Below are 71,026 nucleotides of genomic sequence, written 5' to 3'. Positions count from 1 at the left end.
GATCCAAAGGCGTTCCCAGCCAGCCCAGAGATGTAATCCCTCCAGCGTGTCCTGGGTCTTTCCTGGGGTCTCCTCCCGCAGGGATGTGCTATGCTCCCAAAAGCCTTGTATCTGTTTCAATGTAGCCCAGCAACAATTCCAAAAAGTTGGATACATTGATATATTTATATAGCCTATTTGAGTTGGCAAACAACCATGCTTGTATAAAGACCACTTTAAAAAGAGAGGACAGAATGGACGCACGTGGGTCATTTGGATTTCGTTCTTACTGGTCTGCCTATGTGCATGGCATGAGCATTACCACCACTAGAACCATTTGCCTTACTTTGATTACAATGGAGGCTCAGTTCATGTCTAACAATAGCATCATAATTTCTCAGTTGCTCAAAATACAAGACCAATTCAGAAAATACTTGTTCTACTTGTAAACACATGCTTCTTTGCATACGTTGCATTTAACCCCTTATGTCCACAATCAATTCAAGATTGTGCATTCTGTTTGTTGCAGGAGAAAGGCCTTAAAAGTATAAAAGTGTTAATTTCATAGGAGACTTGCCTCCTTGAAGAGCCGTTTAAAAAGTTCAAGTAACTTTTCTTTTTTAAAGATATTTAAATATTAGACACTTTAAGTGCTCTTTCCTTAACTTTCTTAACTAAGTCAAGAATCTTTCCTTAACGTCCTATAAGCCAACTAACAACTAGCTGGACACCATCATGTCTCTTAACTTATCAGATGGAGGAATAATGTCATTTTTAGTTGGACTAATCTTTAAATTTCTCTCTATTTCATGTCAGGGATCAGAGTTAAATATGAACAGGACATCCAAAAAACGATTAATGCATATAGAATCGCAGAAAAAAATATTAGACCACCCTTGTTTTTCAAACAAATGTACCTTTGTATACCAGGCATTGAAGTAAACAAAGGTATGGGGTTGCTACTGGTCAGATTTAGGTGCAACCATATGCAAAGACTGAAGTTAATCAGGCTCAAATTGTAAGAGTGGTTCAAGAAGCATTAGACATAATTTTCACACATGGACTGGCCACCACAGTCTCGACCCAAACCCCATTAAGAAACGATGTGCTGGAGAAGGCTTGATGCAGTCGTCGGTCTCTCCCATCATCAGTACATCTTGGTGAAAAATCTATACAACTCTGGATGGAAATCAAGCTCGTGACACTGCAGAAACTTGTCATAAAAGTACATTTCTTTGGAAAATAAGGGTGGTCTTATAACTTTTTCCATGACCATGTTGGGTCTAAAATTAAAAAGTTAATTTGGCAATTTTTTTTTTTTTTTTAACATAATCCTACCTGTGACTTGTCATGTCAGTCAGGAGAGGTAACATTGTTGTTTCATACATTTAGACTCTGTCTAAGCCTGCATAGCAATAGTCAGGACGCATCAAGTTGAGATTAATCCAGACTGCATCACTGGGAATCCTCTCTTGACGGGCCTCAAGGTGACGATAAGGGGCATGTTTTTTTTTTCTACCCTTTTGTGTCAAGGGATACTGCTGAGATGAAAACAAGCTGCTCTATCCACAGTGAATAAATATACTGTTTAATATAAAGTTTAAAAAAAAAATCTGATACCTTCAGATACCTATTTTACTGGATATGAAGGTAAGTTTCCCATGATTTGGGCATCCTTCCTCTACTTTTTTTTTAACAATCCAACTCAAATAAAAGAATAAATCCCTATTGTGGGGCTTGTGCCTTGACAACCACAGATTGGATTCTTGATAACCTGCACTTAAATGGTCGATGCAGAGGTTGATGTGCATCATTAGGTCTGTATTGTGGTCTGTTCACTTGATGGGATATGATTTTCTGAAAACCACAAAAAAAAAAAGGTTATAAACCAAAAGAGATGAGCTGAGTTTTGTGAGCAAATGTCAAAACTGAGGTTCGGTATGTAGTACCTGAAAACTAATTCTAAAATCCAGTACTTTGACAGCTCTATCAAAATGCATTTCAGTCAGAGGCTGCGTGAATGCTATGAAAAGCATATTTAGAGTGTTTCATATTTTAAAAGTAATATGTGTTACACTTGGTTATTCTTGAAAAGAAAAAGTCATGCAGAATTATATTTCTTTGGATTTAATGTGCTTTGCAACAGAATACTGACAATGTGCTGGCTGATTGTTGTCGTCACTTCTTTGCTGAAGGAACTCCTGAATGTAATGCAACAAAGACACAAAATCCATTTAAAGCTTTCTATTGTAACTAAAAAAAAGTTGTCAGTTATCACACGATCAGAGATAAAACACAGCTCAAGGAGATAACAGTATTTACATCTTAAAGCGTACCAGGAGAGCAGCTGTTCAGTTCCATAAAAAGTCCAGTCTTTTTAAACAGTGTGACGATCTCTCTCCTCTTTCCTCTGGCTGGGATCCAGCTACCTTTTGCTTCAGGTTCACATTTCCACTGGTCATTGTAGCATATGTTATCATAATTAGTTTGATGCATGAAAAAAAAAGGCACCATTATTTCAACCATTTCAACAGTTAAAGGCTGTCAAGGCTGAAACTCTTTGGTAAATAATTCAAAGTCCAGCATCCAGGTTTATAGATGCATTTAGTTTGGGAATATTCAAAGCATGTCTCTTTGTCTCTTTGCTCCACTGCACCTATTCCTGGTACTGCCTCTCTGTGGCAGTGAAGAAATCCTCCAGAATATTTTTCAGATGCTCAAATGTAGGTCTGTTCTCAGGGGTCTCTGTCCAGCAGTGACACATGATGTCGTATAGACCATCAGGGCAGTTATCTGGCTGCGGCATCCTGTAGCCACGCTCCAGGTTTTGGATAACTTCGGGGTTGGACATACCTGAATAAGAGGTAAATGTTATTGAAATGGTTATATTTTCGTGATGGACCACAAAAAGTCTGATCATTAAATATTTACCAGGGTAAGGAATACGCCCATATGTCACTATTTCTGTGAGGAGGATCCCAAATGACCAAACATCAGATTTTATGGAGAAGGTGCCGAAGTTTATAGCTTCTGGGGCAGTCCATTTAATGGGGAACTTTGCACCTATAAACAAAAGAGAACACTTAATTTCTCCATAGATATGACCGGTCAGGGAAGCTGTTTGACAGATTCTGATCTGTCAAACAGCTTCCATGTTGGAGTTGGTGCTGAAAATATTGGATTTTTAGGAAAAATTTGGTTACCTTCTCTTGCTGTATATTCATTGTCTTCAATGAGTCTTGCCAGTCCGAAGTCAGCAATCTTACAAGTCAGATCTTGAGCAACCAGTATGTTGGCAGCTCGGAGGTCTCGATGAATGTAATTTCTCTGCTCAATAAAGGCCATGCCGTCTGCCACCTGCAGGGGACAGCACATCATCAAACATGCCATTAGTGTGTGAAATAAATGGCTTTGATGGACCTCTGTTCTACAACTCTACTTTACACTGTCTGCCTGTGTTGGACAGATGAACCAAAAAAGCCCCAAACCAGGGAGTTTACCACTTCCCCAGGTCAATTCCTTGCCCCCCCCCATACCTCTGTTATGCCCTTAGGTACTCCACCCAGGTGCACAGCTGTGCTTATATAACCTTAGCACTACTTTATGACACAAAAAGCTCCCTTCCTGCTTTTACCTCAACACAGACCTGCTGATTTTTCTGATTTTTCTGTTTCAGTCAGATGGTGTTTGACACATTTCAGTATGTGCACCTCAGCATTTATTTATATTTTTATTAAAAGAAAGAGGAAATTACTGCATGAGGTATCTGAATCATAATAAATCTTGCGTTTTCTACAGAATCCATCACCCACAGTTCCCGAGCATCTATACAATTTGCAGAGTATTGTCAGACAGAGAGGATCATCTTCCAGCTATGAGAATCTACCACATAGATGCCAGTATCTGCAGTGGTTTTGTCAAATACTTGAGATGTACGTATGCTTCTATATTTCATGAGCTTCTAAAGGCACGACCACCTCTGAAGCTGTTAACAGCTTTTTGCTATTATTCTTGCTTGACTGAAGCAGGCATAAATCAAACATTTTTACGAGATCAGATTTTTTCTTTCTACTCTTGTAGAACAGGTAGAATCTAAAGAACCTCTGATTACATATTAGTGCATACATGCATAGATATTACATTTTCAGCAAATAAACATTCCAATACTGCAGGAGAAACAGGAGAATTAATTACATGAATGAAATGTTATCAGCATATCATAGCTGGTTCGAAAGCTTTCTTTTAGTTAAAAGTTTACAGTTCTGCATTCAGTCTAAAACTTTGCCCTGAGTTTGAATGTTTCTGAGAATTTGCCGACTGCCGATGAAGGATCTGTCGTTGTGTTGTACTTTGAAACTTCTTTCTGCCTTCCTGTGGTTGATTCTGTCATTCCCACACCCACAATACACTGTGCAGTCAAAGTGTTACACTGACAAGTTATATTTTTAAAAGATAAAGATGAGCCTGATCTGAAATTCTTGGATATTTTGTGTTTTTAGAAAATTAGCTTTTCTTTGAAATATGTTTGAAGGCAATAGTTATCTTAGTGTAACTTTGCTGAGAATCAACACAGCTAGCCTCGGTGAGAAGACTTTTCCACCTATCAGAATATTTAAAAACACACATCCTGTTCTCAGGCTTCATGTTTAATTCACTGTAATGCTAAACTCAAAGCTTCTCTTTTCAGTCTTCTGCTTTAACTGAACCAACTTTTTCTTTCAACATAAGTTAAATAAACACATGTGATGCAGTTCCTTACTGCAGCTTCAAAGCACACATTAATGGGAGTCAGAGAAATTAATCATGTCTAGTTTAAAATTTTGCAATACTGTCCCAGTTTCCACATTTTAGCATTGCTGGCACCCTTGTTGGAACACACTTCCCAGCTGATAAATAATGAGTGAGTTTAGCACTAAGACTATTTTATTTGTGCCGCTCTGTCTAGACCAACTTTTCAGAATGCACATACACTCCAACGTGCACACACACACACACACACACACACACACACACACACACACACACACACACACACACACACACACACCCGTCTGTACTTATTATAAGATTAGTGTTGAATGTAAGCCCCATTACAACAGCTGCCTGTTTCTAGCCTAGATGCTGTGAGAAAAAGAAGCAAAAAGAATAAATGAAAGGGAATCTGGTAAACTGAGTGAAAGAAGGGTTGTAATAATAGGACAGATTGTAAAAAGAGATATCTTGCCTGGGATGCCATGTCTATCAGCGTTTTCATGGACAAACTGCTTCCCTGTGGCGTTTTTAGGTAATCCACCAGGCTACCTGTGGAAAGAACATTAAAATAAAACTGTTTTACTAAATCACCGATCAATGTTTTTTATCAACAAGAAGAAAAGGTTCAATCCTAACCGTGGATGAGAATGTCACTTATTGTGCAGATTGGTACTGCTGGCAAAATGAAATATAAACACACACAGATAATAATGTCTTCATAGATGCATGCAAATATACAAGTTTTATGCAGAGAGTACTATCTGATAAATATGTAATATTTCCTGCATTGAGATGTTACTATTATTTATCTGCTAATAGTTTCTCTGAACTCGTTTTACACTGGCAGATTTCAGATCTCTAAAGGTTTTCAGCTGCATCGAGATATTGATCACCACTTTTCAAACAGTATCTTTTCCTTTCAACCATTCATCCCTGCTTCTGGGTATGTGCTTCAGGTTGTTCTGCTTCCTCACAGACTGTCAGAACTTTAACTCAAATCCAGTTTTCTGATAGCAAGTTATCAGATATCCTCTCAAAAATGCATCAGCATCTTCTGATTTAACTATTCCTTTGGTATTACGAGTGCCTCCAGCAGCAAAGCAACCTCATTGCATGACAAATGTTCTTTTCCTCATGAGTTTTTATAAGCTGTTTATAAGGAAACTGATCCACGAGGTTGATAAAGGGTGCTACTTTGGTTTCCTCATTCATATAGAACCCGGGGGGGGGGGGGGGGGGGTGTAGCTTTTTCATAGAAGTCTTTACAAACATCTTTCTTGCCTTTTCTTTGATTGGTGGTGTCCTCTTTGTTCTCCAGAATCACACATGTCTCAAATGGTACAAATGGAGCATCAGTTCAGGTTGCCTGAGGTCATTTTGACACTATTTTGATATCTTGGGTAGCATTTGTTTTCTCAAGTAAACGTAGAGACCTTTGAAAGTTTCTCATTTAGTTTCTGTCTTACTGCAACATCCTGGAAGCGTCATCATTTTCACAACAGTGAAACTTCCTGATAACATTACCAATGTTAAAACAATGTTATCAATAGCTTGGTGGTTGGTAGGCTTTCTTGTTGTGTTACAACAGCATTCAGAATTATTTTAACAAGGTAACATATCCATGTCAAACATTTGTTATTCAGTTACCTAGCTAATTTTATCCATTTATTTCTTTGCACAAAATTTTTTCTTTTGAGGATTATAGTTGAATTACTTGGCACTTATATTCAAAATATTCTGATTATGCAAAATGTGGTCATGTGGATTCACTTCTGAATATAATCGGAAGTCAAAACTCCCATTTATGGGCACAAATAACTCAAAACAGCACATCTTACTTGCATTTCACAAAAACAATAATCAACAGTGACAGCTATGATTAATTTGAAAACAATAGGAAATCATGCTTTGTTCAGACGACCAATTATATTCTCACTTACATGATTCCTCCCAGACATAAATAAACTGGATTAGACCAGAATAGCAGCTCAAATCAGCGGACATAACGTTCAGGAAGTACACAGAACATTAGTCAAGCTGATGCATACTTTCTGACAGTTAACTTTGTTTTGGGTTTGAGTAGCACCCAACGATACCTCTGAACACCGGCCAAACAAGTCGAACCAAAGGAAATGTTTGAAGAGGAATGACTGTGCCAGGAAAGAAGAGGCATTTACTTCTATGCTTAAGTCAGGAAGGCTGCTTTTGAAGCCTGAAAGCCGGAGTAACATTCTTAGTCAAGGCCACAAAGGGAAGCTGGGATGACACGCCTGTTATTTTCCTCCTTTGTTGTCTTTGATAATACAGAAAAAAGGGACAAACTGTAAAAGATGGGAACTCCAAGCCATCCTTTCTCTTGACAACAGAAACAGCGATTGTGTCCCGTCCACACAGGGTACCAGACAAAGAGATAGCCTCTTGTAGAACCACTGTTGGTGGTTTACAAGACTCTCACAGATGATAACACAAAGACACTCCTTTCACTTCAGCTGTTTGGCTGTTGTGTTAGTCACAGCATCTTTGAAGACACTTTGGTATTTTCACTCTCATTAAAAAAGAAACAAAGACTTTTGAGGTTAAACTGAAACAGATATAGGATAGCTATCATCTCAGTGTGGCTTTTGGGTGTAATAAACCTTTATTGAAAAAGCAGACTAAGCTAACAAAAGCTGAGGGCAGCTGCTTCTATGATGCCAGTTTATTACTGTTTGTAAGTCACAGTAATTGTACATTTACTTATGTGAGAGGAGATGGAAAAAGAGGAAGATCCAGCGACAGGATGCTGAACTAACAGTAAAACTGTAAAAGCTTCGGCAAGTTTGTTTACAGCTGTAACACTATCATGCGCGGAAATTGTTTATATATATCGTGCATGTGCCCTACACCGATTTTGGAAAAGATCCAAGTATCATCAGGGGTCTCTTTGAACAATAACACTGTGATTCACCATCTTCCATTTTAACACCCTTCATCATAGTCCGGCAGGCAAGACTTCCTCTCGCCGTGTAAACATCAGTAACCTGTCTAGATGGGGCCCGGAAAAGAAGTGAAAGTTCATGTTTGCTTTGAAACATTTTCGCACATGGTAGCGAATGCAAGGGGACTGAGGAGGAGAAGCTGAAAATAGCCTATCAGGGGGCCAGGCCACTTCAGCAGCACATCGTGCTTTGGAGGCAAGGCCCCTGAGTTACTGTAGTTCCCTTATTTAGGTTTGCTATCACAGCTGCATTCATGTACAATCATACGTGATGATTACTCTTTATAGTTCTGATATCATACATCAAACGCTATCAGGAAGAAAGCTTCGGATGTACGTGTGATCAAAAGACATTCAGCAGAATCACTGGAGTGGAGCACTCATGTGAAAATGTTATGACTCATTAAAGGGTGAAACACACGGGGCAGCCCAGTCTTTTGTTTAAGCATGTGCTCCCACCCAGAGTCTGATAACAGATCAACATGTTTGATCCTGAACATCTGTGACACTGCGCTAACATTGCCCCTTTGTCTCTCGTGCAGGCTCAGAACTCAGTCTCACAACATCTTAACAGTAACGAGGCCGGAAATGAAGGAAATGATCAATTCAGACAGGCTTGGGCACATTTTAGATGACTAAACCTGATATGACTACACAAGTAAATCTTTCAAATTGATTATGAATGAGAAATCCCCTTTGGTGAATGCTTTCAGCTGGAAATACCTCTTGATGGTTCAGTGTTATTAATCAGTTAAATGACACAGTTGAGATCATTTCTACCTACCATTTTCCATAAACTCTGTGACGATGTAGATTGGTTCCTGGGTAACCACGGCAAAGAGGCGGACAAGATGGCGATGCTGCAGGTTCTTCATCATGTTCGCCTCCGCTAAGAAGGCTTCCACTGACATTGTGCCCATCTTCAGATTCTTAATTGCAACATTTCTGTCATTATTGTAGATGCCTAAAAAAAAAGGATAATTAGGAATCACTGACTTGAGTGTTGTTTAAAACATAAGTCATGTAAACTGATGAACTTCTCAGTGGTTGTGTTTACATAGGAAACACGATGAGAAAACAGAAAGCATTCACTCTGAAAACCAAATAAGTTGAACTGTGACACAACATGTCACAAGTTCTTAACATATCTATCATATTAGTGTCATCTTTACCAGTTACTATGGAGACAAGCTCTAACCACACAAACAGAGTGCAGACCATAGACTGTATAAAAGGAGAGAGCCTCTGTGACGTCACCCGTAGGTTTCTGAAGAGCTTAATTAAAGCTTATTTCCACCGTCGCCAAAGGAAAATACAAAAATGGGCAAAGAGGTAGAGCTGTGAGGGGGGCTGTGAGCGTGGGGGTGGATGATTGACATCTATCAAGCTCCAACCTGCCTGTAGTTAATGGCTAACCGAGCTAGCCTGGCACTAACAGGAGCTAACAAGCTAATGGCGGTGCGGGCTGAAGCTAGAACAAAAATATTTTAAAAATTCACTCCCCTCCCACAGTTGCCATGAAGAGAAACCTGAACTATTAAACGTAAAATGTTGCTCTGCTCCAGGCTGTTCCAGGCTCCATATTTATTTCTGCTGTGAAGTTGGCCTTTCTTAACTTAGTAACCGATATTGGCTCAGTTTTGGAGCCCCTAGCAGATGAGGGGTGAATAGCAGTTTTTGGAACTTCTGTATAGGCTTAACTTTTCAACGCCGTAGGCTGAATCTTGGTGCAGACACAAAAACCCAAAATAATCCTTGGATGATGCATGACTTTGGACTTGATGCTGGTAATAATGTAGGATCTATCATGAATTCCTGTTGCTCACCATAAACCCTAATGATAAACTCACTGTGGATACTTCATCTCAGATCATCCATTAATCCATTTAATGGTATACATTGCCACCACATTAACTGGTTTCCATGAGATACAAGTTGTTACCAGAGCAAATTGAACTCACATTTTTAGACTTCACTGGTCTAGCCTCAGAAACTTTATCAGAAGCAACCAGTATTGATTTCCAGCTCAATACAGTTGTAAATCATGTAAATATATAATTGTTATTGCTAGACTGCTTGCATGCACGCAGTAACTATTTGCAATTCCTACATTTAGAGTTTAAAAGATCATATTTTTTGCAGGTTTCGCATCAATTAATGTTAAAGTAAATGCATGATGTCATCGCTTTTGTCAGTAGTAGCAGTGATTAGGTGTCCTTCAGTAGCAACAGTTTTGCATGACTCTCATGCAAACAGTGTTTTATTCCTTCTTTGGCACACAAACGCAGAGTTACATCATAGCAAATAAAATCATACCAAACCAGTTATTCCTTTTCTTTTTATAATGGGCCAGCATCTCACATCATGCATGAAGCGTAACGATGCAGGGAGAACATTTTTATCTTTGTTTCAAAGCTCTATCTCTTTTGTCGACAGTAAAATTCTTCCTGTACTAAAGAATCATAATTACTTCAGCATATTCACATTAACTAACAACAGCAACCATTTTAACTGATGCTCCTATTATTCAACTAGTGTTTGGATGAATAAAGAGGAACAGACACAGGGCCCAGACTCATGCAAGACAGCATTGTAAATCTACAAGTGGCAGAAATGAGGACAAGTACAGAGGTTGGCAATGTTTAGCTCTTCGGTTGGTTGTTTGGGATGTTAAATGGTGCTGGCAAATGAGACTGGAAAATAGAGATTAAATTACCCCTTCAGCTGAATGATAATGGGCTTGTGGCTTAACCTTTATCCCTGTGATTTAAACTTTTGTTTAACTCAATACTCCACAAGCACTATAAACATTCATGGAAGTATTGTTCGGAGACAATTCCACAGATCCATAAGCTTATCAAAATTTTTGACTCATGTAGTTTGAGCAATGCTTTGTATCAAGGTTAATACCGCACATCATTCTTTCATGAACTGGCTCAAACAAGCCTACAATTAAGACTGCATTAAGGAAATGTCTTCTGCATACACTGCAGGAAAGCCCTGGTTTCTGGCAGGCACATAGTCAAGCCCACAACCAGACTGGGCAGATTTTTTTTTTTTTTTAACTCCTGAGTTAAAACTGAAAAATAAAACAAAAAACTCACCCATCCAGACTTCTCCAAACTGTCCAGCTCCAAGCCTGCGCTCGAGCTTCAGGGATTCTCGAGGAATCTCCCACTCATCCTGCCACCAGGGCTTCTGAGGCATCGTTGACTTACATGGCTTCACCAGGTTGGTGCACAACCCATCTGCATCACCTACGATGGTACACAGAGGAGCATGAAGCATAAAATCACTTAAATTAAACCCTCGCAGGAATTAAGAAATTTAAATCATGCCATCAAGAGGTTGCACGCACGTGAGTAATGCTGGACAAGCTCTTTCAGCGAGCTAAATGATATCTTGGTTGTAATGTAGAAGCCGCCGTCATCCAGGTTGCGGATCTTGTAGTGCTTCACTCCTTCACCTGTGACCTGGTCCAAATCCCGGATTGATAATGCAAAAGACCCTGGAATGCATAGAAAACGTAGAGCACAGAGGTTTGATGAAAAATGTCCAGGCATTCATCAAGTCTGAAATTGGACTTCAGAATGACATGAATGTAACAGTGTTTACTTTTCCTGTTGATATGGTACCAAATGCAGAGAATGATCAACGTGACATTGATATGTGAGGAAAGTCATTCGTCTGTCATTTCATTCCAGCATTATCACCATGATAATAGTTATCTACAGTGTTATCTACAGGTTTTGTTGTAGACACTGATATATGGCACAGTTTTCGTGCATTCCTGAGTTCAAGCTCCATGCCCCGATGTGCTGCTGAAGGAAAATTGACCACATAGTCAGGAACAAGTCTAGACAGGCATTTTTATCATTAGCAGAAAAAACGATACAGAAATCAAATGAAGCATCTTGGAAACAGGAAGGAAGCCTGTGGGTGATGGATCTTGTTTTAGAAATGTTTCAAGTAATAACAGGACTAAAGGATGCAAAAGACACCAGTCAAAGGGAGACAAGTAAAAGAAGAAAGTACTCCTTCTTTCACTTCGAAGGTTTCATGTATTGGGGCATATCGAGTCTTAAAATGATGTTGCTGCATCACATAAATAATCCCACAAGATGTGTTGACCCCGAATAGTCCAGTGTAGTACACCCCATGATGCAGTCATGTTAGAAACCACCTATAATTCTGAAATACTTTCAGCATTTACATCCTTTGACAGGAATTTTGATCCCCTGTTTTTCACTACATTGTTTCAGTTCAGTGAATTAGTCATAGCGTCAAAGCATTTCAAACAGACTAGTTTGAATGGACCTCTGAAAAAAAGCTGATTACTCTCTTTTTAATCCATTCAATTGTAGACTAGCTGCTGTGTTTGCAATCATTGACCTGCTTCGTTAAACAATTTCATGCACTTAGAACTAAAAGCAGTCAGGTTTTAGCTGTCCGATAGATGGCTATACAATCGACTCTACAAGACTTTGGCAGCTCAGTGGCTGCAAGGTGTCTTGAAAAAAATACAAATTATTAGCTTTCCACCAGTGTCTTTGACAGTCTGTGTGAGGCGTTTGGTTTAATCACCATTTTATTAACTCATTTTTACACGAGTACCTACTTGATTCAACTTGACTCAATTTAGACAATCAAAAGTCTCTTTGCAAACCTAATTATAGTTGTCAAGTTTTTCCAGTTTCACTGTCATGAACTGTAACATATAACTTGCTAGATGAGGCCTGTAGTGTCAGAAAAGTAGCTCTTCTGTGTTTTCCAGTTTCTTTGATTATGGCATAGGCTGAACTTGTTGGGGCATTCATTTCTGGGGACTCCAGATGAAAATGGAAATTAAATTAAATTTAAAAAATGGTTTTATACAGCCCTTTTCAGAATAATGAGCAGCAACGGTTCATTCTCTAAGGACAATGCTGATCTTTTTTTCACTTGGCGTGATATCAATGCACATCTGAACGCTATCTGCTGTCCTGCAGGTTTTTATTGTTTCCCTGCTCCAATACACCTGATACAACAGATTCTTGTAAAAGTCTTTATAATGACCTATTACTTTCAGAAGGGTGTGTTGGCGCAAAGAAACATAAAAAAAAAACATACAGGATAGCAGCCATCGAGGATCAGAGTTGAACAGTAAAGGTGAGCTTAACTTTCCATTTACCACTTCAACATTTGGCTTATTTAGTAAGATGTTTTTGTATGTCCTGTGTTATTCGTATGAGGTCATTGTTACCTAATTTTAAAACCTACTAAGGGCCTGCAAATTTAGTGTATTTATTTATATTCTTATCCATAAAAAATTGGAATTAAAAGGGGTTTTGTACATTCTTCTTTTTATCAATTGTTTTGTTGTCATTTTTACATATTTTATCACTACAATCAGCAGAGGATAAAAAGATCATTTCACCTTTAGCTGTCTCGCTCTCTCGGATCAGGAAGGAGCCCTGTGTATTCCCAGGAGTGAGGAGAAGCCTCATAGCATCGTTTCTAGAAACGTTCTTGAAGAACCACCTGCAGAACAAAAGGCACAGCATGCTTCAGGCTTTGAGTTTACCACTTCCCTTCCCTCAGAGCATGCACGATGTGAGATGAGACGGTGTTGAAAGTTGAGTTTCCTGTGTGACGTACGGTTCAGTCTCCATTGTGGTCATCGCAATGAAGTTGTAGGGGATGTAGCCCTTTTGGCCTGTGGTGAGAGACTCTGCCAAATACCACTCTGGGTCATCCCTGGGTGTTGGAAGAGACATCAACAATACCATGAGTTAGTTTACATTTCTGTGAAACCTCACAGCAACTTGGGCTGTTATGGAATTAATGGATTCAGCTTCAGAATAAACAGTTTCGTTTAGCTTCTACAAACAGTCCCATTGTTAAATGATCCCTGCATAATAACCGTATCACACTGAGAAAGCAGAGGAATGTCTTGTTTTGCATGTCAGCATAAAGCACAGATACAAAATATGCTCACTTCTAACTTTTTTTATTTTTTTTATTGTCAACGCATTATGAACACCTTGTTAAACTTTAAAGATTATTCATTTTGTCCATATTAAATTTTATTTTATGTTTCTATTAATTTCAGTTTCAGATTCATTAAGATTATGCTCAAATTGTAAATGCATCCCTGCGTGTTAATCTGACTATTAAATAATGTGTAAAACACTACATTTAAATCTTTTACAATTTCTTTCAAATAAGCCATAAAAACAAACACTTTTCTTGTCTAAGTACAGAATCTTTGAACTATGCTACAGAAGACATGATGGCAGTGTCCTGAGTGGTGCCACTCAGGTGTTTAAAATGCAAAGCAACCTTTCTGTATGCCAATGCTTTTACGAAACGATAAATGGTGCATTGTGCTTTCTGGGTTTAAATGATCATTTCTATTTGTTATTAGTCAACCTAAAAATGTTGAGATTATTTCATTTTCATTGTTTATTGGATTGTCTGCACATATATAGTGATACTAATTGCATTGATGTTACATTTTTAAAGAACTGCATCAGTTCTTTGCAAAAGGCAAAAGCATACCAGTGAAAAAGAATGACAGCGCTAAATTTCCCCACACTTCAACATCATTCTGATGCAAACATTTATTGTTATTAAAAATTATTTTCCAACATCTAAGCCACAACAAGGCTTTAAATAATCCGAAATAAGGATTGAATTGATTTTAATTGAATTGAACAGTTTTTAATTATTTCAAAAATAAATATAACCACAGCTAAAAGTAGGAGAAGTAATCACCCTCCAGACTCTCTAACCTAAAGTATGGAATGAAAAAACGTTTCCCTTGAAAAGTTATTGCAAATTCCTTTTAACATTTTTCAGGTTCTCTAGAACTTTATCATCAAGAAATTTATCCTCACATCTGAGCCAGTTTCACGTCGAAAGCGGAGCAAGGAAAATGTAAAGCTACGACACATACATATCGGTGTGGCCTTGCACATACCTCTCAGAGTTGCATGTACTCATGCATTTAGTCATTTCTTTTAAAAAATAATGTCAATTTTACTGTTTATGTAATCTGGTTCAGATGTCACATTTACCTTTAACATTTCACGTTCCCGGTTTCCTCTCTCAAACCCGCAATATGATCATGTGACATTTTCTTAGTTGTTTTTTTTTTTTTTTTTTTTTTTAACTTTTATTTAATTGTCTGCATTTTAGGGAAGCAGGAAACTTTGGGTGGGATCATGTGCTGGTGTGCTCTTCTGGAGAGTGAACCATTCAGGTACATTGCATGTTCATAATAAGCATCTTGGAAAATGATACAAGCCCAAAAACACACAGTTTAATTTATCAGTATATGAATTGATATTTTGATTGAAATACTCTTTTCTAATATGCATTTATAAACCGCTCACTTGTTGATGATCTTAAGCTTGTCTCCTTTCTCGAAACCCAGGTCGCCTTCATGTTTGGGTTCATAACTGTAAATGGCCACCCCGATGTTGTCTGTGAGAAATAGATTATTAGATTTAGTAAAACCCAGTAGACTTGGCACATTTTAAATTACAGACAGGAAGTCAATAGAGAAGATTTTTCAGGGAGTTTTTAATCAACTCAGTGTTTTTTGACAAATGACTGGTCTGGAGGCGAAGCTGAAGGTAGATTTTGTTATTGACCCCAAAACCAAATAAAGGTGTGTGCTTCTTTTTTCAAACAGAAATATACCAGCTGTATCAGTACTTGTTTCTATTTGAACAGAAAGTATTTTTAACTTAAAAAATGTATTCTTTACTTTTAACTATAATTTTTATCTGTATTTTTTTATTACTTCAAAAATAAATAAAAACATTTAATATTAAAATAAACCAAAGATTTTGTTCACTTGTTCCATAACAACTAAATAAAACATGAAAAAGAATAAAAAAATTTGTAATTATAGTTAATTACTGCCCCCCTTTGTCCAGAAAACAAGACAACGCGATGCTTTAAATTATATATATACCCATATATGTGTATTCCTTGTACAAATATACCAGATGTTTATTACTTACATATTTACATTTATATACATTCACATATACATATATATATACACACACATATATATATATATGTATATATATATATATATATATATATATATATATATATATATATATATATATATATATATATGTATATATATATACACACACGTATATACACATGCCTGTATGTGTTTACATTAGTTAAATACGTACTTTTTAAAATCTGTTTCTGTGAATTTACTCTCAAACTGAATTAAGATATTACACAGAGCTCTTCCTAATGTTTATTCCATAACCTTATGATGTATACTGTAGGGCACATTGTTTTGTTTGCAGTATTTTGTTTTCTAAGAGACTCTGACCACAGAAAGATGAAAAAGAAATCCATCTTAAAACCTGGAACTCTCCAAAAGGTGATTTTATACGGCAAGGCTGCATGTTGACATGGATCATATGTGTTTTGAACCCTCAGAAGGAAGTATAACATTTAAAGGTAGGTTTTTTTGTTTGTTTTTTTACTAAATTACTGACTTTTCACACTCAGGCAAAGTACCAAAACCTTCGACTGTCACTGACAAGGAACACAAGTCCCCAAATCTGACTTCACATCTTTGAAGACCCCTCAACCTGAGGATCAAAACACTAGCGTGATACTCGAGCAGCCAGTGAGATACTGCAACATTTTCAACAAATCGCTGTAATTTGTGCAGAAAACAAAAAGGGGAATTTGCATTGAAAACTGATAATCTGAGGAAAATGGAAAATGTTATGTGAGCAAAATGGAAAAGTTACTTTAAGCGATTTATCAAATTAAACTATTGAGCGAAGTGCAAAAAACAAAGCTTTATCTTACTGTATTTACTTAAATTAAATTACTAGCTTTACTTTTATGGGAGCCACACTGATACCGAATTCTATCCAACCTCTTAAACAAAAAGAAAACATATACATTTTGCAATTTTTGTGACCAATTTATCTCTGTAGATTTTTCTACCACACCAGTGAAAGCATACCTGGTAAAGGCGATGTAGGCGGTGAATATTGTGATGGATATGGAATCAGCGGATCTGTGTACTAAAAAGACAAAAAAAACAGAACTTCAATTAGACTTTCATTTTATATTCATCTTTCCGAAGATCAGTGTAAGGTTTATGTGATAAAACACCAACAGCTGCACGTCCCATTCAAGGAAACAGCTCGTGTATTTCGAGTATTTGATAACCACCTTTTGACAGTAAATCGTAGGCTGGTTTGGTTTTTTTCTCCAGGCGAGCTGTGCTGTGTCACACGCAGGTGTTTTTCTCCTTTATTTCTAATCTAATGGGACATCTAAGTCCCAGAGAGGAAACAAACAACACTAAAGGAAGAGTTGCACTCCCATTTAATCATACACACAAAGGACAACAGTTACATAAGCCATTAAACTGCAAAGTGAAGTGCCAAACAGCTGATTTATGATATTTACTGAGTTTTGTAGCTCTGAATAATGGGACCTCATTTAATGTTCCCACCCTCTCACATGTTCTAAAGTTAGCTCTTATGTGTGTCCTCTGTGGTCATTCGTTATACAGAACTCATCCAGGTCATGAACAGTGACAGAAACACACATTACACATGCAAACTGTCCACTTACCTGATTGCATGACTGCGGAGGGATGGGACAGTTGCAGTGCTCACAGATCTCGTCCAAATTCTCAATCCATTCACTGTCAGAGTCCGAACTGCAGGCACATCCCATCTTTTCTGAATTTTTACAAGGAGCAATATTTTAGAAACTATATACATTAAGGAAGTGATCGCTGCTGCTGTTTAATGGTAAAAAATGATCAAATGATGGTATTTTGTTTTTGTCTGGCAAACCAGTCAATGACAGTGACATTGTACGCCGCATTTTGAAAAAGACATTTCAAAAAATGTCTTAAAAGCAACAAAGAGAGATTTAAAAAAAGAACAATATAAGGAATAAAAAACAAAGAACAAAAGAGACTTGACTCTTAAGATTATCTGACAGACAGTTTTTTTTTTTCAAAAGTTGCTTTAGTCAATCACAACTGAGGACCTAGACTCAAAATGGAGGCTTCAGGCTGAAAAATAAGACTCTTACAAACCTGCAAATTAATTACTAAAACCAAATATTACGACATGTAGACACGCACATGACCGCCAAATCAGATACGACGTTTGGCTGTGATTTTCAACACAATGCTCTAATTCCCGTTCAGACTTGAATTGTTGGCTCTCAGAACCAGAGCAATGCTAATCTTGTGTAATCGGCCATCTGCACGTGTTCTGTATTGTGTTTTACACCATCACGCTGCACAAACCAGCTTTCTCAAGCTCGCTTGACTCCCATTGGACCACTTGTGGAAAAGGGTCAGTGGGCTAATCACAGCAGTGGTCCTTCCCAAAGGCCTAAAGCCGTGAGAAAAATCTGATGAAGCATGACCCGGTACTAACAGTCTACCACAGAGGGATCATCTGCTTATGAAGAAGTTCTTGTTTAATCACTTCTCCTACGCTTACTGGCCTACACTCACTGAGTCACTCAAGTCATCATTTTCCATGAAGGGGCTATCCTTCCTTTTATTATTAGCATGTGAAGGTCTTCCTAACCACACGCTGTTGACTGTTATTGTTTGCAGAAGTAACATGGATTGGTAGATAAGCATGTGAGTGAAGGCAGTTTGCTAAACTCTGTTATTGTCTGCTGAATTTGAAGCCAGAAACCACAAAGAAACACTCCCTTATAAAAGCTATTATACAGAAACTGCTGAGAGCTGTTGATGCTCAAACTGAATTAACAAAAATAATATAGTTTGTTATCATATGAAATGTATTAAATGTTGGTTAGACATAAGTGTTTCGTGTCACTTCAGAAAAGAAGATATTTTTTGTTTTCTTTAGCATGTTTTGTTGTATTAACAGTGTAGATCCCACAACCAGTACAGGCTTTCAAATTTACTTTTATGTCAAACTATGTAACACAAAAGATGGATAAAGTTTGACTCTTGTAATTAAATTGAGATGTTCCTGTTTTTCATCTTCAAATGTCAATTTTCTATGTTGAAAAAGTTTCAAACACAAGACAAAAAAAAATTTAAAAATCCTCAGATTTACAGTTTTGTATATTTGCTAGAAGACAGTCAAATAAAAGAGGAATGAAAACGTTCATCTGTCCACCACAATTCCTTTTTGATCTTATGATCTTCCAGAGTTACACTTTTAAAGCCAAAAAGAAGAAAATTTGAAGCTTACCTTGTGAAAAATCAAACTTCCCCTCAAGTTTCCGACAGTATCAGATTTCAAGAGCCGCCATTAAGACATTCCTTACTGAACTTTTATTTCTTCTAAAGAATGGTTTGGTAAGAGGTGAATTTTTCAGCAGTGGAGCTTAGGTATGAAGATGTCATCATCCGCTTCTCTTATTATAAGTAACAGTGCAAGCAGAGCTGATGAGGCGTCTCACACACACACACACACACACACAAACACACACGCTTGTGGAAGAGCAACCCAAAGAGTTTCCTGTCGTTGAAACGTTGAGGGTTGCTCTGCAGGCTTTTTCGCAGGTGCCTACAGTGCAGCTGCGTGTAAGCCAAAGGGAACGTTATAGGTGCTATGGCAAAGGGGTCAAGACAGCACCTTTCCCAAATAAATGTTCCAGTACAGTTACGAAAAAAGGAGGTCTGGGTGGGCTGAGACAGCGGTGAGGTTAAATCTGTATGTTGTTTGCGTTGCTAAGCAAACAATGATATGTGACTCATTGACCTTTAAGGTGGCTTATGCCACCAATTTGTAGTCGAGGGCATAGTTTTTTTTCATTATTTGAAAAGAAAATGAACAAATCACAACAAAATCTCATTAGAAGCTGCTATTTCTCCCTTACTGGTTGCACTGACCCATATAAGAAACTATTTTTGTAATTTGTTACAGCTGCTTTTCCTGTCTAGTGGTTAAAACCCAGGTAAAATGTCAAGAAAGTTTTGACTACAAGGTTCAAACATGTGGTTTGCACCCGTTTCTGTCTGTGGCCAGCTTTAAATGTGGCCACTCAAAATAGACTTTGGCCTTGGTTTTTTCATCTTGACTCAAATCCATGATGAAATTCAAACAAAACTGGTCATAAGCGTTCCAATTGTTGCCGAAAAATGTTGAATAATCAAACCAAATTATCATTCCTGCTGTATTTTGTTCAACAAGCCACATCACGTTCACATACAGCCCAGAGAGGAGGTTTAAGTCAGATTGTTAACACGCCGTGAGCCTATGCTGTCGCATTTTCTTCATTTGCGGACAGCATCTTTTCTCTTGTGGTGAACAGCTGCTGCGTACAGAGCTTGCAGCGGCAGGAAGTCAGTCCAAACATCACACAGAGTGCACAGAAATATGTGCTTAAAAGACTTTCACAGCGTAGATTAAGGCTCAGTCGCAATGAAACCACCTGAGTTCACTCTTTCCGTTAGTGAAAAATGTAAGAGGATGTGTGAGGTGTTCACATTTAGCCATTTTTATATGTTAAATTAACCTTTAAGTGGGCTGATAAAGTAGATAAAATGAGCATGAATTACTAAAGATACAATCTAAGAGAACTCCTTGACTCAGCAGGTGATCACCAGAGAGCCCCGACATCTTTGGAGCTCTGCAGGGCAAAGGAGGCTTTAAGGGTATTCCTTTTCCACTCTACTCGTCACTACTTCCAAATGTGGTTGGAAATCGTATTCTGTTACGCAATCACATGGAGATGCTATCAATAAGCAAAAACTTTTCCAGTCCTCACACCGCCTGCTCTGCGATGCAGGTGCTGGCCTCTTTCATGACAGTAAGAGCTGCTTTTGTTTTGCTGCCAGTGCTTGCTCACAGGTGTCATTCCAGTTTGTTTAGGTTCACAATACGCTGATAGATGTGCACACTTAATTTACACTGCAATATCATCTTCTGGCCATAGGACATGTGGTATTAGTGATACAGAAAAAGAACAAACAAGGGGGTCGAGTAGGCCTGTCATGGTAACATGTACTGCACTGACCTGCTTATCAAATTTAAAATTAAAATCAAAGAAGACGCAAAGATTTTTAATAAAAGGGCTAAAAGAGTCCAAAGAGCCTACAGCGCTGCTGCATCCAGCCAGCAGGTCAGTTTTCCCAAAAGTTCAAACTTCAGTTTTATCCTTATTTATGCAGAGGAAGTTTAGTTCCATCTATGTTTTGATGTCCCTCAAACAGTTCTGCAGATTTTCAACACCATGGGATCCAACGGACATGTTTTTCCATGCGATGATTTGTCTCAGAAATTATTGCAATAGACGATAATGTTGCCCAAAGCGATCACTGTTGTCATAATAATGCAAGTACACCTTTTCAAAGATCAACATACTTTCATTTCTAAGGAACATTTTAGCTCTATGTGCAGACTAGTTTATGCTCATGCAGTCCCCAATCTGCTAAAACAGATGGGTTTTGGCATTGTGGTTATCTGGACCATACGGTCTCTAACACCATAGAACAGTTACATCATCCATGGTCAAGCTCATATAAGGGGACATGTTTGGACTTGACCAGAGGTGGAATGGTAAAATTGAATGTCTTTGATCACCTTCAGTATATCATTCATGTCATTGTAAAGTTGTGGAAGTGCCGTTTGTAACATGTATCTTCATCCAGGCCATTCCTACTGGCTGTGAAATGTTTGCAACATTTTTCAAAATGTCACCCCGAGAGCCGGTATCCAGCAGGTTTTTGTTGTTTCCTTCTACCAACGCAGCTGATTGAAATCAAATGGATCCAGCTGCTTATTGTCAACCTATTTCTGAGTTTTGGTCAGGTGTGTTGGAGCATGGAGACAACAAAAACCAGTAGATAGTGTTTAATCTGTCGGTTAAACACGCCAGCGATCGTGGACTCTCAGGAAGATGGAGCTAACCTGTTTGTTAAGGTCTTTTTTTTTTTTCCAGCTTGGAAAACTGCATTGTTTTAAGTACAGATGGAAACTTGTTGTCTTGTCTTAAAACAAATGCAGCACTCTTAATAAGAAAGACCAAGGAAAAACATTGCGTCCGGCAAACTTATTGTGCACATTTTTTTTTCTTATTGTGCGATTAATTGACTTATCGCTCGTTGCAACAGGCCGAGGGTCGAGGGAAACTATCCATAGGGCAAAGCTGAGTGACATGAGAACAAGTTTGCAGGGGTTTGTTGTAAAGGCATCAGTAGTGGGGGAAAAAGTGCACTACTTAAGATTCTTTGCATTTTCCATATGATACACTTCAGCGTCTCTGGCTGTTGAGGTCTCTTGTCCCACATGAGGTCATGTGTCCTGTAGCATTCCACATGATCATCAGTTCAGCATGGACCGTGTTCTCGTTTCACACAGTGGTTGTACTCTGCCAAGCCATATTTAGTTTCTTGTTTAACAAATTATGACTAACAAAGTCTACGACTGTACATCCCTCCAGGGCGCCGTTCTTATGTTTGGATGTTACACCAGGTCGTGAATGCAGGAAAGAAGACACTATTGTGCACGAGAGGCTTTAGGATAGAGGGTGCATGATGGTGAAGCACGTGATGACATTTGTCCCAGAGTGCACAGACAGATTAATCGGACTGTGTGTGTTTTAAGACATTTAATGATCTTCTGAATATTTACAAGCTAAAATAATGTAAAATATCATTGTTAGTTTACAAGGTTTTTATGTTCAAGAGAAAAAATATACATTTTACAGGTACTTCGGTTGTAATCCAATAAAATATATTTATACAATGTCTACATTTATTAAAAATGCAATCAAATCTAAGAGGGAAAGAAAAAAATATTCATTCATTTGTCTAACTTGCCATGAAACTAGAAAACAAATCCTTGAACTTGCCAGCTACTGTCCACTGTGTTATACACAATGCATTTGGTCTCTTTCCAGCCTTACACAATCGGTCCTCTGCAGCCTCTGGACATGCTACTGGGAAACAAACCAGCCTCCTGGGTCCTGTCACAGCAGCGGCTGTAAAGATATTTTTGGTTTGTGAAGAAGAGGTGTAAAATGTTGTGTGTGTGACCTCCTGCTTCCTGTGAGGATACTGAGCTCGAGCTCATCGCTGTGTTATGAGACTTGGTTTACTCTATGGATGTTTTCTTTATCTGATCCCTTCATGCACACCCAGACGCTCTGCCTGAAAACTGTTTGATTTCATTACAGCATGTGATGACTTGAAACAAAGCTGTGTCTACATGCGGCCCCACATCCCTGCATGTAATCAGTTTAGAACAAATGTGTGACCTTTCTATTTATTTTATTTAGGTGGGCTCTAATGTTAAATGGATGATTGGTGATAAAAAAAGTTTTTTTTCTTTCTTTTTAGTAGTTTCTATTCAATAAATACATTCCATACTGTGGCTGTGATCATAATGTGTCCTGTCTGACAGCATAGGCACTGCCTTTTGGCCTGAAGCGAGCAATTTCTTATGAGGTCTTTGACTTTGTTTTTGCATCACAAGCTCAAATAATGTCTGCTATTTAACATAGTATTCATTCTACTTTACATTTCATTCATAGTCTATCACTCTACAGTAGTCAGCAGTCCAGACTCAGTCCAGCAGGAAACTGACAGAAAGGTGTGTGCTTCCACAAGTCCGCACAGAGATTTTCTCATTCACGTCAAGTCAAGGCACATATCGTTTTCATTTTCCTTCCCGGCAGCAAGTGACTGGCAGCCACACCTTGCTCTGACCCCACAACAGCTCAGAGAAGAGCAAGAAACTTTCATGAAACGCCTTCAGAAAAAAGGGGGAGATAGAAACATCTTCGTTAAAGTGGATGTGTGTTTTTTAACACAGTGAGAAACGTCTGGAGTTGATGTTCATCTTGGTGAGGCCCAGATGCTTCAGAGGGGTAGACAGAGCAAAGGCCGCCTTCATCGGAATGTCACACAACAGGTCCGACTCCTCTCCGCACTCCTCCAGCTCGTACGTTGCATCATCCAGCATCTCCTTGTGACGATCGCACACCTGCTCCACTTTCAGCCGGTGGATCTCTCCACGCAGACGGATGAGCTGACGGGCCAGGCGGTTGTCCTGGACTTGCATCTCCCTCTGGGATCAGAGCAGAGGGTGAAGAATGGGGGGGGGGGGGGGGGGGGGGGGGGGATGTGGAGAGGAAGGAAAATATGAGCTTTAATTAAGATAAAGAGGGTGTAAATCATTGGCATGGGAACTGTATGGGCTGAGGCTGTGAGAAAACAGGCATCATATTGTTCCACAAACTACACACTACTTGTTTGGACTCTGAGGGACTGCCTGTCCTCAGTCACGGTCTCCTTGAATGAAGTGAAGCACTCATGCAGAGGAGATTACCGACACCTGAGGAGATGACTATCTCTTAAAAGAAAGGAGACCTGTATCTCTAATGAATGCTTGGGAACTTCCTTATTTTGATTTGATGGGCTGAAGTTGTGTTGCTAAGTACTGTAGAAACCAAACACTATAATACAAGTTAGGTCAAATAGAAAGAACAGTAAAATATAGTTGGGAGCAACTCACCAGCTCTTTCCTTAGAAACTCCAAAGCATCATCAATTGTATCAAAGCCACATATATTTCGCACCACCAGCTCTGAGTTTTCATTTCTCAGCATCACGGGCATGGAAACGTCTTGTCCACCAGATTCCGGACTGTCTGCTGTATTTCTGTCCTTCCATGGGAGACTTTGCACCCGCTCCTGCCACTCCAGATAGGATGGTCTGCGCGTCTGCAACTTCAGCTTCTCCGTCAGCGCTTTGACGTTGTCCAGATCCTCCGTGTCTCCCTCTGAGGACTCCTCTTCAAACACCTTGAAATCCATTGATGCGAGAGGGAAGAGTTTTTGGATTCCTGTTAGTGTTTCTCTCTGGAGTGGAGTGGCAACTTAGCGCTGAGAGCGCAACAGGTCTTTACCTTCTTTATACGGAGCAGAGGAACAGTGACCGCCCATCCCGCTGAGGACGGGAGGGTGGATCGTTTATTAGCTCTTCTATGGGAGGAAGTCGGACCTTTAAGACCTCACGGTCCTTTTCTCGTGTTTTTTTTTTTTGCACAAAAATACTAAATAAAACTGAAGCACGATTCAGAGAAGTAATCATTCAGTTGTTTTAGAAATAACTCTGCAAAGCCAAAGCAGGAATTGACTGTTACAATAAGAGTGCAAAAAAGTATAATGCAGAAAAGTCTTGAGTCAACCCTGATTTCTTTATATTTTGCCAGAAAAGGGTGCAGTAATTTAGTAAAAATTAATTTAAAGCAATAGCCTATTTGATGATTTTATTTTTAACCAAGTCTGAGCACTCTCAGAAGCTTTGCTTTCATTTCTTTAAGAGGTTTTCTGAAGTAATGGCTTCTTGAAAGATATTTCAGACTTCTTTGGATGTTGGCTGCTTTTGTTCTGCTTTTTGTCAACGTGATCTCAAGTTGCCTCAATAATGTTGAGATTCAAAGGAAGCTGAAAACAACAAAAGGGTCAGGTGCATCTTTTTAGTTGCTGCTTCAGATGTTGTTTGGATTAATTTAGTCAGATAAGATGTATCTGCTGTGAGTTGTTATCTTTTGTTTGTTTTTGTTGTTTTCAGCTTCAAACATCTTCTGCCTTTCCAAAAACTACACAATGCTGAAAATTGCCAAGTTTTTAAAAAAATATTTTTTTTATAGTGAATAACTCTTTGGGATTCATCTCTTTCGTGCAAAAATATTAACTTTATCTTAGATTATTTGTCCTTTTTGGATAAATAGAAATGATAAAAAATTATGTGTGTGTGTTTTTTTTAAATTTTTTATAGCTTATGGGTCTTTGCAACAGACTGCTAGTACATGCCTTAAAAATACAGGATTTCCTGGCGTTTATAAGCTTGCAGCTCCATAGATTCACCCTTAACAAGCATATATGGGTTTAATATATACTTAATATGTGTATGATGACATAAAAAAGTGAAAGAGCAGCCAATGTCCAAGGAACAACTTTGGAAGACCTTCTAAAGTCACTATTGCTTAAGACAAATGTAAGAGATGAAAAGACAGTCTGGATCCTAGTAGCTAAATATATTTTTAAAACATGTGTGTTTGCTTATTTTATGGAGTAAGTAAGTATTTATTTTCTCAGTCTAATGTTAAAGAAAATGAAACTTTTTGTCCATAAGATACAGACAAGACACCAGATAGTGATTTTTTTTTTTTTTTTACTCATGTTGCAATCATTTTTACATTTTACTTGACCTTCCTTGGTAGTTTAATCTAAACTGGTGACCTGAATTGATCAAGCCATCAGAGTGTTTTGTATTTTCAGCCTAAATCAGTATAATTTGTTCGTAAACTGCATGTGATGGATTAAAGATTATGTTCCTTCTGAAGAGTAAAGAATAAAACCTAGAAAATACAAGTCATATGAACTGCAACTTCCACGTTATAAGTTACTTAACAGGAAAACAATAAATGCACTTAAATATTCCCCCTCTGAATGCTACTATTGTATTTTAAAATATAGGCCGTAGTATTTGTTTTTCTTTTGTACTCTTTCTTTGATTTTTTTTTTTTTTTTACTTTTGTTAGTTTTTATGGTGGAAATGAATTATTAACTACATAAGCTTTGGGAAAAAAATGAATTAATCAATATTTTTTACGGCATTGTGCAGAAGTACGTCGCTGCCATTGGCAGAAAATGTTTTAGTGCTGCTTCCCTGCCTTTTAGCGCCATCTAGCGACCATTTAACACATTGCAGATCCATCACTTCTTGTGCACGCATAACTTTTGGCCGTTAAATGTGGCCTGTCTTGCTTTCTCTTTTCAGGAAACGCGCACTTCCGTATTTTGTCACCTCAAGCCCCTCATTTTCCATTTCCACACTAGCGTGGCGTTCTGCGTGCGGTTTTCCAAAAGATGTAGTCACATTTGGGGACGGCTATGTTCATGCAAATATGAGACGTTTACTATTTATAGACACCTTATCGCCGAGCAAGCAGAGCGCAACTGCGGAGCTGCCCCAACAATCTCTGTGTACAGAAGAGGAAGCGTGCTTTCATTTTCTTAAAAGAGCCGAGGAAGTGATTTGAAGTGGAGGGCCACTTGTTGGTGTTTTAAAAAAAAAAAGGAAAGAAAAGAAAATCTCGGTTTTGGGGTGTTTTAAGGGGAAAGTTGATGGAGTTTTCGGAGCACATCAAAACGGCCAACGTGGAGGATGTTGTGCTCCATCAGCCGCTGCAGCCGCCTATCAGAGGGACCTTGTGCATCACCGGCCACCACCTGCTCTTCTCGGACCGAGAGGAGGGCAGCTCCAGGCAGGTTCTGTTGCTCCTCAGAAACATCGATGCCACTGAGAAAAGGTGAGGACCATTGGTGGAAAAACCATACATCCTACTAGGCTACACAACATGTTGAGACTGCATTTAGGACTCGTTTTTTTTGTTTTCTTTTTGCTTCAACATCACACTTCACATCCTTTTAATTACTAATCACTAATTTCATAGATTACAAACCTTTAAAGTATGAATTTATTCTGAGGATTTCACAGACTTTTGCATGGTCAAACTAATAAACACACAATAAAACTATGTTTTGGATGTTTGCTGTCTAATTTATTCATGAAATCTTTTTAACTAGAGTGGAAAACCTTGTGGGCTATTCCGGTTTCCTCTCTAATGCAAGTCAAAGCGAAAGGTTGGACATTGCTGCTGTTGCCATATGCCCGCTGTGTTTGTGCCCGCACTGTAGATAAGATTGCAGCAGTTGTTTGTCTTTTTAGCACTTCTCAAGCTCACTTTCTGTGTGGCTTGCTACTAACCATGTTTAATGCCTTGTGAAGCATTGCTGAAACCGCTTTTCAGTCAGAACTGTGTCAGCAAGAGAAATCCTCCTCATATGGACATCCCAGTCGACTGGGTTTGCCTTCCACCTCGGCTGCAAGCCAAGCCTCCTGCACAGCTAGAGTCAAAACTATATTCCAAACATGGGACTCTGAGCGGGAAAAGTTTACATCAGACATAGCTTTTGTGATGTTTGTTTCTTTTTGTTTGTATGTAGGATGTCGGGATCATCAGGGACGATAACCATCAAGTGCAAAGATCTGCGTGTTCTCCAGCTTGACATACCAGGCATGGAACAGTGTCTAAACGTTGCCCACTCTATTGAGGTATACAGAAATTAAACCAAAACCAAGCTAAGCCGACTAAACAGCAATGTTGTCACACTTACAGTTATGCCTTTATATGTTTTTATCACAGTGCAATCTTTCTTTTTTAAATGACTTACAACATTTTTCTCTACTCTTCTGTAGGCCCTGTCCTGTCTGAACAATGTGCCAGAGATGTATCCTTTCTTTTACAGACCTACTGAACTCAGCCTGAAGAGCCAGTGGGGTCTCTCAACCCCTGAAAAGCATTTCAATCAAATGAAGGAGCTTGTAAGCAACATATAAAACTCTCACAATTGTTTCTGCTGTACAGAAATGGTCTTTTTTTTAGTAAGATTTGTTGAGAGAAAAAAGCTGTAAATGCCACCTTTTCCAACAATGATCCAACAACCATATGACAGGAAAGTGCCAGGGAGGCTGAATGCAGGGGTCACCATTCAGGATATCCCCGTTGCTTAGCTTTCATTTGTTTTCCGATAAAGTCAGACTGCGCTGCACACAACTTGAATTCATGCTAAACATGGTTGTCTTCCTCTGGGATCGGCAAGGTTGCTATGGTGAAGGGTTAGGTCCTCAGAAAAGCATTGTTTTCTGTGTTTTATGGGCACAGTTTTCTCAAAATAGATGGGATGGCTGCATTTGTCATCAGGGTGGCCTGGTTACCGTGCTTCACCCAGAAGACACTGAGTAGAAGTTGCATTTCTATGCATTTCTGTCCTGCTGACTCCCTTTGCTTTCATGTGAGTTGTGAAGTTTTGGGGTGTGTGTAGCTACAAATTGCAAAGTAAAAACATTCAATGGTTCTGAAAGAAGCTTAGAATGAGGTGAAAGAGCTCATATTTAGGAGATGTTTTACCTATTCATTATTTGCTGATTTTTTTTTTTTTTTTTTCAGGAAGGTAGCAAAAAGTCACATGTTTTAAAAGACTGAACGTTGCTGCTGCACCTTTTGTTGAACAGATCACAGCCTGGAGGCCTTAAACAGAAAGTAAAACTTTCTGTTTAAGGCCTCCTATCAAATTTCAGTACATACTGATTGAGAGAGAGATAAGTCCTGCCAAAGACTCTCCCACAGTATTAAGAAAAATAAAATACATGTCTGTTTTTACTCTCAAATCATTTTACACTGTTAGGACCTCTGAAGTTTATGGAAGATCCATCCACCGCCACAACAGCTTGGCACCTTTTCCTCATGGTGCTCGCAAGCGCAGCCACATTTTGCCTTGGATTAGCATCCCATTCCTCAGCCAGGAGTTTGTTGAAGCCGAACCAGCATAGTTGTGTTGGGCACTGATCCCACACATATGTGACTAAAACACATCTGGCAGTACTTTAATCTTAAAACAAAAGTGAATGATAGCGAGAGAACATTGCAGAGGATTTTGGCACATTTTTTGGTGCACAACCCACACATAAAGCTGTTATTGTTCATTTCGAAGAAACACGATCCTTAGAAGTTATTTCCAGCTGTAAAGGTAACCGATCAGGCTTTCCATCAAATCAATAAAACACCAATATGTCAGTGTTAATGGTAATGTTAGCATGCAGATTTGTATTGATTGTAACAGCTTGCTGGACTCTTACGATTTCCAGATAATCTTAGCAGTCTCCTGTTACTTGTGACCTTAAACATCCTGTGTGTGTGTTTGCAGCATAAAAGGTGGAGACTGAGCAGCGTCAACAGAGACTACTCGGTGTGTCCCTCCTATCCTCAAGCAGTCATTGTTCCAAACACTATCGATGATGACATGCTGAAGAAGGCGGCCAAATTCAGACAGAGAGGACGCTTCCCCGTCTTATGTTACTTCCACAGGAAAAATGGCATGGTGAGGTGTTTTAGCGCTCACTGCACCTACAAATGTGACTGGCGATTGCTAACTGGACTACAACTTTTCAGGTGATCGTGCGCAGTAGTCAGCCACTGACTGGAGCCAATAAGAAGCGCTGTAAGGAAGACGAGCTTCTCCTCCAGGCTGTGATCGATGGGTCAGATAAAGGTTACATAATTGACACGCGCTCCAGCCAGCAGGTTCAACAGGCCCGGATGACAGGTGGAGGCTTTGAGTCCAAATCATGCTATGAGCGCTGGAAGAGGCTGCACAGACAGATGGAAAAGTGTGTTTTTGATCAAAAAGTTTACATTGAACATAATAATCCTTCCTTTTAAACGAGCTGCATGCACTTTTTCATGCTTATGCAGAGGCAAAGCACTCCAGGAGAGTCTGATTAAACTGGCGGAGGCTTGCAGTGATGATTCCCACAACATGGATCGCTGGCTCAGTAAACTTGAGAACTCAAAGTGGCTTTCTCATGTCCAAACTGCTCTGTCTACTGCTGGCCTGCTAGCGGAGTGTGTGGAAAGGTATAGTTGTCCCTGTAGCTGGAGTGCAGCTCGAAAACATCCTGCAAGAATGAATGAATAAATGTGGGACTTCTACTGCAGACCTGTAGAATGATTATTGTTTTTGTGCAGAGACGGTCATTCAGTTCTGGTTCACGGATCTGACGGGACGGACTGCTCTTTGCTCATCAGCACTCTGGCTCAGCTCATCATGGACCCACACTGCCGAACACTTGAGGGATTCTTGGCTCTGCTGGAGAGAGAGTGGGTGCAGGTGAGAGGCTTGTGGTGTTTGTGAGAAGATGAGATATACTTTTATAAAAAGATAAATAGAATGAAACTAACAGGTAGAAACAAAGCATATTTTTACAAATGACCTCAAACACTGTATGTTCAATCAGAAAAAAGCTCTGGTTACATCAGGAAAGACTCAATTTCTGTGCTTTTCATCATCAATTCCTAAAATGTATCCTTTTATATACAAAGCCAAACCCATTTTGATTCGATCAACATGTTTATTCAAGGATGAGACATGGTAAAACACTGTTATAGATTGGTTTATTTGCTGTTTTAGCAATGAATAGTACATCTAAAATTATATTGTGCGCTTCCTTAATAATTCATTGTTAAGCCTTTGTTTGCCATCACAGCAGAGAAAGTTATGTAAGTCTTAACAAGCATCAAGTATTTTGCACCTCTTTTCTGCAACAATCTCCCAGACAGGATCTTTTATATCACTCTGATTGTTCCTTTCCACATTCTGCATGAGATTAAGATCTGGACTCTGCTTGGGCCTCCTCAAAGCTTTGATATTGTTCTCTTTTGGCCATTATTTGACCGCTTTGGTTGTACATTTCAGATCTTTTTTATGATATTTGCAACTCTGGAGCCCTAGAAGTGATTGTAGAAAGGCTAATCTTTCACATTTTGCTGAAAATAATGCATGATACTGCGGTTTGCACCTTGTGCAAAATATACCAACCAAACAATGGAGTGTCTTCAGTTAGAGGCTTATTCAGCTTTGCTACAGTAAGAATCAGTGCAGGGAGTCTTTCCTGCCCACCTTAATACACTTTAAACAATAGATCTGTGCCAGGATAGTGTACCCATGATCTAAATAAGCTGTTTTTAAAAAATAAGCCATTTTATTTCCCTTTGATCCATTTTCAATTCCAGTTTTTAAGTTTCAGTTCTGCAGAATGCTCGATATTTTCATGTAGAATCTTTATATAGTTATTTTTCACAGTTTATCCAGCGTCCAAGGACCTCAAAAGTCATGTAAAAGAGTCATTTTTGCACCCGATTTGCAAAGTACACATTCATTTGCACATGGTCTGTCTATGCTGTTGAAGAGAGAGCAGCAGTACATCCAGAATCTGTGGTAATAAAGTGACCAAAGTGATGGCAATGAAACCTTTCCACCTCATGCACCCCATTTGCATGGGCCGAGTCCTTGCGACAGCTCATTTATGGTATTTGTTGCAGTTCTCCTAAATCCTGTTTGGGTTGCAAAGCAACACTCAACTCAAAGAACTTTTTCCTCCAACCATGAACACATGCTGCAATATTAAGTTGAACATTTTTTAGAATTGCTGCAGAGCTACTCAACGAGCGCACATGTGGTTATGACCAAATGTCTTGTTAAAAGGATGTTGCTCCATAATCTAACACTAACAGGAAATACCTTAAAATCACTTTATCATACTCAGTGTGCTACATGTAGTGGCCACAGATTAAGTAAAACACACTTATGTTTGTTTTGCTAAATCATTTTATGTTTAAAATAATTCATAAGACTTTGGTTTATTTTTCTTTTCTCCATTTAAATCTTAATTATTATAATTTGGCAGATGAATTTGCTGCGTTGACAAAACCAAATTATATAAATTAATTAAACTGGTAAATAACCAAGATAATTGTTTGTGTGTGTTTCAGCACAAACTTATTTAAATGGCTACTATCTAATAAAAAAATACAAAACTCTTCTTGTTGGCTGTTGAAAAGTGAAGCTGCGTATGCCATATGAGTATTTGTTTGACGTCTTCTTTGCAGGCCGGACACCCATTCCAGCAGCGATGTGCCCACTCCGCTTATTCCCACGCTCGTCTCCAGCAGGAGTCCCCGGTCTTCCTGCTGATGCTGGACTGTGTGTGGCAGTTGTGGCGTCAGTTTCCTCTGGCGCTGGGTTTCTCTGAGGCGCTGCTCCTGAGACTGGCCACCGAAGCCTACGCCTCTGATTACGGCACCTTTTTATGTAACAGCGATCGGGAGAGGTCCGTTTACTGGTTACAGTCACAGTTTTTTTTTACCTCACAGAGACTGGAATATCCTTTTCATTAGTCTTTGAACTCTGTCCCATTTAGGTGTGCTTTAGGAGTTAAGGACAAGACTCATTGTTTGTTCCAAGCCCTGCTGAGGCCCATGGAGAGAGATTTCTACTCAAACGCTCTTTATGAACCCACTGATTTGGCAATTTGGCCCTCAGTTCACCCTCAGTCCCTGCAGCTCTGGAGAGGTGAGCGTATATGTTCAAAACTACTCTTTTTGATCTGTGATCACGATCAGTAGTGATGCACGCTCGCTTCTGTAGATTCTAACATTTATTTTAATGTAGTTTTTGTTTGATTCGCAGGATTTTTTCTGAGGTGGACCCAGCAGGCTCATCACCTTGAGGAGATTCAGGAGGAAATAAGGAATATGGTCATTGAGTGGGGGAAGTTAGCCTTCAGCTAATGGCCCTACAGTATGCATGAATGATTAAATATAGTCTGCATGAGTGTGTCAAAACTTTCAAAGGAAAAATGTTCACAGTTTGCAAGGTTCCTCATATTTTGAAATGTACAGAATGGCTATTAAGAATTTTTTATAAAGGTAATATTATTGGAAAATTGATTAGTGTGTGGGTGCATTATTTTGAAAAATGTCCGAGATCTTGGGAAGGTCAGGTGACAGAAAAATTGCTACGTAATCCACAAATTTTTATTTTTATAGTGACATTTTTTAGACAATAATCACTTTATATAAATACTGTTTGACTGAATTGAACATTATGATTAATAGAACAGATTTTTTAAAATGTCTTATTTCACTTTTATTTGTTTTTTGACAGAGAAACCAGTATTATGCTCATTAAAGTAAGCTTATTTTACTCACTTACCTTCGTAGCTTCACCCCTTGGTCTTTGAAAAAACTATTCATAAAAATATTTTCCTAAAAATGGCATTAAGGCCCTTTTTAATATTTTATTTTATCACATTTCCACAGTTTTTAAACCACCAAATGACTGCTATTGCCCTCTAATAATAGCCTGTTCACTGCATAATTATAGTATGATTCCATTATTACATATATTTCCATATAAATATTATCAATAGAATAAGGTTGTATAACAAACACACCTCCCAGTCCTGTTAAGCTCAGCTAAACACTCTTCACAATGCAAATCCCTGTGCACAGCAAGTCAGCATGTTTGCACACACGGAGCTTTGCAAGCTGGAGACTGTAGTCCTGTTCATTCAAGAGCCACAGGCCGTAGCGACTGCACTAATTGGACAAGGACCACATTGTCCAGGAAGACTTTCTACACCTGCGTATATATCCAGTGACTACTGGGGGAGCTGAGACAGTGACCAGTTTGATGGTAATCATATTTTGTATGCTCTGATTTCATCATTTTGTTTTTGAGGAATAGCTCTGGGTTTATTGATTTGAGTCTATTGGCTTTTCATTAAAAAAATACCAACAATCCGGGATTTCAGAACTTTTCTGCACACAGGTGATATATTTTTTACCTTTTTTCTGTTATATCTGATGGGTCACACCAACATATTTGTGCCCCACTTCTCATCATCAAGAGGAAGAAATCTAGTGTAATCAGTTTGTTATGGTAACTCTCCTCAGGACCTCTGGAGATGCAACCAGGTGTTCAGAAGTGTGTGACCACAGCGGCGTTCCTGGGCCTGTTTTGCCGAGGCTGTCTCAGCAGGGTGCAGAGTTGGCCCAGTCGCAGCTTCAGTTCTGCATCCAGCCAGATGAGCAGGTGGAACAGCCAAGAGAGCTCCAACTCCCAAAATCTTCCAGAAAACCCGCGAGTCCTCATCACAGGTGACACCAGTTCCAAGCCTTCATTAACTCGCAATATTTGCTTATAGTTGATTAATTTCTCCATAGCTGCCTGAAAACTGAACCCATGACGCTGCCATTGTTTCCCACCACTTTCACTGAGCAGTCGCTGCTTTGTATCGTTGACCTAGGAGCAGTTACATTAAAAATGGAGCCCCTTGCACTGGGCAAACTCTAAATAAGTATTATACATAGTATAGTATATTTTCTTGTCTTGTAAAATCCAGGATTATTAAAATGAAACATTTGTCACTATGAGCTGAATACTACAGGTGTGTAGTATTCTGCCTTTTTTTTCACGTTGTTGTGCCCTTGCAGCAGGACCCCATATTGATTCATCACAATAGAGCGCGTACAGACGGTGTTTGGACATAAAGGGAAGGAGAATAATAGCCTGTAGTCACTTTTTTTGTTCTGGAATAATGCTTCAGGACAAACAAAAAGCTTTTATATTTTTTTGTCCTTTTATTTGTTGGCCTAAATATGGCACACCAAAAGTTTTTGTTTTTGTTGGCGTTTTCTTGCGACAGATCAAATGATGAAATTTGTCTCTGTGTGCAGGTGGTCTGGGGCAGCTAGGTGTGGGACTTGCACAGATGCTGAGGTGAGATGTGCAGAAATTCTTGACACCTCCCAGTTTGTTGAAATGTTTGACATATGACTCATCATATGTAATGTTGATGTCTAGAAAACAGTATGGAAAAGAGAACGTCATCTTGTCAGACATCAAGAAGCCTCCACCTCATGTTGTCGCCAATGGTATGCAAGATTTTAACTCAAATTTTTGGACATTTTTGTGATCTGCTTTTACAATTTACATATGTTTTCTTCAAATAATGCTTAAATACACAACCTTTGCTTTTTAAGTACTCTCATGACTTTATACTTATTTCCCTTTAGGCCCATTTGTATACGCTGATGTTTTGGATTACAAGCATCTGAGAGAACTGATTGTAAATAATCGCATTACTTGGCTGGTCCACTACAGCGCTCTGCTGAGTGCCGTCGGGGAGGCTAATGTAGCTTTGGCACGAAAGATCAACATCACAGGTCTGTTTCGATATTTTAAGAGTTTCCATCTTCGAGCAGGTTTAGAGATGCTTCTGTCTGAGTTTCTGCTTCCTATCCAGGCCTACATAATGTTCTGGACTTGGCTCTAGAGAACTGCCTTCGGCTCTTTGTGCCCAGCACCATAGGAGCATTTGGTCCCTCTTCTCCACGTGACCCGGCCCCTGACCTCTGTGTTCAACGCCCTCGAACAATCTATGGCGTGTCTAAAGTGCATGGTGAACTGATGGGGGAGGTAAGACTATAATGCACACGTGTTAAGAGAGACATAGTGATATATATCAACTCCTAAATGTCAAAACTAATTGGCCTGTTTTATTTTTTTAGTATCTCCATCATAAATATGGTTTAGACTTCCGCTGCCTTCGTTACCCTGGTGTTATATCAGTCAACACACCTCCTGGTGGAGGAACAACAGGTATTTCTACATCTGATATGTTCATTTATTAGGTAAATATTCCACAGTTTGACCTCGCTAAACAAACTAAAATCTCTCAACCTCCGTATTCACAGACTATGCGGTACAAATCTTCCACGACGCTCTCAGCACAGGCCACCATGAGTGTTACCTGCGTCCCGACACCCGGCTTCCCATGATGCATATCTCTGACTGCCACCGGGCCACAGTAGAGTTTATGCAGACTCCAGAGTGCCAGCTGTCACTGCGTACCTATAACATAGCTGCCATGAGCTTCACTCCAGAGGAGGTGGCCCAAGAAATCCGCAAGCATCTGCCTCACCTGAAGGTCACCTACAATCCAGACTCTGTTCGCCAGACCATCGGTACGTCTTAACGCCAGTGGAACAGATGTAACTTTAACTACAATGGGCGGTAAAATTGCATTGCATGTTATTTCATGTCATACACTTGTCATTTGTAAAATGTGTGCAAATGATGTTGAAAATGGTGCTTAAAAAAAAAAAAAAAAGAAAGAAAATGGTGCTATGATGTTGAAATCGCAATAGAAACTAATAGAACAGTAGTAATATAGTGATTTTGTGTTATGATTTGAAGCTGACAGCTGGCCAGTGAGATTTGATGACTCCAACGCCAGGAGGGATTGGGGCTGGGCGCCAGCCTTTGGGATTGAGGAGTTGGTGTCAGACATGCTTCGCTCCGTTCGAGACAAGAGGACCAACGAAAGCTTTTCTGTCACCTAGCAAAACTTTCTCCCTAAAGACTGACCAGTGCCCAACCACTGGCTTTCCTTTAGCCTGCATTTACCAACAGTTTCTTTTCACTTCATATTCTGAATCAGTATCCTGTGTTTTTCTCTGGGGAATAACAGCAATGCACTGGGATGTAAAAGAGGAATTCCTAATCAGAACCTGTCGATATACAGTGGAAAGTGACATCGTCATACACATGTACACAAACTTACACATTTCAGTCTTCTTCAGGGAATCATATACTGTTAAATCTTCTCTTCATCATTGTTGTTTTTATTTGTTATAAGCATCACTTTACAGATGGGAATGTCACCTCAAATGGAACAAAAAAATACTTAAGCCTAAGATATTTCCAAATGTCATGTTAATTGCATGCATGAACACATGTTCTTTTACCTTGTCTTTCACAGTGTCTACAATATAAAGCAACTGAACACTTTGAGTGACAAAACTGTTGCACATCTCAGTTCCAGGATCATCCGGAATAGCTGACTCACTCAACTCTGGACTATGTTGAGTCATCCTGCATTCTGGCTGTCTCTTCAAGCAGTTTTTATAATATATTCTATACAACAAAAAAAAAATCACATATTTTATATATATCTCCACTACTCCTGCTGTGGCATTTAACAGAGACCTTTTATTTGACTTTTTTGCCAGCAGTGTGACTTTGGTTATGAATGAGTACCAATATCAAGTCGAGAATTATTAACTTAGGAAAATAATTAATAAAAATGCTGTGTTAAAATAATAAGTACTTGAATAATATAAATAAAATGTTATTTAGCCAAATTATGCTGGTTATTGTATTTTGCTGAAATGTGTGTTTACCTTGGAAATTTAAACATTATCCTTACTTTTTTTCTATCCTGCTTATTCCAATTCAGTGGATATGCTCCAGCTTCCTTTGTACCCTGATTTGGTATGCTGTGTAAAATTGAAATAATTATAAAAGTAAATTATTTTTAAAGCACTTAAGTCTAAAAAATATTTGGAAATAATACAAAGAAACATATCAAATGTTAACAATGAGAATATTTGTTTTTTCGGGTCTCTATTAGTTGTGTATTTAATTTTAAGCAGGACTAAATGTCTGAAGTCAGTGAGGGTTCTGGACTGTAAGCAGGCTACAGTACAGCGTCCAACTGTTGTAATATGTGCAGGATGTCGTTCAGCATTGTCTTGCGTGAAATATCCACCCTGAAATAAGTGTAAAGTATATGTTGCTCCAGCATTATAGGTGCTTTAATATGCAAGTTATGCAAGTCATCCAGTAAATAATAATGTGCTTTAACACCAAAAAAATACTGGCTAACGAACTGTGTTCTAGTAACAGGCCAGATGCTCTCTCTCTCTCCTATCTAGCAAGAAGGATGAAACATTCATGATTTCGTAAAAATTTCAAAATTTAGTTAATCAGACTGTAAAACGCCTTTTGAGCATAATGTTTTAAAGAAGCAATGTGCACCTCTAAAAGTCTATCTATCTATCTATCTATCTATCTATCTATCTATTTGGGTCAGTAAATGAGGCGCAGTTCTCGTTTCCTCCTGTGGGGGCGCCGCATGCGCTAATCCTACATCCGGGTCGCTACTCACAATTTCACCGGAGCAAACACGTCTTTTTCCACTGCGCCTGAAACGACCAATTTCTCAATAATGGACGCGGGATTCTTCCGCGTAAGACATTTAAACTAATGCCTAGTTACATTTTGTCTTCTTGCTGTGTTGTATGTTAATATAATCTTAGTTTTTTTTATTGAAAATACCGCATGTATTCATGTGGAGGGCCATACACCTCGAGACACTCCGGTCAGGGCTTCGTCTATCAACCGATTGAAAATAATTTGTGATGGTTTACCGCGCCCTCTTTCAACTGAGCTGTTTAAGTAACTTCTAAAATACATGATTATAATCTAATAATCCCACCTAATGTTAGAGTTCTAAGACATATTTACATTTTTATGTTGTTAAGAGGCCATGGAAGCAGGAAATAGACGAGCCAGTGTAGCTAGCTGAGTGGCTAACCTGTTGGCCTGGTGGAAAGATGGCGCCCGGCCCCCGAGCCAGTCACGACCGCTGCTGCGTTTATGCTAGATTATAAAACAGAGTTAATAAATAAAAACATCATGCTTTTGGATAATATGTTTATATAATTGCTATTACAGGAGAAAAAACCTTTAGTGTTATGGCGAGCCCCTTTTTGGAGATTTAGCAGCCGGTTAGCTTAGCTAAAGCTAGCTTGTTCGTATCAGTGTCTCATGCGACCCAGATTTTTTTTGTCTTAAAATAACACATTGCGACGGGGATTTAAAAACAAACTAACTTTTGAGCACGATTTACTTAGTTTTCTTTCCAAAAAGGTGTTTTCATTTCCACATGGCTCCTATGAGCACTTGCCGACACACAGTTGGAGCTATAATTAAATTGCGTGTGTTTGGACTTTAGTAGCCTGCGTATATTTGGAGTTGTGTTTTTATCGTTTTACCTCCAACAAGCCATCTAACATTTCTTTCTTTTTTTTTTTTTTTTTTTAAATTAGGGTACAAGTGCGGAGCAGGACAACCGCTTCAGCAACAAGCAGAAAAAACTGCTGAAGCAGCTGAAATTTGCAGAATGCCTGGACAAGAAGGTATGATGGCTGATAAAGATGTTTCATTTAAATGATTCATGTTTTTCTTGAGTTTTGTCAAAACTTGTAAGATGTTAATTCTAGAAATTTGCCTTTGATAGCAATAAAATGTTAAGCACTTTGTTTAGTTTTTGCTAGGGGTGGGAAAATCGAATTTAAAAAAATCATGAATCTAGATTTTTTTACTTAACAATTTTAAAAAAGATTTTTAATATATATATATATATATATATATATATATATATATATATACTTATTTTTTTCCCCATATAAATGAAATGAATTGACTATAAATTTTTGGTCAATTTTATTGATTTTTTTTATAGGGGTGGGAAAATCAGATCGATTTGCTTCACAATTTTAAATTTTTTTTTTTCCCCCCCCCCCCCCGATATTTTTATTTATTTGGGGGGGGGGGATCCATGACAAAATTTGTCATTTTTATTGTTTTTATTGATCTTTTAACTTGTCTTCTTGGGCATTATAGCAGCAAAATGATGATGATTGCTTTTCCCAATTGAAATCAAGAAAAATGACGTGCAAAAAAAAAAAAAAAGTTTTATACTTTTTTTTTTTTTTTTTTTTTTTTTTTAAAATCTACAAAATATAACAATATCGAAGAATTGTTAGAATCACAATTTAAAACGGATCGGCACCCAAAAAATTGTAATCGAATCAGGACAAAAGCAAATCGTCACAACCCTTTTTTTTTTTTTTTTTACTTGTCTTTGGCATCATAGCAGCAGAATGATGATCTGGCAACCGTCTTAATTTTTCCTCATTTGAAATGAGGAAAAATGACGAGCAAAAAAAAAAGTTTTAAACATTTTTGATGTTTTTAATCTTCAAAAATCTGCAATATCAAAGAATTGTGAGAATTGCAATTTAAATCGAATTGGCACCCAAAAAAAATCTGAATGGGAAACGAAAGCATATTGTCACAGCCCTTGTTCTTGCTAAATGTGGTTGGTTTGGGATTATTAGTTGGTTGTTTTGCTTTTAGGTGGACATGACCAAAGTGAACCTAGAGGTCATCAAACCTTGGATTACGCAGCGCGTGACAGAGATTCTGGGGTTTGAGGATGATGTGGTCATTGAATTCATATTCAACCAACTTGAGGAGAAGGTAATGTCTTAAATTGGATTTGTTTTTCTTTTGTTTTATTCTTTTGCCTTGTATAAACTGTTAAAAATAAGAGGGCATTAAGTAGTCAGAAGGCATATAAGCAAATAATAGCCAATCCTTATCAAACTGAAATTGATTGGGTAAATTAAAAATTGGTTTAAAACTTCTTTCATATAATGACAATGTTTTGCTGTTATGTGACAAAGTGCCTTTATTCAGCAGCCTTCTAATGATGATGTGATTTATGATTTAAAAGGCCTGAACCAATATGGATGTTATACCTTGCATCAGAAGTATAGCACCAACATCTAATTAGCTCTCTCCTGAGCCCAAAGTCACAGAGCCCAACTCTCCCTTCATGATGCAGTATGTGGTTTGAGGTGAGTTATATACAGGGATCACCTTTATCATGTTAGTGAAAGACACAAGTGAACAATGTCATAATCATATTCTCCTTAGGCATTTTTAGTGCATAATTAGATCACAAAGACCCTTTCAATTTAAGTGCATCAAAAGGATAAAAACAAGCCAAGTTTAAGAATTTGCCAGAGGTTATTTTTAAATAGTAAATCCTTTTCTGTCTATTATTATAAAAACCTACTTGTTAAACTGAAAAGTATTGTCTCACTGACCGCCCCTGATTGTAAGTTCCCCATCATCTGCACCTGTGTTGGGTGTGGTCTGAAGTGTTGTTTTTTGCACTTGTAACCACACTTAAGTACTTTTTTCTGTGCTTGTCAAAGAAATGCAAAGCAAAGTCTTTGCCTAACTGTGTAGTTTACAGAAAATAAATAAGGAAATGGTTGGTAAACCAAAATTTCCTTTTAAAGAAGTGACAAAAATTACTGATGCCATGAACAGAGTTCTGGGGATTTGTTTTCAGCTGTGTCTGTATGAATACTCTTTCATGTTGAGGAAATGGAGGGCAATTCATCTGACCTACTGTTATCTTTCCCTGTGAGTATGACTTTTAAAGGAAAAAATGCTTTAACCAAGTGTAAAACATTTTGTATAAATAGAAGACAACTCAAGTGCATTGCTGTTGCAATTTGAGAACTTCAACCACCGGAGGTCAGCAAAAATAAGATTCCAAAGTACAAGAAACAATACTTTTCAGCTTAGTTGTACTTAGTTAAATTTAAACTATAAGGTTACGAAAGACACAAGTTTTGATTACTCTTTTGTGCATGTTTTTGCCTACAAGGCAATTTAAAAATTACAATATTATGCCCCTTATTTTATTCATTTATTTTTGTTTTGTTTGTTCCTTAAAACACACTTTGTTCTCCACTGATACATCAACCCACTTCGGATGTCTGGATAATGGGTAATTCCCATTGCACAGACTTACTTTTGGAGAAAAGGTTAATGTAATCAAAAGTTCCCAAGTCTATTCACAGTATAATTTTATTCCAGTAATATACCTGTATACAATTTTTTTTCATTCCTAAATGATAAATATTCACATATTTTATGCCATTATATAAATATATGCGACACCAGCATGATATTAATATAATTTAATTTTATTCATTCTACATTTTGTTTGCCCTTGCTGTTGATGGGAGGGGCGGGCTGTTAAAGCTAAGTACTTTTGCATTTTAAAAAGAGGGTATAGTTAATAGAACTGGCATTACAGTTTGTCTCAATAATTTTATCAGTTGTTGAAATAAAAAAATAAAAGTTTTTGTGTGACTGTGTACTCATTATTGCTTGTTCGTCTCTTGCAATTTAGATAAATGATATAACATTAAGCTCAAGGTGGTTGAGTCTCAAGCAGTAGGGAGGCGGAAGCAAGCCAAGGGAGCTCCGTGCCCACTGATCCCACGGGACTCACTGAAGACACCGGAACTGTACTTGCTGTGTTGGGTTTTAATGCACTCTGTATTGTGGTCATTTGTTTAACCGCTGAAGCTTAGTTTGTGGGGAGACAGGAAAATGGGGAGGGGGGGCAGTATAACAGAAATGAGAAATGATTTGTTTCAATGGGAGTTTGTATCGTACCTTACTTATCTCAGGGTTGGATAATGGCCTTTTTGCATGCAGTTTTTATACTAGATATGTCTCCCTTCAGCTAGCTCGCATTCTCAGTTTCATGAGTTTGTGAGTACAGTTTTCAGTTTTTAAAATTTTTAAAAAAAAAATTTTTTTTTAAAAAGATTTGTAAGGTACCGAGTTCAATAGTAGACCCAAGGATATTAAATATTCTATTCAGTATAGTTAATGTTTTTATTGGGTTATCTAAATTGTCCCACATTTAGTTTAGAGAGGGATAGAAGGTAGATATCCAATTTGTGGGACCCTACCTCCTTCTGATGTTTTATTTTCCAATTATTTCAATGGCCATATGTTTTTTTTTTCTCTCCCCCTTCGTCTGTGTGTTACAGCACCCGGATAGCAAGATGATGCAGATCAACCTGACAGGATTCCTGAATGGCAAAAATGCCCGAGAGTTCATGAAGGACCTGTGGCCCCTGCTGTTAAGTGCCCAGGAGAATATAGCCGGCATCCCATCTGCTTTTCTGGAACAGAAGAAAGAAGAAATAAGGCAGAGACAGGTGAGCTTCTGAACATACTCGAGTTCATCCTGTTTTAAAAAGAAGGAAACAGAAGATGGCACTGGATTCTCAGTTCATTGGTCAGTCAAAACCCTCACTCAGTGGGTTTGTTGCCATGCGACAAAAGTTGAATATTTTTCTATTCTTGTCATTTTACAAGACCCCCATGTGCACATCTATGTGAATGAGGGGGAAATTTTAAATGCATGAACATTACCAATTTCTTGACAAGAGGGGAACAACATTTCCCTCATCGCACAGTTGATGAGCCCTTAAATCTTTATTTAAGATGCTCGTTTTTAAAACAACTAAAGTATCGGTGAAGAAAAAATTGAGGTGAAGAAATTTGACCTAACTTGTCTGCAAAACACATGCATTGTTGACTGTTTTTCACATGACTATCCAACTTTTATTATATCTGGTAGATTGAACAAGAGAAACTTGCTTCCTTGCGGAAGGTGGATGATGATAAAAAAGACAAGGACATCAGAGAGAGGGCTCAGTCAAAGAGCCCTAGAAGGTATTATTTTTATTTAATTTTATATTCTTAAATGGTTCAAAGTAAAGACATTGCCTATATTATTTTGTTTCCATCACTATTGCCTGTTTTTGACTTGCATGTTTACACAAAAATGTCACATTTTCATTAGTGATAGAAGAAAATTCCATGATTCTCTATTAAATAATTGCATGACTCTATAATAGGATATAATTAATGTTATTAATAGTGGTTTTACATGGCCTCAAATTATATTAGTATTTGTTATCAAGGTTATTTTTGGGGCTGCAGTTTCCCAACTAAAGCTACAATTATAAAAGACCAAATTGAATTTGTGAATTCATCTCCAAAGATTGAAACGTGCTTATCTGCTTCCTCGTTCTAGACGGAAGACACGGTCTCAATCACCACGTCGAAGGTCGCCAGTAAAGCGGGAAAGAAAACGCAGCCCGTCACCGTCTCCTAGACGCAAACCCAGTCCTGCAGGATGCAGCTCACCCCCTCCACCTCTTATGCAGTTACCCACAAAACCTGCAGAGCAGCCCGTGGAGCCAGATGCATCAGGGAGAGCTATACCAGAGGCAGTCATTAAAGAACCTCCTTCTACTGGGTTAGTGTAATTTTTCTTTTTTCCTTTAACCTACTGACAGTACTTCACATTAACTCTTGAGTATCTGCCTGTGTTTTGTAGGGATTCATTTGTGGAGGTGGTGAACGCAGAGTCAGTGGCTGAGGGCCAAGAAACCTCTCCAGAGAAATCTCATAAAAAAGAGGAAAGGCCGAGATCTCGTGAAAGGGAAAAGGATACGAGGAGGGAGAGACCTCATCACCGCTCTCGTTCCCGTTCTCTTTCCCGCTCCCGCAGACGACGTTCCCGTTCAAGGTTAATTCTTAACATTCAGTGTCTCACTGTAGTGAAGTATCACATTAATGTAATTTTATCAAAGCAAAAGTTTCATACTTATCAAGGTTTTTCCGTTTTGCTTTTCATCACACCAGATCTTACTCCCCTCGGAGAAGGCAAAGTCCGAGAAGGAGAATGTCCCCCCGCCGAAGGAGTCCACCCAGGCGTGCCCCCACTGGTTCTAGACACAGACACAGGCGCTCCCCCATCCGCAGGTCAGTCAGATAACGGGTAGCTTAAGGCCCATTTATGCTCCCTTGTTCATGCAAATGGGAAAGTTTGTTTCAAACACATTCATATGTCGCTATTATACTTCAATATGTCTTTCACATTGCCGTAGTTTGTTCACTAGTGGGCAGTGTGGAGTTCAGAGTTCACATCTGGGTAATTTCCTGCCGTGTTGTTTACAACCATCTGAAAACAACAGAAGTAGAAGAATAAAACCATTATGTTTTTTTGCTGTTCTCAACTTGTTTGTCTTTTCTTTATACTTTTTATAAGTTACTTTTTGTGTAGTCTTCTTCCCTTCCCTTTCTTCTTCTCTGAGTTGTTTCTTTCGCTGGTTGTATCTGGGCTGTACAACTCAATGCTGCCCCTTTTATTTATTGTTGTATTACTCCATATTTTGCGTGGATTAACTGATATCTAAGCTCCTAAAAAAAAAATTTAAAAAAATGCGCACATAACTCATGCAGGACATGGGCCAAACTGTCCGTTTGTCTGCATGTTGAGCATAAATGGGCTTCTAGTATTTAAATTTGATGTGACGTAAACTACATAGCAATGCTTCTGTTGTACACGCTGTGCAGGGATCCCCAATCCTGGTCATTGAGGACTGGTGTCCTGCAGGTTTTCCAATTGTCCCCGCTGCAACATTCCTGATTCAAATCAGCGTGTATTTAGCAGACATCTGCAGAGCTTGTCTGAGCCAGGTGTGTTCCAGCAGGAACACTTGGAAAACCTTCAGGACACCGGTCCTCGAGGACCAGGGTTGGGAATCCCTGATGTGGAGCACTGACCTGTAGTTTGCCTGTATTCAAATGAATCTCTTTGTTGTCTGTAGGAGGCGCTCTCGTTCTGCTTCATCTTCTGGCAGCAGCTCCTCTGGCTCTCGCTCACCTAAAAAACCTGTGAAAAGAATATCTACCACACCACCACGAAAACAAGTCCATCGTCCTGATGCTTCTATTAGCCCTGCAGGAAAAGTTAAACGATCACCATCTCCACGAGCCAGAAGGGCCAGAGGATCTGGTTCCCCACCCAGATCATCAGGTATGACCTTTGCAATTACTTGGTTTATAATTGGAATATTGCTTTATTAGACTTATACCCAAAGCTCTTTCAGCTCCATGGCTTTGTCTGAATGACATATTTTTTCTTTGAAAGGAACAAAAGTTTATCTGTTGGTTAAAATAAGTTGTTGAGCAAGGTGATAAAGAAAACTATCCTTGTGCATGTAAAAAGTGGATGCTTAAAGCTGCATAATTAGCAATATGGGAAAGAAGTAAAATGATCGTGACTAATGTAAGTAAATCTTTCTGTGCTCCCTTTCAGGTGTAAAACTAAAACAAGGAGGAAGAGGCGATTCTCCATCTGATAAGGCCAGACCCTCTGAGGGGTCTGAGTCAGGTCAGTGTTAGTTTGCCCTGAAATAATTATGCTTGCCTTTCATTTTGCAGATCACAGTTGTGAAGACTGGCTGTTGACGTTCTAAGCAACTTTTTTGTCAGAAACTGGCACATACTGATTTCCTGTCCTTTATTTATTCTATGGAGCAAGTTGTTTTATATAATGTAAACGTTCATAATAGCAAAAAAATAACTACATAGTTCCAGAAGCAAAGTTTACTCAGTACTTTTTTTTTTGTCTTTGTTTTTGTTGCTTTTCAAAAGAAGGAATAATACTAATGATGATAATGGATTGTCTTTGCCAAAGTGTGACAATGCAGTTTCAGCTTCAAGGGGATTTTTATTGTAAATATCAAATTGACAGACTGATATTGATCCAAACTATGCTGAAGCATCTCTCTACATTTACAAGGTTTACATTTTGCAAACATACCTTGACATTTTAAAAAAAAATTTTTTTATCTTATCTCAGCCATAGAGTCCAAGTGAACAACTTCATATATTGTCAAATTGTACAATTAAAAGGGTAGTTAAAACCCTTTTACCTGTTGGATTTGTAACATTTCCTGGCATGCTGTTTCACAGCTTCATTAACACTGATGAGACACTCAATGCTTTACATTTCAGAGGAGGATAAAAATGAAAAAGGGGCAACAGCAGATTCGGTGCAGCAGCGACGTCAGTATCGCAGGCAGAATCAACAGTCATCTTCAGGTTAAAATTGTTTTTATCCCTGTCATTTCTTCTTTCCCTCCCAATTCCTTCCCCCCCGCTCACTTTAACCAAGTCTCTGTTCATGTCATTTCTTCAACATCGTCTCATGGACTTTAGAAGCTGTGTCTTAACCCCAACCTTGGTGTTTTTTCCCCTTAATCCATACTGTAAAGGCTAATTTAAAACAGGTGATCATGTTTTCTGTTTTGTGATTTCAGATACGGGGTCGTCGTCCTCAGAAGATGAGGGGCCTAAAAGGACAACTGCTGCCCCTGCTGCCAGAAATGGTGAAGTTAGGAGGAGACGCAGCCGTACACCCTCCCCTCGTAGGCGACATAGGGATGCCTCACCAAGGTCAGATACAGTTTGCACATTACTTACTAAATGTTGTAACCAAAATCTCAGTTGTCTACATTCTTGCTCATGTATATTTTGTTTTTGTGCACCAACAGGAGAAGGCGTTCTCCATCTCCTGCACGCAGGCGTCGCTCCCCTTCTCCTCCGCGACGTCGTAGGTCACCATCTCCACCTAGACGCCGGTATGTCAATGTCAGCTTTATTTATAAAGCATATTTTTAAAAGCCAATGGCCAGCCAAAGTACTTTACAGCAAGATATATACATCAAATAAAGCACATACATACACACACATATAGACTAAAATAACTCTAAAAATAATCAATAACAATAAAAGAATAAAAACAAAAAAAGAAGGTATAAGCTTGTTATCTATCTCTATCTGTCCAACAAAATATGTTTATACAAAATCTAAGAAAATATTTGTATATATAATGTTTTCCAGTTAATTTGATTTTTGAATATCATCATTTTTCCTTCTCAGGTCTCCTTCCCCCCCACCCCGACGTAGATCTATGTCTCCAAGACGATATTCCCCTCCTATCCAACGTCGCTACAGCCCTTCACCATTACCTCCGCAGAAACGGAAGCTGTCCAGTTCACCTGCAAAACGTTCTTCTCCGGGTGCAAAGCGGCGTCCCTCTCGGTCTCCTAAGCGCAGAAGCTCTCCCCCACCAAGGAGACGTTCACCTCCCTCCTCTGTATCTCCACCCAGACACAGAAGGAGCCCAATGTTGCCTTCTGCTAGGCCAAGCAGAGATGCACGATCCCCTGCTGGACCAGCCAGACGCCTCTCCCCATCACCTGCAAACCGCGGTCGTCCTATGAGAGGTTCCATTAGTCCTCAGAGACGCTTTGAAACCTCCAGTACATCTCCACATAACCAGCGAAGACACCATTCACCTTCACACAGTAGTAAACTCATCCGCAGGGTTTCTCGCACACCTGAGCCACGCAACAACCAGAGGTGAGGGAAAAAAAAAATCCAACCTTTTTTTTTTTTTGTGTGTGTGTCCTGTCGATGTTTCTGTGTTTGTATTGATGTAACCAATTAACTCTTCACAGACCTTCTCCAAGCCCGAAGCCCATAAGGAGAGCATCATCCAGATCAGTTTCCCCCCATCCAGCTGTTCAGAAACGTCCAGCCCCTGCCTCTCCGTCACCATCTCGCTCTGCTACTGGATCTCCTCCACCACCCCCAGCCAAAAAGGCCAGTAGTGGGTCTGGCAGTCGATCTCCAAGCAAGGTTTGAGCAAACTAGCAAAATGTTGCTCTATTTTGTAGTTGCATAATAGATGGTGAATACAGATAATATCTAGTCAGCATTGTGAAAACCAAGATTTTCAGTTTAGTTCTTGCTTCTGAAAAATCACTGCGCTACAGTATAGATTCTCTCATTTGTGTTTATTAACCTAAATTAAAAGGCATGATGATGAGAAAGGACCATCTTATAACAAAATTTCTCTTCAACATTGTAATGCTTGTGTTTAGTGTTTTTTAAATTAATTTAGTCCTTACAAAAATCTGATTACAGACTTCAGATGTTGATGGTGGTGGAAAGAAAAAGAAGAAGAAGAAGGAAAAGAAACACAAGAAAGACAAGAAACATAAAAAGCACAAGAAACATAAGAAGGAGAAGAGCAGTGGTACTGTGACTGGGGATGGTCAAGAGAACCAGGTGGCAGGAGAAGATGGCGATTCAAGAAAGGTTCATTTTCTTTTTGTGGTTCTGTGACATTGTCATGTCTCTAAGCAATGGATGTCATTATCCTCCAATATTTTATCTGTCTAAAGAGCTCTCATTGTTTTTGCTCAGGAGTCAGAGAGCGAAGTCGAAGACAGTTTGGATGATCTGGAAAAGCACCTTCGAGAGAAGGCCCTGCGCTCCATGAGGAAGGCCCAGGTGTCTCCATCATCGATGTCATGAAAGCTGAATTCTGTTGTCATTTACAGTGTTGTCCGCAACCTGGTTCAGCTTTAGAATGTACAAAGTGTTCCATCTTGGGTCTTGTTTCTTTTTATTGGTTTGGTACATCCTGGAGAGTGTTTCTTTCAGAGTTTGATTTGTCACATAGTTTATCTAAACTGTAAAGAAGCTTGTGTTGTCCACACTTTTAAATTGTTCGGCAGGAAACAGTGAAATTTCAGAGGTTTGAGTTGGGCAGGTTAATGATTTATTCCACAGTGTATAGTAGATTCCATAGAGAAATAATTGCATGTGCAGTGACTTTCTCTGATTTGCATGGACCACTGACCTTATGGAGAGTGTAGGGACATGCTACCATACAGTAACATATTGTTACTAATGCCTATGATTAGCTGAAAATTTGACACTGCTGCCTGCACTCTTGAGAAAATGTCTTGTCCCATGTAATATCTTATTGGAAGTGTTCGGCATCATTTAACCTGCTTCTTTTTGACTTTGAAATTGCCTTGTTTCAAGATTAAAGCAATTTGATGTGATAAATGCTTTAATTTCTTTTTCTAAATGGATTGATATGCAATTTATGTTAATACCATTGTACGTAGCTAATCTCTGTGGAATGCTATAGTATATCATTTGTAATTAGTAACCTTGACTCTTGTCAACTTGTCATCCTTTTGGAATTAAAACTTTTTTTTTTTTAGGATATTTTCTTTTTTGTTTATTCTAAAGCCAGTAAGAGTATTGTCATTTGCATGGTTTATAACTTGGCACAAAAAGTAAAGAAATGTGGGTTTATTTCTTTGTCCTTTTAGTAATACCAGGTGGTTTTGTATTATGCGTTCTTTGAAAGCCAGATTAGTTACCATTTATAACCATGTGTAGCTTGTAAGTTGTTAAATGAATCGTGGGGGGGGGGAAAAACTGCAATATTCTGTTGGTATTCACTGTTATCAGATTCAAGTCCTGCCAGGTGTGTGGTGGTAACAGATGTACAAGCCACAACTGATTCATAGACTAATCAGAATGAGATTGTAGAGCCTGTGGCAGTCCAGTGTCTCCAAAATCTCATTGTTAACCAGCCAGATAATCTCAGTGCCTCCAGAATTTGGAGATGGATAGGATGGAATGGCCTACCATTAGATGTTTGTGGGATTCACTTGGAAATGGTATGCTGTGGCGAACACAACTGCGCTGGCTGAGCTGCAGAAACTCCTGATTAAAGAATGGGATGGTGCTTCACAGCTGTGACCAGCATGAGGAGGACGTGCCAAGCTGTTGTGGCTGTGTATAGATTTTCCATATGTGCCACAGGATCCTGAGTACAGTTTGTTAGAAACTAATAGTATCAACAGTCATCAATACTGATATTGATACATTTTGCCCCTCAAAGGAAAATCATGATTCTATGATGTGCACTAAAATCTTTATTGTAAGAGCAGTGCTAAATATAAAAAACATAAATCCTTGAAAGAAATGCTTTTAAAAAATAATACTGAGTAAATTTAACAAATAGGAAAATATATCTGCAAATTATCAGTCATCTTTGGAAAATAAAAGTATGTAACTGAAATACAATTAAACTTCAATAACCTTCGTTAAATGTAAACTGAAAAACAAATTCTCATCGCTATGAGCATCATGACATCTGACTGGCTACCATAATCATGTGACACAAGCACTGGTTTAATGCATTTTATTACCCAAAAGTTACTACAAATTGCGAGTTTTGTACTAATGAAGAGGTATTTTGTGGCATATTCAAAAGTATTTAGACTCCAAACACATCTCCACTGCTCCCCCCTTAAACAAAACACATGAACCAGATTACATCAGTCCTGGTTATTCAAGGCCCTGCCGTCATGCAGATTTTTAGATGTTTCCGTGCTGCAACACCAGGTGTCTCAAATCATTGGATAATGGCAGGTTTATGTAGAGCTTCATGCACAAGATTCAGTCCAAATCAGGGGTGCCCAAAATGGGGCCCAGTGGCCAAAATCAGCCCACCAGCACTTTGCTTTTGGCCCGCTAGTTGTTTATATTAATACCCTACAGGGCTAAAAAAAAAAAAACCAATACTTTCACTGTCATGAACCTAACTGAACCGAACTGTCATGAAATAAGACCAGACTCAGGGACCTTGACTGACTCACACCACAATGACACACTCACCTTGTCAGTGAGCCAGTTGCAATCTAACATGGAGAGACTGGTAATGTCCTAAGATCCACTTCATGTGTCCCACTAAGTATCAGCACCTTGCCTTGTTCAACATGCGCTGTTTCTTATTGTTGACATGTTGCACTTGGTTGCAGTTTAGTGGCTGTAATTATTGTTTCTTGCCCCTCTAACTGTGGCTTTATTGTTCTATTGCTACATTGAGTATTTATGTAACATTTTATTTGCCCAGATAGGAAAAAATACACTGTATTAGCTATTGAACAATAATTAAAATAACTTAATGCATTTACTTGTGTTTCATCCTTAAAGCTACATTGTTTGTGGCACATTGGATCATTTCCAGTTTGGCCCTTCGAGGCAAAAAGTTTGGGCACCCCTGGTCTAAATCAAGTGGTTCGTGGCAGGAAAACTTCAAACTGGATTAACAATCCTTGCATAAACTTACAGTAAACTTGCAAATTTAGGCTAAAAAAATGACTGTTTTTAAAAACTGCATCTTATATTTGGATTAAGGTAATTACTGTGATGCCTAAATATTTTAATAGGGGCATAATGAACACCACAAGTTATTAAAATGCTGCAATGGACCAAGAATCTTTAAATACTAATAAGTTTGGACCTGTTGGCAGTCATTAGAACTATTTGAAGAGTAACACTTTTTCGCCTTTTACACAACTAAGTTGAATATGAATATTTTTTATAAGCACCTATACAAGGTCAGATTATTCAATGGGCACTATGGGCACAGGCCCAGGGGCCATGTCCACTTGGAGCCCATGTGGGGCCCACGTAGGGCAAACACCGGCAGTTTGGACATGAAACGAAATGTACATAAAAGCCAGATAGTTACACCACAGTGTCTATGTATTGCTATTGGTACCACTGATTGAGAGATGTTAGAAATGCCATTTGTCATCATTGTCGTTTGTATCATTAACAGTTTTTACAATGTTGCAGTGGAGAAGGAGGACCCTGAAATACTCTGGGCCCAGGGGCCTGCACCTATATGATAAAAGTTAAATAGAGCGTTTAAGATAATTATTCCAGTTTTCTCCCATTAAGTGTATTTAATTAAAGTTTCTGTTGTTTTCCCCCTGATTTCCTAAAGACGGTTTCATTGCTGAAGAATGCAGTGATGGAAAGGCGATTCCCACAATTCCCTCACAGTCAAGGCCGGATTATCCAATGGGCATTATGGGCACAGGTCCAGGGGCCCATGCCCAGTTGGGGCCCATGTGGTGCGTGCGTATGGAAAACACCAGCAGTTTGGACATGAAACAAAATCTACATAAAATCCAGATAGTTACACAACAGTGTCCTGTGTATTGCTATTGATACCATTGGCTGAGAGGTGTTAGAAATGCCGTTTCACAGTGTATCATTCACAATTTTCATAATGTTCCGGTGGGGAAGGGGGCCCCTGGAACACTCTGGGCCCAGGACCTTGTGCACTTTTAATCCGGCCCTGCTCACAGTTCGTCTGCAGCCACCAAGCGGCTTGAGAGATCACCATCCTCATCCCTCCCACATTCTTGTAGGTTTGCACCGCTGATGACATCACACTCCTAAATATTCCCGTTGCTTCTTCCCAACGTCATCACTTCTCCTCGCTCCGCAACGGGCAGAAAGCGCCTCGCGCTTCAACGATGCTTTTGTAGCCTTTGTGGAAGAGAAGCGTCGCGACGGCTGTAGTTTCAGACCGCGCTGCCGCCTTGTCTGCATCGAAACACCCGGGAAGAAAAACCACCTTCTGGGTCTCAGTGCAAAAGGGAGGGGAACAAAAAGAAAGGGTGGTGGAGAAAAGAACTGAGCAAAGTCAGGCGTGGTAGAAAAAGGGGGGAAAAAAAAAACTAATCTTTGTTCTAAAATCTTCAGAGTAGCGCCCAGAATGTCGCTGTCTGTACCGCAGAACGGAGTAAAGGGGGACAGCGAGCCCGTTATCGAGCTTTTTGTTAAGGTAAGACCTCATCGATACACGCTTCATCCTTTTTAAGACACTTGGGCTAATCACTGTCAATGTATTCTTTGATTATGTACCATTTAAAAAAAACAAACAAACAAACATAAAGTCTCGCTTAAAAGTTAAACGATGCGCATTGTTCTTTAGTGATAAGTTATTAAATTTGTAACCTGAACCAAACTATTGGCTTTTCGTCGATGTTTTACTTAATGAGGGCTCAGATGGATCAAAACGTTTATAAATACTTGTTCCAGTTATAGGTTTTTGTTTCGGTTTTGGATAATCAAACCAGTTGAACAATTGTGGCCATGTGGAGCCTGCAGATTGACAAACTGGGCAGATGCAGCTTTTCCACTTGCCGTGGAGAAGCACCAGTCTGCCACCAGTCTGCCATGCTGAAAACTGGGCGCTAATTCCTGAACAAAAGCTCGGTAGTTGTGGTTCATCTGAGCTGACTCAACCAGGTAATGTAGGCTGAAGTTGCGTTTTTAATGCTCTTAGGTCAGTTGCTAGAATAAACAGTGTCCAAAATTATTATAGCATGTGTTGGGAATGATCTATGTCCAGATCTATATGAATATCTGAACAAGCTCAACCCAGTCATGGGGAAAATAAACAGCTGTTTGGGGTTATGCTGCTATTAATTAGTCCAACATGAAGGAAATAACATTTACTTATATACTGTCATACAGTATATAAGTGCATTTTATAGCTTTTAATGTGTTGCTGTGAAACTGTCAAGGTTTTCTGGAAAGGTAATCATATTTATTTAAGGTAATACATGAGGTAACTGATGGATGATCGTATATTTTTACAACTTTACAGCACTTCCGTCTTCCTTAAATCCTGCGAACTGTAACTGTGTTACTGGGCCTCTCCCCCTCAGTGACCATGATGATGGTGGAAGGTTGTGAATGGCTGTTTTCTTTCCCCAGCATGCGTCCCTTTCCAGGGCGGGAAAATGGCCATAGGAAAGAAAAGAGGGAGACGCAGATTGGGATACTGAAAAGAAGGGGGTGGGGGTAATTGGAAGGGGCTATGGGGTCTTAAGAGAGGTTATGTGCGGTGGAGTAAAATGTTTGTCACAAGCCAGAATAGCAAATACTTAAGTAATGGTCATAATGGGTGGTTGGAGTGGAAAACATTTGCTGCATATGAGGGTAATCATTGTGAAAGCTGTATAAAAGCATATGCTTCTTTTGCATTTAATCAGTCTCCCAAATTTGATTAAAATTGGAAGGAAGCGCTATGTTTTACGTGCATTATTCTTTTTTTCAGTCTTTATAGAGAAGCCTTTGTTGATGGGGTTGAGCAACCGGCCTCTCGGCATGGAGGTAGAACAGATGGGAACAAACTAGCCAGCACTATTTCTTTAACCACCTTTCACTGTTTAAAAGAGAGGTTACATCATCCAGGGGGCTGGAAGGTTTACATGTGTGGCCAGCTCTTCCTTTTCAAACCACCCCTCTGTGCAGCTGGAAGTTTCTTCCAATGTGTGTTTTTATTTTCCTGTGGAGATCCAATAGCCTTTTAGTTGTATCTCCCTCTTCATGGCTCTGTGTTATGTACCAACGTCTGACATGTCCATATCCATTATTGATGACGTTATTCTCACCGTGCTGCTTTAAACACTGTCATGGTAGACAATAGCGGGCTTACAGGTTGCCATAGGCACTTTGGGCCTCTGTGAACAGCTGATAACAAAATATGTGCGCTCTTCACAGAGAGTGGTGCTATATCTGTTGGTGGACTGTCGCATATCAGAGCGGATGGATGAAACTTCCAGAATATGAGTGACTTTCTGTACACCTCTGTTTACCCATCAAAACTAGCTGACTGCATCAGTTTCAGGACACTTTGATGACCTTGCTGTCTTTCTACCTGCAGTTTTTATGGCGATAGTTATGTTGCCATAGTAACACTTGACATTGTGCTCATCTTTGCTTGTGTTTATAGCTCTGTGAGTGTGGTATAATGACTTTGTAAGAGGGAGCATCGGACCTTGACCACATCACTGCAGATTAGATATCAGTCTGGGCTGAGGTGTTGTCTCTGCTGGTATACTGGGAATGCAAGTCAGCATTTATTTGCGTCTGTTTTAGTGGTTACCCAAGTTTTGTGTTGATAGATACAAAAAAAAAGCATAAGAAGTACAATTTCACCCACCCTACAAGAGATGTGGAAAATGATCATTTTCATTGTTTTGTTGGTATTATATATATTTTCATTCCCTTTTTTGGTCTCAAGTCTTCCATAAATGAATTAGAGACAGACATGCTTATGAGTCATTCTCCACCAGCATATGACCTAACTGCATGGTAGTGAATACAGATGAGTCAAGAGAAAACAGGAAGGCTTTATCTTTACTCATGTAATCAGTTGTCTGCTGAGACTGCCAGGGTCACACAAAGGGTTGCAAAGCCTTCAGCTGCCTCCAGACTTCCACATTCCTGCCAGCAGGAACAACACAACCAGCAAACATGTTTTAAGAAGTGTTTCTAAGTCTGGATGGCACAAGAGCCCATCTGTGTTTGGGTACATCCTTCGTGACAGTCCCATGGGAACCGTGGCGATGGAGGGCTGCGATGTGCCAGCAGGAGCCGCCAACAATAGAGCACTTCTGTGGCTGAGGATAGGGCAGTGTCAGTCTACTTTATCTAAGCATTTGCTGCTTAGCATGCATCATAATGCCCCCCCTCAAATTTCAATTTATTGTTCTGGTTAAAGTGTGACATGGTAAGCCTGATTTGCAGTGAGGACTCTGTTCTTCAGCGTTCACCCAGAAGGCCTCAGGGAGAGTTGATCGTGTTGTATTGTGCTATCAGTTAACGGCATGTGACGGTCAGATTATGCCTTGTGATTTTTCCCTTTTTTATGGAAACAAAATGCCCCTTTTTCAGCAGTTATTTTGTCACAGTTAACACTTCTGCATGACATTACACGCAGAACCATGCGAGTTCGCCTTGTATAGATTTAATCACTGCACACTTTAGTGTCAAGGTGCGACTGCCTTGGGTAGCCTGCATAAATGCATCCATACCAAGTGTTTGAAGATAAATTATTCCTACATCTTCTTGGGAGTATTAAAAGCAATTAAGTGATGCATTTTTCTTTCTTTTTTTTTTTTTTTCTTTTTTTTTTTTTTTTAGTAGAAAATCAATAGAGCAGTTTACCCCCCTCTTCTCTCAGCGCTGTAGTCACTATCATGAGTTTGGGGACAAAGATTAATGACTTGTTTCTCTGTTAAGGAGAAGTGCTTTTGCTGTGTGTAATTCCTGCCTCTGCAGCACCTGGCCTGTCATTGCTGCTGCTTTGTAAACTGTCTGGTTGAGTGACTCTGTGGCCATTGGCCTAATCGATCTAGCAGTCTCTTATTGCACCAATTTGACCAGGGTCTTTACAGCAAGTCTTTTTCATTTTTATGTGACCTGAGTTCATTTGTGTCAATATTAGTAGACTCCAAACTCAATGCTTTGGACATAAAATCTTATTTTCTGACGCACCCCTCTTGAAATCTCAACTTGGCAGCAAAAGTTTTCTCATCTGTGACATTCAAGAAGCTGAGATTTGTTTTTAATGTCTATATTATAGACGTCTGGATTGTTTGCTGATTAAAACACATTTTTCTGATCAATTCAGATTAACTAAGAATGATTGGTTAACTACTGTTCTTTCTTGGTTAATGGATGTGGGACTTTTGATAGTTGTTCAGTAGATTTTCAAACAGTACCACAATAGAAAACGGAGGAATAAACCAGCAACATAATGTAGCTTTGTCTCTGTATCATCATTTTCACTGTGAAGTGATGCAAGACCTTTTAACCGAGGAGAATCTTCTTTCCTGCACGTGTAACTCAATCAGTCCCAACATGATCCTCTCTGCTTGTGTTTCCCACACTGTACACTTCATAGCAGCGTGCACAGAGGTGTGTGGGTGCCTGCACATGGATAAAGTGACAAAGGTTTTCTGCTTTGGCTTGTCGTCTCTGTTAAACATCCAGGATGCCTGACATCCTGGCAGAAGAGAGCTCACAGAACATACAACTAGTTAATTCTCACAGTTCCACTAGTATCGGCTTAAAATGTTGTTAAGTTACACTTTTGGGATAAGTTATTTGTTTTTATGCTGTTGTGCAGAGGTGTCCTGCAGGTTTTCCATCTACCCCTTTTCCGACACACCTGGCTCATTTTAATCGGATCCAGCATTCAATGAGGTTTTGCACAGTGACTGATTTATTTGAGTCTGGTGTGTTGGAACAGGAATACATGGAAAACCTGCAGGATTGTGGTCCTATAGGACTGGAACTGGACACCTCTGCTGTAGTGGATCTTGAAATAGAGAAAAATTCCCAAAATTTGCACCCTATGCTTATGCAAACCTAAATGTTAATCCGTGAGATGTTTTTGCATGTTTTTTTCATGTTCTTGTTAAATTCAAAGTACCATGTGCCAGTTGAGCACTGAAAGGCAAATGATGTTTAACCAGCATTGCTATGGAAGCCAGTGTGTGCTGCATACTCTTACTGGCATGCTGGACCTCGTGCCAAATGCTTGGTCGCCACAGGATTCATGGTTAAACTGAATGATTAAAACTTGGTAAAGTGAAAAAAGATTCTTGAATATTTTTTATCAACTGTCAGCCTGTTTATATTTCTAAAGTTATGAGCAAAGCAGGCGTGAATAAAGCAGGTGTGTGTGTGTGTGTGTGTGTGTGTGTGTGTGTGTGTGTGTGTGTGTGTGTGTGTGTGTGTGTGTGTGTGTGTGTGTGTGTGTGTGTGTGTGTGTGTGTGTGTGTGTGTGTGTGTGTGTGTGTGTGTAAATGTGAATGCATTTGTCTACAAAGGTTTATGATTGTGCAAGTCAGTGGAGATGGGACTGATACCAGTTTGCAGATTATTGATGTTTAGACTGATGCAGAAGCAGCAACAGATTCATTTCTTGTCTATTCATAGTAATTCCTCCTTATGGCTTCTGTTGGATTTTACTTTCATTTGGGATCTGTGTTATTCATCACAAGCATCTCTTCATTGTTAAACAGAAAGCTGAATAATCTCTCTGATCTCTCCTAAACTGTTACTGGATGCAGTAGTTATAATACGGGCACCACAGTATTGCTGCTGCTTGGTTTCACAGTAAATCGCCGTTGGAGATCGAGCTCAAACTTTCCACAAAATCTGTTCAGCACAGTAGGCCTGTGTCTGACAGGAAGTTTTAAGCTTTCCACTGAGTGATGTCATTCTGAGTCAGCAGCATTATGGTTATCACCATGGTGTTTCCATGTTCCAGCAGAATATGACTCCTTTATACACTCATCTTTCTGGCTGCTCAGGGCTCTCATCACCCAATTGGTTCAACCAATCACTGCCATGAGGCAAAAACATTGACTTGCACACACTTAAACACAAAGATTCCTCAAAATGAAGCTTTCTCTGCTTAAAAGCCCTCTTCAATTGTGTTTTAAATGTATTTTTGCCAAACTTCAGAATAGAAACAACTTTTTTAGCCCCTCTTTTAGAAGATTCTTCTGTAACTTGTCATTGTGTACTTTTGGTTCTCATGTTAGCTTTGTTCTCAAATGAAAGTTAAATTATTTCCCCTTGGATGATTCATTTTACATGCCAGTTTAGACTTTCAAATTCTGTTTGGCAAGTATTTATTGCAGAAAAGGACATCAAATGTATATTTAGTCAACATATACTGAACAACAAATCTGAATTTGGCTCAGCTTTATGATCCAGCTTTGAGTTAGGTCATAGTTTTTAATTCCATCCCACCTTGTAGACTTTAGACTTTTGCCTGCAAACAGTTTGAGGTGTTGCCACGGCGTTACCATGGCTCCCTGCTCCCAAGCAGACATTCCTGCTTTGTGTCAGATCAGGAGCAGGAAAAGTGGTGCGCTTGTTAGACTGTCAGTTCCTTATTCGGTCAAGTGTGGCTTGAACTTCTGAGCAATCCAACAGATTTAGAATATGAACTGGTGAGGGAGGGGTAGGCATGGGTCCCCGTGTTACTAAAATTAGGCTATGAGCAGAGACTGGGAGGACCTTGCCCTGCATCAACAGGATCTATTGTCCCCCGATGGCTGGCTGTAATGTCGCATTGCCAGGCTAGAAAATAAACCTTTTTCTTGCATGGTGATGAGAAATGTTTAACGTCTTTTGGATTTTATGCCCCTCTCTGTAAAGAGGATTGGACCTGAGAGGGGGATAACGTTTGAATGTTTCAAATTGTGCTTAAAAATGTAATGTCCATTCAAGACTTTGACTCATTTGACTGAGATATAATGGTGGTAACATCAGTGGCTCAGTGAGTAAAGCAACAGAGGAGGTAATAAGAGGTCCGAACCCACTGCACTGAGTAAGAGATGACAGTGTGTTTAAGTCTTGTATTGTTTTTGTGCCTTGCTGCCCTGGACACTGACATCTGACTTTGACCATGACTCATATCCTCCCTTTACAGCTGTTTGTGCTTGACATCTGTTGACTTACCATCCATTAAGCCTAAATAAAGCTTTACTCCGTTAGCAATAGTCAGCTGTTTGCTGCTTCTCATATATTATATCTCATTCACATCTCTGTATGTAGGTGTGTGAAAGATGTTGTAATTGTCTGGAAATGGGATTTTAACAGGGTGGGGAGACATTTGGCATTGCGAAGTGTTGCTGGGTGGCTGCTTTCTCGGAAATTCTGAATCTTTTTGAGCCGATATACTTCCCTCTGACTATTTCTTCTGTTACTTGCTGTCCCCCCCCTTCCACTTGCAAACTAATGACGTACCTGAAACTACTAACAAAAAGCACTTTGTGGTGCTGCTTTACAGGAGGTTATCCAGAAGCTCTTTTCTAAAGGTCACACCATCATGGTGGCAGTCTGGATAGTACAGTTTGAGTAAAAAGATAGTATTTACAAGCTCTTCAGACTCACTTTTTGTGAGCCTGGCATAATGATGAAGTGTCTGGATTCTTTTTCCCCACTATGATGAGTTTGTCAATCAAGCAATTCTGGTTTATACGACTAGAAATGTCATTTAGCCAAGCGTGGCCGCTACATTTCCCACTGTAAAATGTAGGCCAGCTTCTTCATTAAGTATAGAGCGGAAATGTAGCTCTACCACCATCATCTCTCAAACCAAACAAAGCACCCTCTTCGGCGGGAGTAACAGGACATTTCTGGAATAGTTTCTCCCTCCTCTCCAAATGCCCAACCCCCCTCCGACTCCACAGAGGGGCCCAGGATAAGGGGAGAGGGAGGAGGAAGAAACACGCAGCATGCCGAAGAGCACATTGCCTCTACCGTCTCCTGTCTTTCCGCCGCTTCTCACTTAGAGCATCTATTACCTCTTGCTCTCCTATATGTTGGTTAGCAGCAGGCCTACATGTGATCCTTAATATCCTCCCCATTTCCTGTCGTATGTCCACCTCTTGTGCTGCCTCTTCTTGCTCTGCAGATGTCTGCTGTTAGTGTGAGGTGCAGTCTGCTCTGCTGCAGACTCCAGAGAGTAGCAGCCCAGCCATGACTCTGAGAACAGCCTGTGAGAGGAGGAAAAGTGAAATGTCTTTCTCAGCTGCTGCAACCTTCTTCTTTGTAGCTAAAGACACGAAGATGAACTCTGCTTAAAAGCAACTCACCCTGTAGAAAATGACTTTTCATCACATGCTCTGGTTTTTTTTTTATCAATCACACAGTTCAGCTTTGTTATTAATGCCCTTCACACCGCATGCTCTTCTTTCCGTGTTATATATTCTGACCATTGCCATGGGAACAGTTGCTGTGGGGTGTTACCGCCCTTGATCCGGACCTGAATGGTGCTCTGTAGGTGTTGCGCTGCAGGCTAATCATCCCATTGATGTCTTTCTGATCCTGTAAGAATCTGCTAGTGCTAGCCCAGTCTGTTGCAAACCATAATAGCCCCAACGCTTTATTCTGGAATTGAATCATTGAATGTAAAATAAGGACTTTCCTTTTTGTAACAATGACAGTGGGATCTGATCCAGGCATTGCAGATACTGAATTCAAAAGAAGGGGGAAAGGGAGAGGATAGTTGCAGTACAATGGGAGCCAACAGATGCATCAAACGCAGCCTTCCGACTGGGCGTCACACAAAGGACAGCAGTCGTGAGCAAGGAGCCGCTGGACTGACGCGGCTCCCTGAAACAAAGTCCTCAGTTGAGGTTTAACCACAACCAACACCTCTGATCTTCTACAAATGATTAAGATATTTAAGCTGATAAATCTGAAACTTTATTTAATGCTAGCAGCAGATCTGAATACAACGCGGGTATATTTATGTAAAAATGTGGTGCCGCTCCTTGCAGATAGTATCCAGAACAAACAGCACACCTTTAATATACTCCAAACTGACAAGAATGTTTGAGCCCATGTCTGGTTTTTCATGCATAAAAAGGTCAAATGAACATGTTTTGTTTTGTTTTTTTTTGTCTGAGTGGCACAAGTTTTAAACACAAATGAGGACAAATCCAGTCAATTTCACAGCAATGGTTTTCAGTTTTGTAATGTGGCTTGATTGAAATCATATAAACTGTCCTGAAGAGGATGTATCCATTCACAAAGCTTATTTAATAGAATAAAATACTTATTTTGCTTAGGAATCAGGATGAAGCATTCCTCCTTGCGTGGCTACAAGCTGAGGGGTGCACAGTGAAATGAAAACGGTTAGAAAAACAAGGGAAAGCCGAGAACAAAGAGACGGATGGCGGCAGGGAGAGCAGGAGATATCTCTGACTGTTCGTGGCACCCTCTCTTAGCATTTGTGATTTCTGCTTCGTGTGTGTGTTAGAGAGAAAACCACACTATTAACCTTTTCTTGAGTTTTCTAAAAGCATCGCTCTCTAAGCTTCTCATTGCTTCAGAAACAGTTTTTTATTTAGCGCCACTTTGATTTATCTAATTTCCTCCTAGAAAGCGATTCTGCAGATTGATAGGAGGAAAGTGCTGAAGCCTTTAGGACAAAGGGGTTTGCTTTTAATGCTTTCCTTCCTACTTGAGACTTTTTTTAAAGCAGCGTGAAAGTCTGAAGTAATAAAGTTTCCTGGTCCATAAAGATGGTATAACAGAGATGTGATCATCTTCATGATGAGCAAGTCTTTCTTTTAGTTTCTGTCCAAACTGGACGCTAAATGCTATCTGGAATTAAGAACTTTATCTCCTAGATTTGTAGACGTTTTATGCTTGCAGTGATTAACTTTACTGTGGTTGCACCCATTTTTGTGTAATTATCCTTTGCAACATATTTCTGATGGTTAATCTTTCCTAACCAACTGTCTGTTTGTTCAAGGCGGGAAGCGATGGCGAGAGCATCGGGAACTGCCCCTTCTCTCAGAGGCTCTTCATGATACTTTGGCTTAAAGGAGTCGTCTTCAACGTCACCACAGTGGACCTTAAGAGGCAAGTATACCCCATTTCTTTTTACTTCACCCTTTTTCGCCCCTCTCCGTTGCTTTTCTTTTTTTCAACACCCATTTTCCTCTCCTTTTGGAAAGGCTTCCTACAGCTTTCCTGGGCGTTTCCACAAAGATTTCAGCTGCTCTGTGGTGCTTTGATCCAACCCCACCTCTAACACGCTCACTGCCTCCCCACTGCTTATTTGGTTTTCCCATGACCCCTTCCCAGGCTGGAGAAAATTGGAGAAAAATAAACATACTGACTCTTGAGAAGCTATTTTAAGGTTCTTGGCTCCACTTACTTCCCGTTTTGATATTTGGTGGGCAGCACTTCTTTTAACCACTATGATTTATATTAAAAAAAAAAAAAAAAAAAAATCTGTGATCTTCTCCAAATCTGACTGGGATTTTATATTTCCTCCCAGCTGCAAGGAAACGTTTTAGCATGCGGATTCCTGGAGCAGAAGCTCCTCACCATAAACCCATGTTTCTGTCTGTATGATTCATCTTCATATTTTTCCACTTCTCAAGCCAGGCAAGTGCCATGTTGTTTTTAGTTTTGTCCAACATTCAGATGGACGGCTGGTTTCTGTGGTCTTGATTTTGTGTGTGTGACTCAAACTGAAAACGAGTGATTCTTCATCTTTCGGCATGGTTCATTTAACACAGCAACGAGATCATTACTGGGTGTCGCCATCTCTACAACATGTATCCAACAGGGAAAACGAGATCTGTTTGATTATTGCACAACTTGGTGGTAAAAAGGATCTGACTCGTTGTTTGGATTTTCCTGCATGTTTGCCGTGAGTGCAAAGGTTTGAATATTTGCATATATTTTCCCTTGGATGCTCTGCATGAAGCAAACTGTAAAAGCAATGGGTGTTTTATCAGTAACCTTTTTCTTCTTGTTTTATTCTCGTCACCTAGAGGCCCATCTGATTATACCTTAGCCTGTTTTGTGTCATATGATCTCTATTATCTTAAGTAAACATGAAATAGTTGCATTTTTTTCTGTATTTATGGCTTTTTGACTAAAGGGGTGCTGTATGTTGTTAATCCTTTTTCCCATTAAAGGACACCAGGTTCACCATGACTCATCACAGAGTTGTTTTTATTGATTTTTACATCTCATCTTGCGAGTAGGTTCACCTGTTATTAGATTCTGAGAGTCTTAAGGCACTTGCTAGCCCCTCTACAGTAACACTGGGTGACTGTATCACTTCCTTTGACATGCCAAAGAGATGCAATCATTTCCCCTCGTTTCGTGCCCTTAAATGGCCTCCCCCAAAATCCAGCTATCAACGTCAAAACAAAAACTCGGAGTCTCTGTGGATGACGGTTGTTCCTCTCCATATTATATCACACTGCTGCTGGCTCAAACCGATCAGCTATGTTTATGTTGTTTTTTGTGTTAAGAGGATTTAAGACCCTGTTTGCATGGATTTGTGTTCACACCACTCATTCAGCACATGCTCATTTCTGTTTGTGTGTCAGTCTCAGCTGCCTGCCATCTGGTTCCAAATGTGCTGGTTTGAAGGCCACAGGAAAAAAAAAAGAGGAGACACAAACACACTCATGGAGACAGATACGCGGCAGCTGTAGCTGGAGAGGGAGGAAGGCTGGATGCTCGATTAGCAGTTGTTTAAAGTGCAGCAGGATTAAACAGAAGCATTACATTTTGAAGTACTTGACTTTGCATGAACCTATTAGTCTGACCGATTGGGAGTTATTTGTTTCAGCTTTCCATTCTGTTTTAAATGGACCCTTCAGATTGTTAGGCTCAGTGTGGTACTGCTTTATTCATCAGATTGGTGACATTATTTTTTTTATAACAGGAAACCTGCAGACCTCCAGAACTTGGCCCCTGGCACACACCCACCCTTCATCACATTCAACGGAGAGGTCAAAACTGACGTCAACAAGATTGAGGAGTTTCTTGAGGATGTCCTCTCCCCACCCAAGTAAGTGCTTTCTGATCCATGTGATAATAGCTTGTCATGCCAATGCGACAAATCCAACGCATGACTGTCATAAGCTCAACAGAAGCATGAAAGTGACTCTCCAAGTGGATATTTACGATAGCTGAATATTGTATGTGCAAGACATTATGAAATGAACGACATCTGCTGCTTTCATGGTAACTTTTGGAAAGTTGAGAACAAAAGAGGAGCAAAGTTTTACAGTTCACCAAATAGACAACAGTAGGAAGGTGTCATCAGAATATTTTTCCACTTGGTGTGGTTAATTTTGATTCGTTTGTGTCATGTTTAGGTACATCAAGCTTGGCGCTAGACACCCCGAGTCAAACACAGCTGGTATGGACATCTTTGCCAAGTTTTCAGCGTACATCAAGAACTCCAGGCCAGACGCAAATGAAGGTAAATGACTTACACTCTCATGTGAACCCAGATAGGTGTCCTGGTTTAAAAGCTGACATGCATGAACCTTTCAGCTGTGTAGAGAGCGCTCTCTGGTTGCTAGGCAACTCTTGGTCGCCCTGCCCTGATTGGTGGATTATAACCTGGCTCGGGAACACAGCGGCTTTGTGCTGCTGCCTCCTCCTGTCCTTTTGCTCTCTGTCTCACCTGGAACTTTCCTGAAAACAACACACCAGCCATCCTGGGAATGAGCAAGTTCTCATAATGCAATTCTCTTGGTCTGCATTTTTTTTTAATCCAATCAGTACAAAAGGAGGCCAAATCAATGATGTAACCATGACGACTATTATGTATAACAAGAAAACAGTGTGTCATCCCTTCAAATTTTTTTTTTTTTTTTTTTTTTTTTTTTTACATTTTAGCATTGTGTTTCCTAAAAGATGTTTATGGAATGCAGACTTTAACTCGTTTTAGTTGGCTGTTTTCTGCCTGGAGAAATGATTGAACTGGGGGTGAGCTGGATGTGAATGCCAAGGCTATGTCAACAGTTGGAGGCTAGATTTCATGGTTCAGTGATAAGGGCTCTCTAAAGTACCAGGTTAAGCCTGCTGTTGAACTGCTCCATCTATCCTGACCTCCCATTCATCTCATAGTTTTTAACAATAGACTGGCCTGTTAATGAGTATGGATGATATGATTGAGAGCAAACTATTACCTGTAAAATCAAATACATTCCTTCTTGAAGGAATTCAGATCATTGTATTTGTTCTTATAAGTTTACCAGGTTACCTTGGATTGCATAAGCATTAAAGATTTGTTTTTTGTGGATCGTTTTGTGCATTTTTTTAAATGAAATGCTGCCCCCATGTGGCCAATCAGCGTACAGCTGGAGCAGCTGTAATGTTAGTTGTGGCTCTCTTTCTGCAGCTCTGGAGCGCGGGCTTCTGAAGACGCTGCAGAAACTAGACGAATATCTTTACTCCCCGCTGCCAGATGAGATCGACCACAACAGCATTGATGACATCAAAGTCTCAAACCGCAAATTCTTGGATGGAGATGAAATGACCCTGGCCGACTGCAACTTGCTGCCCAAGCTGCACATAGTTAAGGTGAAGAAGTTAATGGTTTAAACAGCTTTCATTCATGGTAAATGTAGCATCTTAGCATCTTGGCGCTGCATGACAGCAGGGCAATGATTTTCGGTTACCTGATGGGACTTTAAAAGATCTTAACAACCCTTGCCATATCAGTTTCATCTCACTTTGAGTGGTGTCAGATTGCAGGAACATTTACATAACTTGTGTAACTACAAACTAAAGTCTCCCTCTGTTTGTTCATAGTGCAGTAATCTCTGCACTATTTTAAAGCTATTTTAGCTCAAACTTTTTGAGGTCTTTTTAGCTCCTCCCTCAGAATAGTTACTGTTCTAGTATGAGAACATCCTCTTGTTACTACAGTCAACTTTGTAGTACACTACAGTGTTCAAACGAACAAGTGCATAAGGCCTCAGGGCTACTTTAAAATCTAGCATATAAGTGTCCGAACACTCAACTCAGCCTTCTGTAATTGCAGCCCTGTGGTTCGACCAGGTATGACTCAGTAACTCCGTTCTGTCCTCTCGCACTTTGAGTTTGTATTGAAAATCCAGTTCTACCAGATGGTCTGGATTTTGTCATGTAATTTGAATTATTGTTTTTTTTATATGTGTTTGCAGGTTGTCGCTAAAAAATACAGAGGCTTTGACATCCCCAAAGAGATGACGGCCATCTGGAAGTACCTGAACAATGCTTACACACGCGAAGAGTTCACCAACACCTGCCCCAGTGACAAGGAGATTGAGATTGCATACGCAGATGTGGCCAAGAGGCTGGTCAAATAAGCTCCTCTGCTGTTACCGCCTCTGTCCACTCCCCACATCCGTAACCTCCTCCCACACACCTTCCCTCCCTCAGCACTGGGACTGATGTGCTCATTTCCGAGAAAGAAAAAAGTAAACTCTGGACTTGTTTTCCTTCTCTTCATCTAGAAAGAACCTGAATTGCATGAACCTGCCATCATTTCGTTTCCCTCTCTGGTTTTATGAAGGAATATTTGGTTTAATCAGTAAAGGTCACCCTCCTTTCAGCTTTTACCATTAATCACTTTTTTGTTTTTTCACTTGCCGATGAATGCGTGAGGCGGTGATGCGACGGAGAAGCAGCAGGACCCGTATCGGTGCTTCTCGCTGCCGCGAGCCAAACGCGCTCCCTGATAAGTGACCTTCCAGCTGACTTTCTCTCTGCGTTTAGGAGAAACGTCACAAGTTGTTGTTTTTCTGTTGAAGATTGAAATAGCTCTTTATTGGGTTGTTTATGAAGTGAACACTGAAAAGCTTTTTTTCCTTTTTTTTTTTTTTTTTTTTTTAATTTTACCTCTCGGGTCATTAGGAGATGTAAACAGTGTTGAAGCTTCAGTGTTTCTGGCTCCAGTATTTGACAGGGTTAAGTAGAAGCTGAAAGTAATCCAAACCTGAGCACTGAATGCTTTTATTTTAACATTGAGCTGTTTAAAACAAAACGTTTGGAACTGCAGGTAAGGCTACCTGCTGTATGCACTCTGATTTCCTCATTGCTTCAAATTAGCAAAATTCACGTAGCTCTGCTCAGTAAAATTTTAGGAAATTTCCTGTACCACCTGCAGAAGGATGAAACCAGAGGTCTGTGAAATATCCAATCATATGTAGCTTGCTGACATGTTTATGGCTGTCTTTAAGTAATCACTACATTGCCATCCACTGTCCATTTAAACAACAGCACGCTGACTTCTCATGTCGTAAACACATAAACAAGGAAGTTCTTTACTTTCATGCTGACTGTAGCACTAGCTAGGATTATCTTAAACCAAAAAGAGGCACATTATCCTGGTGTCACTGTGGATTGACTGGCTATGAACTAGTGAACCTTGAAAAAAAAAAAAAAGAAACCACACACACAATGCTTTGTTAAAATGATACAGAATGAAGGAAATTGAGGTCTGGCACTAAGAAAGACAACACTAAAGATATTTATAACAAAACAAATGGAGGATTGTAAGGAATGTAACAGTATCAAATTTCTTTTTTTTTTGTCAACATGCAGACAGATTTCAGAGGTAGCAAGTGTATGTTGTGATACAGTAGCTCCAAAAAGTGCTTTAGTGTGGGTGAAGCAAAACATGTTTTTGCTTCTCCCAAATTGCCATGTTTGTTTGTTTTTTTTTCAGACTTTTGTTAAGAAACAAATCTGATGAAAAAGGAAATGTAAATATTTTTTTTCATACCTCAAATTTCAATATGTAAATTTACTGCATTTCATCTGAATTTGAAGATTAAAAAAAAAAAGCGTAGACTTCTCACCTGGGTGGATAGGTTCCCCACATAAACCATCTCCTCTGCCTTACTTGTTTTCTCTCTGCAGATGTTTTGCAGGAGAGAATTTTTTTTAGAGATAATTTCATTGCAACGAGTGTGGCGTTGTACAAAGAAAATATCAGTTATTTCATGGCTTTTCTTTTTTAACTATTGACTGAATTTAAATAAACTTCTGATTGGCACTCAGACTTGTGTTTTTTGTGGAATCTTTTCGGTGTTCTGCAAATGATTTAGTCTTGGATTGAAGGTGCAAGGGTGTCTGAAATGGGATGGAAGAAGGTTTGGAAAATGAAAATAAAATAAAATTGAATTTCCATTTGGGGATAAATGAAGTATTTTTCATTTCATTAAAAAAAAAAAAAACAAAAAAAAAAACAACCAAAATGCATTAACAACTGGCATATTTTCTCACTGTCATGCTTTGACCGTTGCCATGGTAACTGATATTCAAACCACTATTTAGTTTTCTGTAATCGGCATTGCTAAAAACATTCCCATCCTTTGAAAATTCATAGTTCAACATGATTTAGCCGTCGTCTTGAAAAGGGGCAAGACTGTGTAGTCATCTTCAACAAATAAGATCTGTGTCTGGTCGTGAAAGGGAAAAATTCCCAGTATATAAACACTCCCTGCCACAGAGTGGCTGTAAGGAATCTTAATGAGCATGGCATTAAAATATAAAAAATGTTCCCATTTTATTTTGTGCTGCTTTGAGTTAAACTAAACAGGTAGGGAGTAAAAGGAAATTTTTATATATTTAAAAAAAAGTCGTACTGAGTTTTTATTCTTCTGTAAATACATTTGGAAGATAAGTTTGGGAACCCTTGGGCAAAGGCGTGCCTGTTTACAACTCTCTCTGTGCAAGGAATGTCTCATGTGGGTGTCCACCCAGTGTGGCTTCCACCTCCGCCTCAAGACAGCCTCTTACAGTCGGCTCGGTGATGTTTCTTAGCCAGTTTACTGCTCCGAAGCTCTAAACAATCCATTCTGTTGCACTGATTGCAACCAAAAGTTTCACAAGAGAGAGGGGTGAAAAAAAAAAAAAAAGTGTGGGGGTGTATAGTTGTTGGATGCCCTCCAGATCATTAAAGTGTCGCGTTTCAACCTCAGAAATTCTCTACTCCCTGCTTACCGAGACAGTGTTTTCACATGTAATTCATGGAGAAGAAATCCACCCAGACACAAACAGACTGTGTGTGTGTGTGTGTGTGTGTGTGTGTGTGTGTGTGTGTGTGTGTGTGTGTGTGTGTGTCGATGGGAGGTAAGAACCAACACAACAGGCTGGTTATCGTTCAGACCACACAATCAGGGTGAGTGTATTAGTGTAATTGGGTAATGAAGGTGAGGCCAGGAGGGCTGAGTGTTGTTTTTGAAACATGTTGACTGTGTGTGTCTGTGTGTGTAAATGACGACTAATGTGAAGCAGATATAGAGACTGAGAATGTTTTGGGAAGTTGAGGTAATTTTGGCCACTTCACACTTGTAGAAAGAACTAATTGGATAGTTCAGAATATTTTTTATTTTAATTGTTTTACACGACGCTGCAGTGTGAGCCCACACATGTAGATGGAGCGGAGCTACATTCTGCACCATAAGAGGGAGCCAACAAGTCGGCTAAGCTCTGAAGAGACTCCTGTTACATTAACAATGATTTATGATAGAGCCGTCTTTCCTGCTGTGAGAAAAACTTCTCTGTGTGCCACATTTCACTCAGTGTACATCTTATTCTTTTTTTTTTTTTTAACATGTAATTCGATCAGCTTCGTGGAGCCGTTTCTCTTTGGCATTGACTCTCCCTGCACTGCCAGCTCACTTTTCAAATCTTACTCAACATGCATTTATACAGCTGACTAAATATTTACTCTGGTAAAGTAGCTCACTCAAGGGTACACAGTGATATCCCATCTGGGCTTTGGACCTACAATGTGTGAAAAACCTCCTTTGCATATGGACTCAGTACACCTGACATTTGATGTGGCTATAGGTCCTATGGGGTTTGATATGTCAGATTGATTGACAATAAACAGGCTTGCTTGGAAAATTTAGGAGAGAAAAATATCTGGATGGTAATCATATATCAGAATATCGTTAATAATTTTCATGCACATTAAATGGCATTCATACACATAACATCTATCATGACAGTTTAGTTTAAAAGATTTTTTTAAAAAGTCATTCATCTCAGCCAAGATTTAGGCCGCTTAAAATCAGATAAAGACATTTCATCTTAGACTACAGACAGCAGATGACACTAGTACCCATAATTAGGTTGGCTTGTGACCTCTCATAAGAAAGATGCTTGTGACGCAACAGTCTCATTCAATCACAGATTGTGATCAGGTCAAACAAAAACTGATTTCATTTAGTATCCCGTCATTTCTTGTGAAAGAGAAACAAAAACAAACACTAGAAAAAAATTAGAGGAAAAAAAAAGTGTGTGTAGCTGCAACGCTCTATTTCTACACGTTGTCTTATGACGGCTTGTTAGGGCCAGATAATTATGTGGTTGTGGAAGTACAGTCATGTGGAAAAACTGCATACAGACCATGAAAACAGGTCACTTTTTAAAATTGAACAAGCTAACATTTGATTCTCTTTTAAATTATTTTAGCCATTTTTAACATTTAATTATATAAGTAAAAGATTAGAAACTTTTAAGTAATATGTCTTGACTATAATTACATTTATTTCTTTAAAACCTTCAGATCCATTAAATTTATATATCAGGTTCAGGATTAGGTGCGGGCGATTGGAGCTTTTCATGAAATGATTAAAGGAATTTCTTATTTTTAAATCATTAAAGGTAGGGGACTGTGGCTAACTAAGGGATGATTCAAATAACTCTT

The 71,026-nt window shown here is 39.3% G+C and overlaps 6 protein-coding genes across 7 annotated transcripts; 4 read left to right on the top strand and 2 right to left on the bottom strand.

Annotated features, from left to right (window-relative positions):
- Window positions 1–2,635: 2,635 nt before the first annotated feature.
- On the bottom strand, window positions 2,636–17,434 carry lck (LCK proto-oncogene, Src family tyrosine kinase; the record flags this gene model as incomplete). The annotated part of the gene is made up of 12 exons (XM_079262527.1): window positions 2,636–2,832; window positions 2,911–3,042; window positions 3,183–3,336; window positions 5,204–5,276; window positions 8,489–8,672; window positions 10,813–10,965; window positions 11,067–11,216; window positions 13,125–13,228; window positions 13,346–13,444; window positions 15,085–15,175; window positions 16,710–16,770; window positions 17,330–17,434. The coding sequence occupies 12 exons, from the start codon at window positions 17,432–17,434 to the stop codon at window positions 2,636–2,638; spliced, it is 1,503 nt and encodes a 500-aa protein (XP_079118653.1).
- A 4,957-nt stretch (window positions 17,435–22,391) lies between these two features.
- Window positions 22,392–24,554, bottom strand: fam167b (family with sequence similarity 167 member B). Its single transcript, XM_079262503.1, has 2 exons — window positions 24,223–24,554; window positions 22,392–23,775 (listed from the first exon to the last, which is right to left on the bottom strand). Exons 1-2 carry the CDS (start codon window positions 24,520–24,522, stop codon window positions 23,512–23,514), a joined length of 564 nt encoding a protein of 187 aa, XP_079118629.1. The 5' UTR covers window positions 24,523–24,554; the 3' UTR covers window positions 22,392–23,511.
- Window positions 24,555–26,837: 2,283 nt separating this feature from the next.
- On the top strand, window positions 26,838–32,906 carry LOC306772524 (myotubularin-related protein 9; the record flags this gene model as incomplete). Its single annotated transcript, XM_079262035.1, has 11 exons — window positions 26,838–27,026; window positions 27,304–27,360; window positions 27,724–27,832; window positions 27,977–28,102; window positions 29,485–29,658; window positions 29,730–29,947; window positions 30,033–30,194; window positions 30,306–30,447; window positions 32,226–32,446; window positions 32,537–32,688; window positions 32,806–32,906. Exons 1-11 carry the CDS (start codon window positions 26,842–26,844, stop codon window positions 32,904–32,906), a joined length of 1,647 nt encoding a protein of 548 aa, XP_079118161.1. The 5' UTR covers window positions 26,838–26,841.
- A 1,178-nt stretch (window positions 32,907–34,084) lies between these two features.
- tdh2 (L-threonine dehydrogenase 2) lies at window positions 34,085–36,524 on the top strand (the record flags this gene model as incomplete). The annotated part of the gene is made up of 8 exons (XM_079261550.1): window positions 34,085–34,277; window positions 34,857–34,899; window positions 34,984–35,054; window positions 35,196–35,345; window positions 35,426–35,598; window positions 35,691–35,781; window positions 35,877–36,146; window positions 36,379–36,524. 8 exons carry the CDS (start codon window positions 34,085–34,087, stop codon window positions 36,522–36,524), a joined length of 1,137 nt encoding a protein of 378 aa, XP_079117676.1.
- Window positions 36,525–38,124: 1,600 nt separating this feature from the next.
- srrm1 (serine/arginine repetitive matrix 1) lies at window positions 38,125–49,540 on the top strand. Of its 2 annotated transcripts, XM_079262073.1 has the most exons (17): window positions 38,125–38,212; window positions 39,075–39,164; window positions 40,168–40,290; window positions 42,678–42,848; window positions 43,274–43,368; window positions 43,733–43,957; window positions 44,039–44,230; window positions 44,347–44,466; window positions 45,315–45,523; window positions 45,806–45,880; window positions 46,507–46,593; window positions 46,812–46,947; window positions 47,046–47,132; window positions 47,434–47,916; window positions 48,015–48,195; window positions 48,484–48,657; window positions 48,766–49,540. In XM_079262073.1, exons 1-17 carry the CDS (start codon window positions 38,192–38,194, stop codon window positions 48,874–48,876), a joined length of 2,580 nt encoding a protein of 859 aa, XP_079118199.1. In that variant the 5' UTR covers window positions 38,125–38,191; the 3' UTR covers window positions 48,877–49,540. The 2 variants fall into 2 exon arrangements, with proteins under 2 accessions (XP_079118199.1, XP_079118200.1); XM_079262074.1 differs by lacking the exon at window positions 46,507–46,593.
- A 3,138-nt stretch (window positions 49,541–52,678) lies between these two features.
- On the top strand, window positions 52,679–67,753 carry clic4 (chloride intracellular channel 4). Its single transcript, XM_079262668.1, has 6 exons — window positions 52,679–53,011; window positions 62,309–62,418; window positions 64,250–64,375; window positions 64,686–64,792; window positions 65,720–65,901; window positions 66,507–67,753. The coding sequence occupies exons 1-6, from the start codon at window positions 52,943–52,945 to the stop codon at window positions 66,669–66,671; spliced, it is 759 nt and encodes a 252-aa protein (XP_079118794.1). The 5' UTR covers window positions 52,679–52,942; the 3' UTR covers window positions 66,672–67,753.
- The last annotated feature ends 3,273 nt before the right edge of the window (window positions 67,754–71,026 follow it).

This window comes from Telmatherina bonti, assembly GCF_933228915.1.
Source record: "Telmatherina bonti genome assembly, chromosome: 22".
NCBI classification, from domain to species: Eukaryota; Metazoa; Chordata; class Actinopteri; order Atheriniformes; family Telmatherinidae; genus Telmatherina; species Telmatherina bonti.
The sequence above is the reverse complement of the archived record's forward strand: the minus strand, read 5'-3'. Positions and strand labels throughout refer to the sequence as shown.

Excerpts from the sequence above, each read along its gene's own strand:
- clic4 (XM_079262668.1), top strand. The coding sequence starts at position 52,943 with ATGTCGCTGTCTGTACCGCAGAACGGAGTAAAGGGGGACAGCGAGCCC. Across the intron at positions 64,376-64,685 it reads GATGTCCTCTCCCCACCCAA|GTACATCAAGCTTGGCGCTA; the intron begins GTAAGTGCTTTC and ends TGTCATGTTTAG. Across the intron at positions 64,793-65,719 it reads CAGGCCAGACGCAAATGAAG|CTCTGGAGCGCGGGCTTCTG; the intron begins GTAAATGACTTA and ends CTCTTTCTGCAG.
- fam167b (XM_079262503.1), bottom strand. The coding sequence starts at position 24,522 with ATGGATTTCAAGGTGTTTGAAGAGGAGTCCTCAGAGGGAGACACGGAG. Across the intron at positions 23,776-24,222 it reads AGTTTCTAAGGAAAGAGCTG|AGGGAGATGCAAGTCCAGGA; the intron begins GTGAGTTGCTCC and ends CTCTGATCCCAG.
- srrm1 (XM_079262073.1), top strand. The coding sequence starts at position 38,192 with ATGGACGCGGGATTCTTCCGC. Across the intron at positions 46,948-47,045 it reads CATAGGGATGCCTCACCAAG|GAGAAGGCGTTCTCCATCTC; the intron begins GTCAGATACAGT and ends GTGCACCAACAG. Across the intron at positions 48,196-48,483 it reads GCAGTCGATCTCCAAGCAAG|ACTTCAGATGTTGATGGTGG; the intron begins GTTTGAGCAAAC and ends ATCTGATTACAG.